Source organism: Centrocercus urophasianus, unplaced genomic scaffold, assembly GCF_019232065.1.
Source record: "Centrocercus urophasianus isolate 14NV4802_14NV808 unplaced genomic scaffold, USGS_Curo_1.0 seq_16, whole genome shotgun sequence".
In the NCBI taxonomy this organism is placed as follows: Eukaryota; Metazoa; Chordata; class Aves; order Galliformes; family Phasianidae; genus Centrocercus; species Centrocercus urophasianus.
In genome coordinates, this window is record NW_024884711.1 from 31,369,682 (window position 1) to 31,433,648 (window position 63,967).

Sequence of the window (63,967 nt, forward strand, 5' to 3'; positions counted from 1 at the left end):
TTTCCAAACAAGGGATGAAAATAATGGAAGGCTGTAACAGGAGTGGTAAGGAAATTGTTAGTAAAAGAATTGCTGCAAGCATTCAGAATTACTGATATAAAGAAGAATCTCTAGGGATGAAGTGTGAAGCTGTACAAATTCAAAGCTAAGAAAGTTGGTAAAAGGTAACTTTTACCAACACAAATAAAATATTTTGCTGTGTTCTACTTTCAGTTCCTGATTTGGATTGTATTACTCATCTAAACTTACACATTCTGATATGTAAGAAAAGGAGACTCAAAACGATTCCACTCGATCTTCTTGTTTCCCAGGTCATTTCATTTTTCCCCCTGTGTATCCACCACAGCCACAATCAGTTTATTTGCTTTGTCTTTGACTGTAAGATGGGAAATTCTCAGGCATCTCGTGGCAATGTAACAAGAGTTCAAAAACTAACTCCTTCTGCCAGCTGACAGAGAACATTCTGCGTGAAATCGCTCAGCCGAAAACAGCACAAAAAAAGACCCTGACCTGTTGTCCTCTTCTGCAAATTGTAGAAAACGGGAACAGTTCTAGAGATAACAGAAGTAGTTTTTATCACATCCTTAAACTTGCAGAAAGCGATACGCAAAATTTTAGTCACAAGAAATCCTCAAGATGTGACCCCATTTGGGTTCAGCTTTCTTCAGTTCTTCAGTCCAACAGTAAAGCACTGCAGCAGACTTCAGTTAGGAAATACAACTGTGTGCAAACGAAAAGAGAAACTGTGGACTAACCACTCCTAATTGGATAACCTGTAGGTTTACATAACAAAGGGTTTGAATAGTGTAAATGGACAAGAAGGTCATTTGTAGCTTCTCTGACTCCTCTCATCACCTTCATTGCTTTTCCAAGTTTCTACACAACTATATACAAGCTGTTCTGTTGTTGTAGTTATTTGTTGGTTTTTTTTCCCCAAAAAAGTTGGCGTAGATGGATTAGGGACTGTTTTCTTGGTCTGCTGTTCTTGAGAACTGGAAACTTGAATAATACATGGATAATAATATACTCCTGGGGCCAAATCCTACCTTCATTGACTGCACATGGATCTGGTCTGTCTTTCACGTGAACCATGACAGCAGACCTTTTCTAGCAAGCAGTTCTAGAGACGTTTGTAGGCTATGAGAGTTGCTGTTACTGCAAGGCTGTATTAAACTTTCACATTTTTAATTGCTTCAGTTGTGCCATCTAGGGGATCTCAGCCCAGCAGGGTGCATGGTAGAGGAAGTAGTGAGGAGTCAGTGCAACACAAAGGAGATTTTTGGCAGAAAACTCTTATGATGGACCCTCACAGGTCTGCACTATGGGGAGGACCTGGGTCCATGGGGGCATCGCTAGGAACACCAGCAACCTAAAGCTGTAGCACTCATATGGCACAAAAAAAATCAGTCACATCAGCATTTCAGCCTGACTGTGAGGAGGAGAACACAGCGCAGCTGTGGGGTTGGCAGCCTTCTGTGAACAGACCCTAAACAAGGCAGGATATTTGAATTCAGAATAAGAGAAACTGAGACCAAAACAGCCTTTCAAAACCACCTAGTTCATCCCTATCCAGTTCCATCTGGGTTGTTCCCAGCCCTGTTTTTCAGTGATTTATCTGGTCTATTTTTAAATGACTCAAGAGATGGAGTTTCTACCGCTTCCCATGGGAAATTGGTCCATGGTCTGATAGACACAGCCAGGATGTTTTCCTGATGTTCAGCCTTCAGTGGTTTTGCTTTGTTCGGTTTAATCTCATTACTCACAGTAATTCCCCATTGGTCGGTGCCGAACACTCAGCCCCTCTCCTTTGTGCTTACACCTTCACAGTTGGATACGGTTGTCTTTAGAAAAATCCAGTAGGCTTGATTCTATATTATTCACTTTTTCAAATGCAGAGACAAATAAAAAATGTGAGCAAAGGATAGGATAAATTACTCTTAGAGGTTGCTTTGAAGATTTAATCTACTTCTATTCAGAAAACTCGGCTGAGACCCGCTCAGGTCTTCTAAGGTACGATGACTGGTGACCCCACATCCCACCACCTCCTTCTTACCTGTGCCAGAAGTATGGGAACACATTACATGAGGTGGGAGTAACTGATGTGGAAAAGCAACACCAGTTATCTATAATAAGGGACAAAGACTTGCAGGAAAATGTGTTCAGTGGAGTGGTGTCAAGAAAAGATTACCAAAAATATCTCCATGTGGGTGCTGCTTTAACTCAGCTTAGGAAATACCAGACAGTAACACTGTAATTAATGCCAGAGAGACAAATCAAAATTTTAGCTCAAAAAGAATATGGCAAATCTGGAGTAGAAAGACTGGTGAATCATAAGCATGGGGAAAGCTGTTGAAATGCTATTTGTGGTGAGATTCTTCAGGGACCAAGTACAGAGAGGAAAGGTGACTGAAAACAGCTATTTCTTGAGTGTTCAGAAAATGCTGGAAAGAGAACAAAGATCCTGTAATACTTTGTAAGAAAGTTTAAAGGTGTAGAAGCTGAAATAGAACTGTGGAAGTGAAATGAAAGCACGAAGAGTAACCTGATCAAATCTCTTGGAAGTAGGAGACAGATCAGAGGAGGGAGCAGTAGTATGAGCTAGAAGGAAATCAATAGAGGCTTTTGTGAGGCCCTTAAGAGATAACTGGCTTCCGGAAGCTTGGGTTGCAGTGCAGCATCAATAGAACAGGCTGTTCCTTGTTAGCCTTACTCATAAGAAGGCTGCTGAGAGAGATGAGATGAACTATTCCTCTCCTTCTCTCACAAGCTCCTGTCTTTAAAATACCGGAGTTTTAGAAGTAACAGTTTAAAATTAAAATGAAAGATACATCTTACCTCCAGTTTTGAGTTTTGGGGGAGTCGTGAGCTAGGGATGCTGCAGCAGAAGGGACAAAAGCCAAATCAAGGAAGACAGAGGTCCGAAGTGAAGAAAGCACTGCAAACAATGATTGTAGATATGCTGCCCAAGGAGCAGATCACAGCAAGGAGAGAGCACCTGGGTGGGCAGCTGAGATCGGGGCAGGTAGGAGGGACTCAATTATCCTTGGGAAGCCTTGCTCCTTGCACCTGTAAACATGCATTTTTTTCTTTCACAGGGAATCCATCAAGGAGACAGCAACTGAACAATATATCATGGATAACAACTAATTTTGTAGTGCTGACTTTATCAAGAGCTGCTCAAACAGCATGTGCACAAGCTCCAGGTGCTTGCCACTTGAACACAACTGTAATGTAAAAACATTCAGATATTATGTGGGACAAAAACCAGTTGTTATGGGCTCAGGCATGTCTGTTCCCAGGAAACTGCATTGCATTCCCGCCCATCTGGACTGCAGTGAGGTGCAAAAGAAGATACTCTGGCATATCTTTGTGACCTAAGTGTAAAGTTATTGTTGTTATGTGACGTGCTAGTGGTAGAAATTGGATGAACTTGTCTGGAGACAGCAGAACCTTCTTTCCACTCACTCAATTCAGATAACACCAAAGAGATAGACCCTGGCCAGAGACATCCAAATCAAGAGATAAATTTTAAACCACACAAGATATTTAGATTTGATTTTTAGATGTTTAATTCAAATGTCCTCTCTTGCTATGGATGACCTTTTGCAATGATTGTTTAAAAATTAGTTTTCTATGATTTCTTGGCTTTTTTTCCCCCTCACTTTTTTTTTTTTATTGCAGTGTGATTTTTCAGTCTTTTCCTTCTTCTTGTCTTCCCCTATTTCTTATATCTCTTTTTCTTCTGTCAGTTTTTCCCTACTTATTTCTCTATTCTTTCATTAGTCTTTCCTTCCCACACCATCCATAGACAGGTGGCATTCCCCATAAGCTCATGTTCCATTCTTACTCATTTTCCAGATCTGCAGTTATTGCCCAGTCCTTTAGTTCCTAGAAGTGAAGTGCACAAAGAGAGGAATGCAGATGTGTGTTGGACCCAAGCTTATTTCTTAAATATTTCCAAGACAGATTCTGCCTTTCAGTGGGTCATTAAATGAATTTGGCCATGTTGTACACTCATACCTTGGCCGCTGTCTGAATAACCAAGTCAAGAAGATTCATAGTAACTGTGTACTCATTACTAACCTGCTGACAGCCACAGTAAAAACATGTCATATTATAACCAGCATGGCTTGTGACACTATGAACTGTGTGGACAGATCTTAAGGTTTTAATATGGTACCATTACACATTTTGACTTTCTACAACACAGGACAACATGAAGTGCCTGGTGGCCTGGTCTGGCTGGCCTCCGCTCAAGCTCTCAGGAATGAAAAAAGACTGGGCAATGGCAATTTAGAACTCTTTTGAACTTTTTGAAAAGATACAGAGTTCTGCTGAGGGGATTAGGAATTATCAGGGTACATAGTTTTTATGTTATCTGTAAAGCAACACTATGAAAATAAAAATATTGTGCAGGCCAAAATCTAGCGATCTGTGTTAATTCTGCATTTTGTACTGACTCCACCTAAGCCATTTGTCTAGATATTGTTGGCTAGGCAGTAGTGGTATGGTATGCAACTTCACTTAATTGTCCATTTTCAGGATCAGCCTTTGGCTCAACAAGGTAAGAGAAAAGTCAAAATGGAAAGCAAGAACCTGTGATTCACAAGATGTCACAATCTTTGGTTTCTTGACTGAAATTTCTGAAATGAGAACCACCTGCTCCTGGTAGTAAGGAAGCATCAATGACTGGAAAGTCCAATGCCAATTTCAGTAAAGTTCAAATAGAGAAGAGGGAAAAATAAAGCTACAATTACAAAATTCTGCCAGAAGCTTCAGCTGGGAGACTGGAAAGAAAGCACAGCAGATCCTTTAGAGTCCGACAGTCTTACAGAAGACAGCTAATTCCAGTGAAATAAAGGCAAAACAGAATCACAAATGCTACAAAAGGCAAAGCAGGACAATAAAAGAAATGCAGCAAGGTAGACAGGAGGTGGTATGACAAAGAGGCAGCAAGCAGAGTACGCTCCAGCTGCTGAGCAGGGAGGCAAGAAGGTGAACTCCAGGGCAACTGCACAGTCCTACAATGAGATCCTCACCTCAGAGTGCTGCCATTAAATAGGACTCTGCCATCTGCAGTGCCTCCACTGGGTTTGAAAAGCCATTGGCACCAGGCCCTACAGCAGCTTGCTTTCAACTGTTGCGCTTCTTTACTTAGTGTGAGGGTGAAGCTGACTCATATCTCTAACATCAGGGCTGTAACCTTTCAGTTTTTGAATCAAAAGGTGAGGCTGACTACATGCCCACATCATACATTTATGCCATGAGTGCCAGCTTAGAAATGTCTGCAAAGGGTCAGCTTGTAACACGCTTATCTGAAGTACTGCTGTACAATTAACAAATGTGCAGTCAGAAGAGTGACATGGTTAGGATGGTATTTTACAGGCTTATAGTTAGAAAGATCATTGTGATAGAAAGAGACAATGAAAAATGAAATTTCACTTGTGTCCTAGGCTCACAGTAGAAAACTCCAAAAGGAGGGATCTCCAGAAAGAAATCTTTCCTGAGTGGCAGTCAGCCCTTAAATGGGGGCTAGGAGAGGTGCAGCCAGGCTCTACCCCTTCTGGTCACGCAGCTGAATCACCTTCACCTGTGCTCCCATGGCTGACCCAGTGCTTGCCCCAGGTGATCAATCAGAGGTTCAGGCTGTGACTCAACAGTTCCCATACAAGTGCTTTACCCTTGGATGTCATCACGCTCAGCCATCCGTGCCGTTGGACGTACCTCCACTTTCTTCTCAAGAGCAACTTAAAAATATGAACAATGAAGGAAAGATGGTGTCCAGAAAGAACAAGAGGACAGCACATGACCCCAAGCAACACAGAATATCTGGGTGGGAGGTGCTGAACACACACAACTGCTACTTTCAACTGTAGTTGTAAAGGAACTGAAAGAAATCCGAATTAATGTCACGAGAGCTCAGAGCGAATGGCTTGGCACAAGCCCGGCCTGTGGTTAGTTTAATCATCTATCCGGCTCACCCCTGGTAAATCAGGGTCAGGAAACAATGAGAGGGCTGGGGACTGTTTGCGCTGTTGTTTGCTGACTGCCTGTTTAAAGGAATGTTGGAGGAATGTGCCAAGAATCTGGCCTGGTCAGGGAAAACGTTCTCGTTTTTGAAAGACTGACAGACCTTTACAAAAAAACAGGCAAGAGCCGACGTGTCAGTGAAGAGCGCCGAAGCCAGCTCAGCTTCTCGAAGTTTCTCCAGCTACTAGAAATATTGGAACCAGCAGGAGAAGCGGCTTCACAGAAGGCCAGGCTTGTGGCACTGGGCATGGCCCCTGTTGGTGCTGCGGCTCAGGGAGCTGCTGGCAGCAAACTTCATGCTGTGAGGCACCTGCACACTGAGCGGTGAGTGGCCTGTGCTGCATTGCTGCCTGCTTCCACGTCACCACCCTCACCTGGGCCAGAGTGGAGATGAGGCCCTGTGTCTGTTTATCGCTAAGGGCTCACAGAATGAGAGAAATTCTAGAGCTAGCTGTTCTTGCTTTAAGGCTGACTTACTGCACCCTAAAACGTCACTGGAGTGAGAAAGAATAACCTCCTGGTGGCTGAAATAACTCAGTGTTCTGATGGGAGCATCGCAGTGCACTGTCAGAGATGCACATGGAAAGAAAAAGTGAGTGAATGTGCTGTGGAAAGCATGAAGGAAGGCAAAAAGAAATTTGACTGGGGTTAGTAGTCCAGGTGCTGCCTTTCTAACGTACTGCTCTGTAATGCACTGAGCCTCTAAAAGGAGAAAGCCAAAGCAGTGGGTTCCCTTAGCCACTGTTTCCAGCATCAATAAAGCTGAGCTGAAGAGAGAGATGGGGCAGGGATCCTGTGAGTGACTGAAAAAAGCTGAATGCAGGAGAATCATAGAATCAGAAAATCGTAGAATGGCTTGAGTTGGAAGGGACCTCAAGGATCATCAAGATCCAATTAGCAGGGTTGCCAGTTGCTAAATCAAGTCCTAGACCAGGCTGCCCAGAGCCCAGTTCAACCTGGCCTTAAACGCTTCCAGGGACAGAGATCCACAGCCTCTCTGGGCAGCCTGTTCCAGCACCTCATCACTCTCTCAGGAGTTTTGGTAGAGTTCTGGAAAACAGTGAGAAAATGGGAAAGAGAAAAATACATTTTAGCTGAAACTTCATTAAAAACAGGAATAAAAATACTGGGTTTTGTTCTAGGCCATTTTTCTATGTCCATATTTCTATTAACAATTATACATAATTAAGAACATTTTGCCTTTCACAGAACAATTAACGCACAGGGAAACATGCCCAATTGTGTATTTTGAAGCTAACTCTTAAAGTGAGTTTATTGTGATTATTTTTATATAACTCGGAACAGTGAAGGAAAATTCACAGGACTTGATTTCAACTTAGATGAGCCTATAGACTGTAAGCATTTGCTTCCCTGCAGTGAGTCACTTGAAGACTTTTGAAAATATGATGGAGGGGCTTTTTGCAAAGCGTGTCAAGGCAGAGGAGAATTTCCCCCCTTCCCTCCCAAAGCCCCAAACTCTCCAACAATAATTTGTAAGTTTGGAGCTCCTTATCTGTTATTAGCTATGCTACAGATAAATACAGCGCCGGGACTACAGGACGCTGCATTTCCATATGCATCAACACATCTGAGGGAGTGAAAGCAGCAGCTCCTTTCACCAGCAGCGAGAGGACACTGGCCAGGCCCTGCTGCTCCTGTGCTTAAGTGCCTCAGTGCTGTAATTTTGGCAAAACCTAAACATGGAAATTACCTACATACCTGATTTTCAAAATCCTTCACACTCACCTAATTATCTACACTGAGCCATGGGCTGGCACAGGCTGTAGTCAGGAGTTTGGGGCCTGTAAAGCAGCACCCGGCCTCAGGAGGCAGATTAAGAGAAGAGGTTGGGGACACAAGCGGGAGCAGCCAAGGACGAGAAGAGCTGGTGCTGGCAAGAAGCTCAGAGGAGGCAGCACTGGCACTCGTGCAGCAGCTTCTCAGAGGAAGGGCAGGGATGCTTCAAGAAGTTAACTCAATGACTTTCTTTTAAATTTAGAGCATATTCTCAGTGAAAAGCTAACTCCTACGTCTTTACAGTTTTAAACTGTGATCCCATCTGTTCTAAAGTTGAGCGCTGAGCTGGGAAAATACCAGGAGACCTCAGCATGAGGCTGGGGATGAAGCTGGTGGTGGGGCTGCCATCTCCTCTCTGCCACCATGTCCTCCAGAGGTGATTCTGAGGAGTCCTGGCCAGTTGTGCATTTGATGAACTTTACTGAGAATCAAATAACTGCATTTCCATTCTATTTGGTAGTGTATGAAATTCAACTGAAAATTTAAATTCTTGGAGTTAGCAACAATACAGGCATTTCTACCTTTAGGCCGATGCCATTATTCTGGCATGCTGCAGGAATGACATTCACATGGAAAATTGCTATATTTTCATACTATTTTCATACGTACACCTGTACTACACTAACTAAAAACTAGTCTGATAACTTGCTGAGACTTCTAGGGGTGTAACCAGGGGATGTGAGCACTTGTATTCAGTCTGTATGTCTGTGGAGGAACTGGGCCATGTTATTATTTTGCTACCCAAATACACAGAACAGGTGTTCCTTGTTCTTGAGGAGCTTACACACAATTTTCACAACCTATTTTTACTTTATAAAACACTTTTGTTCTCCTGCATACAACAATTTAAATGTCTCATGCTGAGGCTTAGACAGCATAAACACAGTTTGAGGAATGGAAAATAACATCAGCAACGCTGCGCCCGTCCGAAGAATTCAGATCATCCTGAGGTAGTGCCATGATGTACCTTGACTTCCTTCTTCCCTTTTGCACAGGAAATGTGTTCTTGTAGTTGACTCTTTTTCTATAAATAAGTGGGACATAGTCAGGAAAACACTCACCAGCTTCAGACTCCACTTTGCGACTTATGTGGGGACAATATCAAAATATTTTGATGCGTATTTCGGCTAGGCTGCTGCAAGATATGGTGGAGGCTTGACAGAATCAACTGCATGCCAGACCTGACCTGGATAAACCCTCTTCTATTCTTGGATGATACTGGAGCCAGAAATACGACAGCGAAGCAGGATGTTGGTTGTGCAAATTTGCGTGGCCATGGGCAGATTCCTCCCCAGCTCACAGGCAGCTGCAGCCAGGATGCTACAGGGCCCTAGGAAAATACAGAAGGCCTTGGCAAAGCTGGTGACACATGGGACTCTCTCTGTGCTTTGCAAACCACTTAGCTTCTCTATTTTTATACTTTTGGACACAAATCAGAAGTCTTTCTCCCCCAAAACTATCTCCTTCTTTTCTTAAATATCTCTCATAGAAGATATCTGTAACTGCCTGCTGGTGGTATTTCAGCTGTTCTTGGGGTGTGTTTTCCCTAAGGATGACAAACTCATCCATATTTGTGGCACATTCCAATTCTGCATTCACCAGATCATCCTTCACTTTTACTCCCAGCACCTGCTGAGCTCATAAACTCAGAAAAAAATTTCTGCCCTATATAGACTAGGAGAAAATGGGAGAGATGGAAGTAAAAGATGTAGGGAATAGGGTAAAGCCTGAGATGGAAAGACTCTGAAGCCTTAGAAAGTAAGAGAGACTGTGAGCAACCACACTGGGATCTAGTCAGATGAACTAACATAGATGCATAATTTGTTTGATTAAAGGCAAAGAGAGATTCAGATTTACTTTACATAGCTGACTCTGTCTCATACATAGCTTAGGCAAAACAGTATTTGGAAGCTTAAATTGGCTGTTTGTAGTTAAATGCTTGAAAGCAGTTAATAGCATCCTGTTATTATGTACAATGCCTTCAGGAGGAAGAAAAGCAATTTTGGTTTATTACGGTTTTCTTTCCTATATGGCACAAATGGGCCCAGGATCAAACTGTCTCTCAGCAGAAACCTTCCTTGTCCACACTCATTCAGCAGGTCATATTTAACCATTTTCAGTATCCTTCCTGTATGCTCACTAGTGGACTCATTCCAATTAATGTTCTACAGTTAAAGCTTGCAAGGACACCTCATTTTTTAACCTCTCTTACTCTGCTGCTCTGCTACTGCTGAATACAACTCTGTCTCTGGCCTGCCTTTGGTGCCATGAAAGCTGTCTGCTTTTTGTCTCTGTCTGTGACTGTTTAGGCTGAGCTATGTCTTCCAAAATTCAAATTTTGAGCACTCTCACCTGATTCCAAATTTCCTAAGAAAAAGCAGAAACACTACTCCAGTAATCCTCATGAAAACCCAAACAAATAAATCAATTAAACACTTGTATGACTCAGAAAGACAAAGAGATATTGATTCCCAAATCAAAGAATGACACAATTGTACTTGCCTCTCCTTTTCATTCTGGTACCTCCCGTTTTCATCCCAGGTTGCGTGTTTTCTCATTCTATCCAGATTGGGAAACAAACATATTTTCAAAGGAACAAAACCTGAAGGATGTGGGTAGGCACCTAACCAAACAAGTGAAATCCCATAATTTCTTGGATACTTACGAACTTTCAAAAATCCAGCCCTGAACAACACAGAACCAGGGCTTATCTTTCCTGGAAACAAACAAACAAACAAACAACTGTCCGTGAGTGACATTAAAGTGACAAGGATTTGGTTACGATGCACCAGGATAAAGGAGAGAATACCATGTGACAAAAGATGTACCTAATGAAACTAGAGAAAAACAACCTGATGAAAAAAGGTAAATACTCGTAACAATTTAAGAAAATGAAATAGCTAAGAAAAAACATTTCAGGATATCACTGATTTCTTCCATTGCTCCCATAACATCTTTGATGTTTGTGGATGTTTTTCTACGCAATTTCAATAGCTGTAAATGTGTAGAACTGACCTTCCAGCAAGTGTTGTCCCTTGTCAAGCCTTATGACTTAACAGCTCTGGCAAATGCGGGGAGCTTTACTAATGGTAGGACCAGAGGGTTTTGCAACAAGTGATTTAATCTAATGAAACGCTGTGTCATGATTAGAAATGAAATTTTCTTGTCATTATCAGAGGTCCAATCATGCAGGTCTAAAAGAGTACTGGATCACAATAATAAAGTCACTTTTGTTTCTTTCTGCAGTGGAAAAAGAAGGGAAAACTGTCAGGACACTCCCGAAGCAAACTAAAGGTCAGTCTTTGAATGGTATCCAAACCTTTTTCTCCCTTAGTATTACAAATAAATTGCTGTACTGCAGGCTCCAGCTGTTTGCCAGTAGTTCACTCCTCTGTGCAGAAGCAGAAGGAACGAAGCATGACAGCAAAGTACTGCACTAATTGAGTCGAAGTTTTTGCCAATTTGGAATTTGTGTTGTGTTCCAAAAAAACCCGTGGTAACAGCGAAAAGTGCACGTGTGGATACGTGTGCTCATGTGAGAACACAAAGGAACCAACCAGTGGTTTCTGGGCAGAAAGAAGGATGGTGTCAGCTCATAATTCCTGGCAGAGGAATGTGCAAATTTCTCTCTCCAGTCTAAGGAGGAAAATAAATTAAAATACCCTTCATAGAATGCTTAGACATTGCATTCATCTCAGCTCCTATAGGTAGACAATCAGAATTTCTGGAAAACATTTGAAAAGGTAAAAGAAGGAAAGACATTCCTAAATCGATGGCTTCACAAAAGGGAAAGCAGGCTTCTATCGCTTGTTGTGATACTCTGTGCTTTTGAGATTCTCATCTAATTTTTAACTGAAACTGAAAATTAAAGTGTTCCAGGGAGCTAGAGTCAATCGCAGGCTTCTTGTCTATCAAGTCTGATTACAACAGAGGCTTTCAGTGCTCTTTTATCTGGATACAGTGGAAATGCAAACATATGGAGAGAAGCTGATTAGGTCTTTTTCAGTCTAAAGAAATACTAAAATTTTAAACTCCAGTATTTTTATTCCAATGAACGTTATTCTCACTACAGAGCAGTAGAGATGATTCCTGTCAGAAGTACATATCCAAGTTAAGCATTTTATTGCGCGCAAAGAGTGATGATTTGACTCCTTCCCAGGCCAGAAGCTGTTCTGAATACGGCATACACAATTTGTTTGTTTGTTTTAGCAAACACCTGAATGTCACATAGAAATGTAATTACAAAAACAAAAAGCTTCTAAGATTAACACAGTATGTTCAGGAAATGCATCACCAATAGTAAGCAATCAAAAAATCCCAGGCACATTTACTACTTTGTTCAACTACAAATACAAGCATGCAGCAGCATGCTTGGAAAAGAAATAATTACGTACATACCAGTCAGGTTATTTAAAATTCTTTTACTTTCAGATATTTTGGAACTGGACCAGATACAAGCATGACTGAATTGAATGAAATCTAAAACCTGAAGACTGCTAAACATTTACGGCAGCTTTAAACTAAATAACTGCCTCTGTTCATTTGTATTCAGTAGGTAGGGAAAGGATGCTGGTGTTAAGAGCGCATGAGAAGAAAAACTGAGACGAAAATGGATGCCTGCCAAATACATGAACACAATGTCCAGAAAAATAACTGATGGTAAAGAACATCCTCTCTTCTTCAGCAACAGATGTTACTGAACTGATTTAAAAAAAATACATTGCTTTGTGGGTCATCGAGTGCAACTGCAACTGAAAAAATGCTTAGTGGCCTTTCAGTTCAGGAGCACTGTGACACATGCAATCAACACTGTTATTAAGCCATGAAACAGACATGGGAAAAAGTAAGGGTTGTTTTTTGTTTGTTTGTTTGTTTTAAATTATCTGAACAGAATGGAAAAACTAAACTCAACATTATTGAGACATATTTGCATAATGACCCACTGCCTGGACGGGCTTTGTTCTGTAAGGGTACAAGATTCAAATATGATGTTAGAAGTATAAAACACCTCTTATTCACAGTATAATTGCACATGTAAATTCACTACTGAAATTCATATAGTGCTTTCTCACTGTGTTTAAAATACGATGGCAGGAGAAAATAAGTTTAACTTGAATAAACATTCCAATTTCTTCTTATATTTTCTATAATTAAGTTCTTTTTTGTTGGTTACATAGATTTTAACAACCTGAATCTTCCAAAGAAACAATTTTGACAAAGTCTGAATGAAGTGCATCTACATATTTTCACACTAATTTCATGCTAATTCACCTGTTACATTCTTTTGTTGTTGTTGCTGTTGGCTGATCATAGCCGCAAGGGGAATTGGGCTGCACTTTTTTGAGATGAGAAGATAAAAGGACAAAGTCTCAGGGATCTCCCACATTAGGCTTAAGCATGTCAGCCTGCACCACCTGTCAGTGCTACTGAATCCATGGAAAACAGAAACATCAAGTAAAACTTTCATACTCTCATAGAAGGAAAAAAGATGAAACTTCTTTCAACACCTTTCACCAGAGGTGTGGGCCTCTCTGAAGCAGAACGTTATTCTGTAAAGGAAAGCTTTTCAACATAAATCTTTAAAAATATAGGCTAAAAGAGTAAAGAAAAAAGGACTTCAACATTAATCTAGCAATTGCAGTAATTCTTTGATCTCACTTCATGTCATTAACATCATGGATTTTATCCAAATAGAAGTAGATTATGAGTGACAGGATACATTCATAAGGTACATTTAGATTAACAATTAAATGCATGTTTTGGAAGAGCTTTTTGGGATACGCAAAATATGCTAAAGCGGGAAAACAAACAACTGTGCATTGTAACAAGAGTTCTTACAGTATCTGTGTTAACTTAAAAGAAACCCACGCTGATAAGAATATACCTCTTGCAGTTCAGAGTAAAGCTGTTGGTACAGAGCTGCTTACATTTGCTTCCCTCAGGAAGTTATTGAGCACTGCTGTATACAGCACAGAACTAAATGTTTCAACTAAATACAGCATGTAAACTAACAGACTTCTTCCAACACAATGTACGAGGGAAAGAAGGAATCTCCAGAGTCTACAGCATTTACAGGTTAACTTATTGCCCCTGTTCTCCTGCACATTTTTTCCTTTCTGACACTAGCTTTCAGCACTGTCAGATCTGTATTCCTTAAAGAAGACATACAGTCACAGCAAGTCTCAACTCAGACATGCCATGACAATCAATTTGGCATTAAGTTATTGTTTAACATTAAACTTTTGTGCTTGATGAGGTTTAATTAAGAAAATACACACAGAACACTATGCTAATTTTTTCACTTGCTTGTGTACTACAGAAGTCGAAGGATACTATACAGAAATGGAAGCCTGCCTGGTGTTTTCTCTTGGTTAAAATTCAGCACATTTAACTGATAAGATCTATGCTACATCACCTACTAGAAGCAAGACAACTTACAAGCTCAGATCAACAGTGTCTTGCAAAGGTCCATTTTGTACCAGCACTCTAATTCAGTGCATTCTGAGAGTTACAATTTCCATTTGGAAGAGGCAGTGAGGACTATCTGAAGTCATACAGCATACAACTTCAGCTGAAACTTCTGAACCGTGGAACTAAATAAAAATAATGTTTTCAGTTTGGTAGCAGCATATCCAGCCAAAATCACACGGACGCTGAAGTTCCTAAAATTCTCTATAATAAACTTAATGCACATAATGACATTTCTGAACAATTTTTGCAACACATTATGAACACATAATGTGAAGTACATTAATTGTAATGGATGGAATGATGGACTGCACAAACAAGATGCATTCACAGTGAGCTGAGACAAATCATTAGTAAAAAGAAATTATACCATAATTTTAGTACTTAAAACATGTAGTAACTTTCAATGTCTACTTCAGATTTTAGATAGGAACACTCACTTCTGTATATATTCATCAGTACCTCAAGAGTAAATCCCTCATTACACTGAATTAATAGAAACAGAAGTCAGTTGAACTTCCTTGTGGGAGATGCTTGAAGGAGTGCAGTCAAATTTCTTCTTCTCTGAGCTTACAGATCTTCTGATGAGGGTGTAACTGCTTCAGACTCTGTATTTTGCTTTTCCACGGTCATTGATAACACATATGTGCTGAAAAAAAATTAAACACTGATTACAACAGCATAGTTAATTACATTATTAATCATTAATGCATTGTTCAGAAATAATTCTGTCTGGCCAACCCAGTAATCTTGCTATTATCCTTCCTCTCCAGAGACCTGAAATTGAATTCTGATTTCACTTTCTACTTACTGCAATTTCTGGCACTCACAATTGCCAGCATCCAGCTCCACCCCTGGAAGTAACATAGGAAGCAATGACAGGCTAGTGAAGTTTGCATCATTATCTAACTGAGAAAAGGAACATAACAGTAAAATGCCCAAGTTGTCTAAAGTCGCTGTATTTCAGTTGTTACTGCTGTCACTGCATTTACTGGGAGTGAAGGAACTGTGAAGTTCTAGGTGCACAGAAGATAGAAGCATGGCAGAAGTGAAAACTTCTGCTCTTAGTGGCTAAGAGGCGGGAAGGAACCATCCACAGTGCTGAGCAGCGACTCCTCTGGATTATCTGAGCTTTTGCAAGGAGTTCTACACTCACTGGGAGGATCCAGCCATGGCTTTAGACCCCAGGAATAAGGTAAATTACAGTCTCTAAAACTCCGTAAAACAGTGTTTTCTTTTTAAAAAAAAGAAACTTACGTTCAGATCTCTGAAGTACTCGTTGTAGTCTAAGGCATAACCTACCACAAATAAATCTGGAATTTCAAATCCATAATCTGTATTGAGATAAATAACAAACAGCATCAGTACTAGATAGGTGGCTTCTATATAGCCCTTAAATACATCTGTTGGTTTCCTGACCAGAAAGCTACGGATAGGCAAAGTCAGTTCAGGTTATGTTACTTTTGACTAAGACACCAAGGTCAACAAGCAGCCCATCATGCTCACAGACTGTTTGTGACGGGCTTGTGAACAGTCAGTGGAGACCAGGAGAGCTGTTTACAATTACCAGTGGTACAACAGACACATTGTTTAAGGAAACCAAAATCAGAGCCAAAAAATTCTGCTCTCCAGAAGGGGCAGCTCCATTGGTATATGCATGCGATGACAACTGTCCAGAAGCACATAAATGACAAAAAAAGAGTATAACTTTAATTCAAAAGTTGCTCACAGAACTACTCAGAGAGTTGTGTATTTTCTTCTGAGGGTAGGCAAAACTATTATGCATATCATCCTACCAAAACGTGTCACATGCTTCTTAAAGCCCAATCTTACAAAGACTCATGCCCATGCCTAACCAAGTAACTGCATGCAGTGCGGATGAATCATACAACTCACACACTTCAAACCAATCTTAGACATGCACCTGTATGAGTGTGAAGTTCTGTGCAGTATCAGCACTATAGAAAATGAGTTAGACTCTCTCTGAGTTGCCTGCTATGTAACCAGAGAACAGAACCTTATGAAGACACCTTGGAATCACAGATCCAATATGTGAGGAAATGACATAGCACTGTTAGTGATTTAAAGGGTGACCTGATGCTTTATAAAATTCATCACAGTAAAAGTAAACAAGAAAATGGAAAAAACCTGTTGTAGCCACATACCTGATACTACATCATTTTTTCTATGAAATCTAAAATGACAGTAGCTTGGTACAGCTTCATTTAGGGCTCTGATTAAGCATAGTACAGGTACCAAAATTGGAGAGAAAAGTGGTGCTGCTATGAGAAAGCTTAAAAAGCCCATTTTATCTTTTTCTTTTTTTTTTGGGGGGGGGGGGGAAGGGTGAATATTATGTTACTGTATCAGTGTTTACCCTTTAAACAATAATACTTCTCAAAAATATATTTTTAAATGTTACTGTGCTATAACTACACACAACTTACAAGTAATGAGGTCACTAAGAAAAAGCTTTTGTGTTCCAGTGAATTCCAGCAGCTCCTCTAAAGAAAAGTTAATAAAGAAGGAAAAGGAAGAAATGGACTTTCTCTTCCACATAGCTTGTCAGGGACAGGAGAGAAAGCAATCACCTTTCATGGGTAACACTTAACCCCTTCATAACTTCCTTATGAAATCTGTACTCTGCAGAAAACATCAAATAAGGCTGGGATTAAACCATAGTTACACAGATCTTTCAGTTGCATCCCATACTCCCCCTGCCAACTGATATCTTACAACACTTCTAGCAGTCCACCTAATGACAGAATAACAGTAACTTCTTGAACTGGGATATAAAGAAGTTCACAACAACACTTACAGTCTGGTCTGTACCTATCAGGCCAAGATGTTCTTTTCACCAACAAACTGTAAAAAACAAAAAAGTCTAGATATTCACCAGAATAAAAAAACTGTTTTCTCTGTCAAAAAATAAATAAATAAATGAATGAATAAATAAAAATCAACCCACAGCTTCTGAGCCACATGAATCACTGTTTGTTACCTTTCTGCTACTTCTTTGACAATAATCTAATGATAGGGAAGAGATGGGTGTGTTTCCCTTCAAAGTCTATCAATGCCAGTCTTGAAATGGCTGGAGAGGAACGAATGGGGCTGAATGTCACTGCAGAACAATATAATGGCATTTCCTCTCCTGTCCTCCACCCTCCCCTTGGTGACTCAGGCAGCTTCTCTGCAGAGCTCCCCATGTGATAAGGCAGCACAGCTTTAAAGCAGGATCTTGGAACAGGAATCCCACTGAGAAATATGTTGGGCTGGACTAATTAATTAATAAGTTTTGTGATCATTTTACTCACCTTGCCACTTTAATCATTTTTGGATTATATTTTTCTATATGATTAAGCAGAACCTTCATAGTCCTTCCAGTCCCAACAATATCCTTGTAAAACATGAAAAATACAAGAAGTTAAAACAAAGGAAAGCTGAAAAGAGGAAATCTGGACAATGACTGAGCAGTTCCACATTCTTATTTTGTAGAAATTATACTATTATACACTCTAGAAGCAATCACTTTCTACTCACAAAATAAAGAATGAAAGGTCTCCCCATTTCCTTCTAGTACTTGGGATCTTAAAAGGGACTAGGGATGACTTTACTGGGCAGTGCAAGTATACAGGGATCAGAACTTTCAAATTATGATCAAGAATAGCAAATGTCAATACCTCTCCATCTCAGGGCTAGATCTGCTCTATTTGTTTTTTTCTTAGCCCAGTACAAATGAGTATTTTCCAGATCTGCTGTGCTCAACCTAATCTGAAGGAGATCAGTACATACCTGGCTACACAACTGAACACACATGGGGAGCAGCTGTTGATGCTGAACTCATTGAGTGTGTATTTTTCATTAGCAAAACCTTATATTTGCTCCCCAACTATCTACAAACATAAATAGAATTTGCTGCAGACATTTTTCAAGTTTAAAGCAGTTAGCACTGACAAGGAGGGGGCTTGTAGCAGTTACTCAGGTAACCATCCATCTCTGTGGCTCATGACTTTTTCCCTTTGCTATGGAAAGACATTCCAGCATCTATTTGTTTTCTTCGTTACACCATCCAGCCTACTTCTCACACAAACAGACTGGGCCTGAAATGTCAGTCAGATCTTGGATGCTCTTGAAGCATCCCAGTCAATTTTCTGACATTTTAACACAGAATCACCTACATTATTAATTAAGAAAGATTTTGCAGCACCACTGAAGTGACACGTTTTCTTCCTCTAGAACTGAATGCTGTTGATCTACATCAGCAACATATCTATGATGGATCTTCCCAGGGAACACTCCAGGTTGCAGTGCTAATGAACAGGAGCCATGGAGACTTGAGAGAATGACTGACATTCCCATGCAGCGTGTGAACAACCCTGAAGTTGTAAAGCATATGTAGGGCTGTGTTGCCATTTCAAAGTCATGCAACAGGGAAATTCAGTGCACAATTGCAATTGATTCGTAGTCTTCCAAGGTACAGAACAACCTGCAGAACAGGAGATTATGAAGCTCTGAAAACAACAAATCAAGTGACATAGAAACACAAACTCCTGGCTATCACAAAGCAGAGTCCAAATTAGAGTGGTGGCAATGTAGTTTGATCTCTTTGCAGTTGCAAAAAGACTGAGAGGTTATTAAGTAAAGCAACTCCCTCTTCACCAGTTCCCAGTCAAACATTCTTAATACAGCCACGTTTTAGAGGTTAAGTGCACAACAAAGACTTCACTAGGTGACTTTCTCCAAGTACAGTATGACAGAAATACAGCCAACTTACCTCAACAATTAAAACATTCTGGAAAAAAGAAAAGAAAAAAAAGTTACACAGTATTCACAAACCAAGTGAAAGAAATGTTTGAAAAAGTGATAGGCCCATGTGCACATGTACAGCTGGGTAGGACACCGCTTCCTGTTTCATTTCTGGTCATAGCCAGGGACTATGAGTTTATTCAGCTTTGTCTGGATTATCCCCCTTGTATGAGAATGGATGTAGCTCTGGAGAACACCAGAAGTGGAAGAAATACAAATGGGATGAACTCCACTTCCTTGCAGTGTGTCCAGCAGTGTACTACAGTGTAACCAATAGTTTACTAAAATGTACCTAATGTTAATACTAGGCTGCAGCAACTATATTCTTACTCTAAAATTCTTCTCTCCCCACACCTCCAGAAATCTCAAAGTGAAGGATTACAAGGCGAGTTCTATGTCTCACTCTCAGGCTGCAAAGTACCATCTCCAACTACTGCTGCCCAAATCAGTAGCGTTATTTGAAGAGAAATGGTCCAAGACATGTCAAGCCTTATCACAGTGTGATCACAAAGGCTCAGCTTTTTGCTGACATGGCTCATAACTGTCCCAGGAATCACAGTATTTAAGGCTACTTCTGTTCTCCTATTAAAAGTAATAATAATAAGAAATAAGAACCTACTTACTGGAGGACGTTATTGTATACATGTTGAAAGGGATAGTGTACTCTCTTAAAGTTTTGCATAAGATCAGCTTTCTGAGATGGAACTTAGAGTAACAGAAGCCAAGTTTTTGTGCAATATCTATCTACCCATGTATTCATCTTGCATGTATATGATCACTGCACATCCTGCAAAACCTTGAGACAAATAGTTTCATATCCATGCAGTTGTTCACCAGACAAGCATACATTCCCTCTCTTGCAAGTTTGTTGGTTTTGCTACATAGGTAGTATGGAGACTGTCTAACTTTCCTTTCAATCACACAGTCCCAAATCTGAGAGCTCTGAGAAAGACTCAAACACCATGGAGATGAAGCTTTTGCAAGGTCTGTATTTATAAACAGAGTGGCTTTGACATCTCATTAATAGGTATATATATATATTTTTAATCTGCATAATAGAACTGATCAATATAGATCACACACACATACACACACACACATATATGTCCAGGTTGCAGTCCCTCCTAATAATTACAGTGCTTGGCAGGGAACTGTGGCATGCTTCATGCACACAACCACTGCAGAAATGTGTTTCCACACACTGTATAATCCCTAGATGCTTCTGAAATGGCAAAACATTTGGTAAAGGTGTGGAGGGAACTCCCAGCAGTAGTTGAGTCAGTGTCAGCGATGGAGGTATCACTCAAGAAAGCCACTAATTTAGACTGAGCTCTGATGGAATGCATGTTAATCTCAGAGAGTGGCTCCTTTTTGGTGTTTCCAAAACAGGTTTCACTGGTCGTTATCCTGCTTGGCACTCCTGACTTTCAACCTCCCAGCTGCTGACAAAAACAGCTCTGGGTCTGAAAGACCTAAACCTGTGGAGGTAAGAATTCAAAGGCCTCTCAATTAACAGAAGACTAAAGATGTCGTACCTCTAAAAACTTTTGCCATCCATCTGGTCCAAATCCCCTGCAACAGGGACACTTACACTCGATCAGGTGCTCAGAGCCCCATCCAGCCTGACCTTGTGTGTTTCCAGGAACAGGGCATCCACCACCTCTCTGGGCAACCTGTGCCAGTTTTCACTACCGTTACTGTAAAAAACATTTTTCTTATATCTTGTAAAGAGGCTCACCTGTTAATGTCAGTCTGACACTCTGAATTACTCTGCCAGTTTACTATGTTTCTTGGTCTATTGACAAGAACTTTACACCCAAAGGAAAAGCAGAGATCTTCTAGTGACAAGACCTATCCAGCAGGTACGGCAAGAGATGTGAAACACCAAATCTAGCATGGCAGAGACTGCATTAGTGGTCTGTCCAGGGTTCTGTAGAGGCTGATTCCTCTCCAGTTGAAGAGTAGGGCAGGGTAGGGGCTTCGTCAATCAAGGCCCAACCCTACAGTTTCCCAGCAAGATAAACAGGACAGCCCTGAGGCAGACTTAACAAACAGTCTAGGTTATCAGGTCAGTTCATGGTAAGGAGGCAGGTCTGAGGCTAAGCTCAGATGTTAGTCCACAAATCGGGATCAAATCCAGTGAGAGTAACCAGGGCTGAACACAACCTGCTGATTGCCAGAGCATTCACAGTGACGAGACAGATCCAAGGTTAATCTGGGAAGTCAGTCTGTGAGTCAGGGTCCCGAGTGACAGAGTTTGTTGGTAAGGCACAGGAATGGCTGGAGCTGAATATCCGTACTCACACAGAACAGATTGGTCATGGATTGAAAACGCAGGGTTGAGCATAACTGGGATCACCATGTTCACAGGTGTGGATAGTGGCCCTGGTTGAGACTGTTCAGGATCACTAAGGTCTAATAAGAACACTCGGGACTAAAAGATTGAGAGAAAATCATAGTCCTGGGATGTTTCATCTATAGACAAAGATGTGTTTCTTTTTTTCCTACAGTAGCTAGCTTCAGTTATCCTATCATGAACAGCAACATAGATACTCTTGCTTACTTGCAAGCAGAAATCATAAATGAAGGGAAAGCAGCCTCTCTGACCACGGAACTGAGATTAAACCAATAGGGAGGAACTAACCTTGCTAGTTAACTAATGAGAAGAAATAATCATAGGTATTAATAGAAAGCAGGGCTGAGGAGATCTTGAAAAATCATTTAGATATCTTTTGGTCCAGAGAATCAACTTAAGCTATTCCTCACAGATAATCCAATTTTCCTCTTCTTCAACATGATGATTTCAGATTTGGGATAACCAGGTAATATGTCTCAGTGCCTCAATTTCTAAGAGAAAAAATACGGTAGAAAACTTCTGTTGCTATTTGGCTTGAACTTGTTTTGCTGTGGACACAGAAAAAAAAATAAATTTCTTTCCTCCACATTTGAAGTAGATAAATTTCCTGTTTCCTCTTCTTCAGATTAAACAGTTCCTATTTATTTGTTTTCTCACAAGTTGCATTTCCTATATTCCTGAACATTCTTTTGTTCTCCTCTGGAACCCATTCAGCTGGTCAGAATTCTTCTCCAGCTGTGGTGCCCCAAGCCAGAGAGAAGCCTTTCCCAGTCTCAAGAAGAATAAAAGAGCCACTCTCCATATCTTTTAAATTATCCTACCTTCTATAAATTCCATACAGTGGTTACCACTTCTGTAAAGTTATGCTGCTGTCTCATGTTCCACTTGTGATCCACCTATTGTCTCCAGCACAGAACTGTTGCTTAGTCAGTCCTTGCCCACATGCAGTTATGCAAAAGATTCTGTATAAACATGGAAGTTAGTATTCATCTTGTCTGTTGTTGCACGTCATTCTTTGTGTCAAATTCTTAAAATAATTTCTTAAACTCATAATCCTATATTATAGTATTTTTCCAGGTAGTATCATTAGCATTAAATGCTAATTTCATCTTTAAGTAATGAATTAAATATTGTGGTTATTGAAGAACATGTTTTAATGCACCCAGTCTGTCAGTGAAGTACAATGGGTTCTTGAGAACATCTTTCCAACCAGTTATACATCCACCTAATAGAAATTTAATTTAGTCCACATTTTGCTATCACAGATGACTCATGAGAAGGAAGGAAAATGAATGCGGAATCAGACATGCCTGAAAGGTTTGTCTGGCCACTACACTAATAGCCACCTGCACAAGACTTCAACAGAGGGGTAAGATCTCGTATTGATTAATTACCTTGAGAAGCAATGATACTGGTGGACTCTCAATTTCTCCAACCAGTGTTCTGTTATTCCTACCACTTCCTCTTCAGATTCAGTGAGCCCAAGAGTTGTACATTACATACACTGAGAGATTTGTTTCTTTGAAAGTCCCTTTAATCAGGCAGCTGTCTAGCTAAGGAAACACAGATATTCTGGTTTGTATTGTATATACTCTCATTATTGCCAAAACATGATTGAGTATTTTCTATGCTTTGGAGACACCCTTTACGTAAGAACTTTGTAGTGGATAAGCCACTATAAAATATTTAGATATGAAAACACGTATTAGTAAGCAGGCATCCTGATAGTCAAGAATGATAACACTAATCCCTGTTTTGATTAGTCAGGCTTACTGTGACTAAAGTCATCATATTTAACTTTTGCTTGTGAATGAGAGCATTCAAAGTAGTTTGCCATCCTCCAGCACCAGAAATCATCTCCATGAAAATAACATGATGTGCTGGGACACAGACTGTATTGCTACCTATCCTCTACCTTTCTACCACTGAAGTGGGCAACTGCTTGGAGGGCTCCAGGAAAGGGATGTCACTGCAAAGTAGCAAAGAAACAAACTTCCAAGGAGTGTTTTGACACACAGTATCTGAAAGCAGGTAGTGGTGATATACAACTACAGTTGGTTGAAACGGATTTGCTTTTTTCTTGAGCAGATGGATGGGAGAAGATAAAAGAAGAATGAAGTGGATAGAACACATTAGTACACTAACAGTAATGTCATCAGCATCCTAAATGGAAAACTGGCTGCATCCAGCATCCCTTGGGAAAGGTAACAGATATGAGCAAGTCTTTATTCAGCTTCACCATGAAATCCACCCACAAGCTGGGGAGTAAGAGACTGGTAGAATTCATCAGCTTGTGATGTTACTGCAGCAACTGACAGCTGGACACATGATGTGACAATACAGGATGCCAAAGAAAAGGTCTTTATCCAAGCATATGTAAATGTTTGAGGCTCCTATACCACAGAGATCAAGACTGTTTTGTCCCTTCAGATACAGCTGTGGTGGCTGCAGAGGAGAAAACCACATGAAAAGTAATCTGGCCTTCTGGCATGCATTTGATATTTTTTATCTATTTTTGGAGCTTGAAGAACAGGAAATAGGAATATTTACTGACACAGTGACTAGATTGAAAATGGCTGAATTTCTGAGCCATTCTCACCAATCCAAGCTGTGGAAGTATGTCCATAAATCTAATAGTGATTCCAACATATCTTATAGTGAGACAAAGAGAGAACATTCAATTTCTAAAATATATCCTGGAAATACTTCTCATAGTCCAAATAAAGAAGGGGCAGTGGCTCAACTCTAAGAGACCGAAACACCTTTCCACTGACTCCTTACAAAAGTTCCAGTAGCTTTCATTGCTCATGGATCAGAGGAATGGTTGGGAGCTGACAGGTAGGGGTGACTGTGATTTGTCCTGTGATCACAGCTTTCTCTACCAGGTAGTAGGCTGGTGCAATACGTGTCCTAACTGTGTTTTATAAATGCAAGAGAAAGTTTCTGCAAAGCTTAAAATTCTCCATTTTTGAGTGTCCAGGATGCACACAATTTCAGACTCTGCACATAGATATTTGCATTGAGCAGAAACAATATTCACAACATGAACCGTTTTGAACTGAATTCACACGAAGATAAAAATTTGCTCTTGTATCCTTCTTTACATGGTAATAAACATTGGTTGTCACAAAAAAAAAAAGAAGTTTTTGATGGTATTACTGTTATATATAATGAAGAAGCAATCATTTCTGTATTTCGTATTTATCTTATACGTAGTTCCTGTATTCAATAGGAATTTCTTGTCTCAAAAAGACATAATTTCACTTCTATTATAAAATGCCATGCATTTGTGCATTTAAAAATTAAAATGGAAATCTGCAAAAACTGAGAAACAGTCTTCTGTAATCTACTGCCTTTCAGTGCCACATGAGCTACTACACAGCTTGAAAGTAGGCTGGTATTGTAAGACACGTAAGGAAAATCCTGACTTGTGATAAGCTGAAAAACACTCCAGCCCTGAGTCAATACATTTCTATTGTTTACCTTCCCACAGGTCAATAACAAATGGAACAATGTCAGCTAACAAGACTAAGCAGAGTAATGAGATCATGTATAAATCCTGCCTGATAGTAATAAGTTCAATGGAAATTACTTTTTTTCTTCCTGGAAAATAATGACATTTTTTCCCCTAGATTTTGACTTTACATTCCACTTATAAGCTTTATTTTCAAGGAAAAAAAAAAATAAAAAAATCCTATGCTTTGAAATAATTACTTAATAAGTGTTTGAGGGAAAACTTGTCTTTGTACTCATATCAAATGTAATATTTTGTAAGTGAAAACACAGTTATAAATTTAGAAAGAGAGAGCATTTCCTGAAAAGCAGAAACTCTACTGAAATAATCAAATAAACAACAATACTTAAAGCAATAGTACAGCTAACAGGACAAACACAGTCCTTGCAAGTATAGCAAGGAAATCAGGTAGGTATTCTCCTTAAATGTCTCAGTGTAAAATCAATAGAATACCACGTATATACATTTTAAAAAATAAAAGCTGTTAAAAAACAAAAAGAACTGAAAAATGAGAAAAGTAAAATTACTTCAAACCTGGAAAAAACCACCTTACAGTGAAGCAGGGTTTGTAGCAGGAAGTAATAGCTTTTATTTAATTAACAGCCCAGTTCCCAGCAGGAGAACATTTTTCACAAAGGAACTTTGACCTCTCAGCCCACAACCTCAAAGAGACCACAAAATACCTTCAACAGCTGAGCCTGGGAACAAAAATTCACAACTGCTGTATGCAGTAGAAATCACGGACTCGATGAAATATGGAGTTTATGGCACATTATAATCTTCCATCGCAGCTGACCTCCAACTCATTTATCAATGTTCCACAGCTGATAACTTGCTCTTATTTTAGCTCAGAGGAATTCTTAACATTTTTATCTGCCTCTTTGGTCGTAGGGCAGGTGATTGTGTAGGGCAATTACCCTTTTCTCCCAAACTGTCTAACTTATTGCATGTTAGGTTAAAATTCATAATTATTGCTAATCTGTACTTAGCTTGAAGTTTGCTGATTCTATTCAGACTAACAGAAGGATCTGCGTACTTGAAATGTTTTTTCTTCCAACTATAACCACTGGTCTAATATGAATTTCCAGTTGTTAATTCTACCTTAAATCCTTGCCACTACTTCACAACAGGCTCCCAATGGATTACTTTATCTAAAAGAAGCTTAAGTAATGACTGGACGATGGGTAAACATGCAACACGTAGCAATATAAATTTGATAACGTTAGGCAGCTCAATTTAGTAAGCAAAAGGATAAAAAAGGCAACAGTCAACAAAAATGTGGTCAGCAAAAAAGCTGACCAAATTCAAATGGGAAAATTAGGTTCGCATTTCAGCAGTGATGACAGTTAACTGTTAGTAAAATACTCGTGAAGTTTGGGGGCTTCTCCATCAAGGTGTTAAAGCTGGACTTCAAAATAGATGGTAGCTTCAAAGAGAAACTGTAGCTACATTGAAGAAATTGGTGGGTGGGACCCTTCAATCTAAATTATCCAGTGGCTCAAACAAGAACATAACAGTACTTTTGGATCTTTAAAAGAAAACAAAAATAAATAAAGAAAAAAAAAAAAAAAGAAAAATGGACAATAATGTAGCCAGATTTGTGGAATTTTAAGGCAGTAATTCAAAAGAGCTGCTGTAGGTTTTGTAAAGCCCATAGAAGGTAACCAGACAGCAAGCTCAAAAGAAGGAACAACAACTTTTCCTACACATCTTATATGTGAAACTCTTTGCTGCAGGGTCCTGTAGGACTGTTAGAGGCATACCTGGAATTACTAGAAGACTAGACAGATGGAATAGCAATTCTAGCACTGGATCTACTCAGAATGATAGCCTGGATGTAACTTTGATTTAGAAAGTCTATGTACCAGCTGTGTTTCACATATCCTTTCCTAGGAAGATTCCAGTTAAGTGCTGCTGAAGATATAAAACGAGCCCAAACAGACCTTTCATCTTATATACTATGGCAGTAATGGTCTTATGTGTGTTACAATCTATGACGAACAGAGCAAGTTCTGTGTAAAGTAAGAGAAGAAATAAGAGACATGAGTCATAAGAGAGAAATTGCATTATGCTCCAGTAGCGTATTCCCATATGACAAGTGGGGCAGGAAAATGGTGGACAGTGGGTATATTTATTTAGGTGAGGTGTATTAGAGATTTGCTATGACATATCTTGCTAAAAAGAAGTGCAGACTACTGAATGGTGGACACCTTCCTCTGAGTGAAACCTTGTCTTAATATGAGCTGATCAGTTCTTCCAGGAGAGCATTACAATAGTGATGAAATGCTTAAACTAATGCAATGAAGCACATAGAGAATAAAAGATATTGGCCTTCATTATTTCTCTTGATCTTATCTTCTGATCTTCTCCAAAAATGCCAAAACCACTGGCTGTCAAAATGATATGTTTAGCATGACTAAGGGAAACAGTCTTCCAAAAATAACATAAAGATTGATCCATGTTACAGACAGCTGGAACATTCATGGACTCCATAATTATATCATACTAACTAGGTTGCTAGGTTTTTTTTAATTAGAAGTTCTTGGTAACTTAACAAATAAGAAAAATTAGTTTTGTTCATGCTCTCTGTTAAATACAAATAGTGATAATTACATAATTATATTGGTGTAATTTTGAAAATAAATTTATTATCCCAACTAAATGAATACGTGCTTCTAAAATTGTAAGTTTGTGATTTTGTCTAACGTGCCTCATTTGCATGGATTCAAGTTGACATGGTGTAGGAACTTTTTTGACGGTTAAAGGACGGATTACATTTGGAATGAAATGCAGAATAACCTCTGCCAGTGGAGGCTTTGGACTCTGTACCCAGCTCCAAAACTCTTGGATTAATTCTCTCTGATCTCCGTAATTCCCAAAGTTTTGGATATCAGATTAAAATTATAATTCCATTTCTCTCCAACAAAGACACAAACCTGAAGTAACGTACAGTATACTAAGAAAAAAAAACCCCACAATTACAAATAAAGGATGACAATGATAATTCACAACACTGGTCCAGCTGGATCTACTAAAATTTCTATGTTTCAAAATTTATTTTCTATAAATTCCACAACACTTCTAGTGTGAAGAATCATTAGTATATTATAAAGTATGATTACAGTATTAATACTAAACAGCATTATATTATTAGTGTTTTTACCCAATCTATATAAACTTTCATTGCCACCTCACTTTGAAACAGCACCTCTAGTTTTCTGTGCAGTAATTACCTCCTGTTTTCAAAATGTATCCATCTTTACAAATACTCATGATAATTTTTACCCACATGAACATTTTAACTATAGAGCAATTGAAAGCTAAGCATTTGCCTAACTATGAAATTAACTACTGAGAAATTTTACGTTCATCACTTTCAACATTAAAGGAGATGTAGTGAAATTACATTTTATCTGCATAGAAATGAACAGTTACAAAGCATTAGAGTCTTAAGTATCAGGACTCATTTTCCAAGTACCTTCACTGATAGTTCTTATCACTGAAATCTTAATTTTTGCTTCTGTGACCTTCTTCACATAAGAATGTCAAATTGTGGATTACTTCTTTTAGTAGTTTGGGTCTCTGTGTTAACTCTCCTTCTCTGTCTGAATACCTCTCTTTTTCATTATTTGGATCATTATACATTTTTTTTCTGGTCTTTTAATATTTTCAAAACAAGAGCATATTCTATAGAGATACAGAGGAGAAATTCTTCCTTCCAAAGAGCTTTTACCCTTAACTGCTATTTTTTTAAATTTTCTTTTTAAAAAAAAGTTTAACTGTCTTTAAGCTTTCTAAGAAAAAAAGCATTGTTACAGCATAGCATGTTCATAATTATACTCGATTTTTAACTTTTTTTTCCACACAAAGAAATGATTCAGCTTTTCACTAAGATTTTTGGGTAGTCATAGTTCAAGGTATTATTACTTAATGAAGAACAATTTAAGATCTGAATCTCAGAATCTTTTCTGTATTTTTCTGCTAGAAGTTATTTATGGCCTCTAGTCTTACAAAAAGTTAATGGAACTTACAGGCACTCTCAGAAACACTTTCCATGATTATTAAGTGAATATGATTTAACCTGCCATATTAATTTTTCAATATAATTACAATTTTCTATAATAAGTATTCCAAGAAGTCAGAAGCATTTAGCTGACTTAGAAGCAGGAAAGTTGAATTCCACCCATAAGCCTTCCACTAATTCATCCAGTGTCTTTAAAGCCAGCAGTTTTAAAAGCCAGAAGCTAAACTAAGGTACTAAAACACACTTCAGGAAAAGATTTACACTGACTGTAGGAGGCTCTGAATCAGTCCACAAATGATTGATTAGCAAAACATGCTAAATACTTCCACTAATTGCTTAAGTCAACAACAGATGGAAGAATTGGCATCAGTGGACATAAGGCTACTCCTTCGTATATCCAACGTTAGACGCACAAGTCCAAGCATTTGAGCTCAAGCCTTGTTCAAATCTGCAATCAGAAAAACAGGTCTTAAGGAAACCCCATCTTCATGTCTTATAGTGACAGTGCAATTCAGTTGTTCACTCATCAGCAGAGACAACCACACATACAACCTCTGTACATGCCCTTTCAGCAAGTCAGACCATGTTCTGTTTCATCCCATCCCATTCTCCTTTCCAGCCTCTCTGCACCCAGCTTCTAACAAAGGGCTTCATCCCTAATCGGTAACCACTGTGGTTCCCAAATCAGCGCATCCACACTTATCCAGGATCCTGTCTCTTTTCCCAACACAATCCCAAACATTACTGCTTTTTGGCCTTCTCCTTCTAGCTTCTCAATAGCCACATCTTTTGTCCCTGCTCCAAACCTGGGAGCAGGGGGTAGTGCCAATAAGAAAAGGTCACCAGGATTTTCAATATGAGGAAACACTGTACTTCATTTTTGGCAGGAGCAGAACTACTTGGGCTACATTTTTCCTTCTCACTCACACATATATGTACACAAAAGATCCAATACAAAAAGTAATATTTTGCCCCAGAGAATTCAAATTATGCTAGACTGTGTCTGGAAAAGATATAAACAGCTGAAACTAGGGTTTGTCTCACCAGGGTCTCATCAAGAAAAATTGGCATTTGAAGATGAGAAAGGGGCTGGCCAAGAAGATAAGAAAGGGCTTGGACTACCTGGGAAGGAGAAATTATAGGTGCACTGACAGTTCTCCTGTGAAGTAGAGAAACATATGTAAAACCATTGTAGAAGAACAGGTTACTCCAGCAACTGGATATTAGAGAGCAGCAAATGAATTACTATTTCACAAGAACATGATGAACGCTTTCAGGATAATTTGCAAAAAACACCCACCCATCAGAATTTAGAAGTGTAAACTGAGGACATGCGTATCACTGAGATATTTGGAGAATACTAGCATTTTTTAATGAAGTTCTAGCTGCATCCAGATCTATTTAATACTAAAGAAATATTCAACATTTACTTTTTCTATTCTTTTTCGTGTGCGACAGTACAACAAAGCATATGAGATAGCTAGTGCTAGCTACATTTGACTGCTTTGAAGAAGATATTTAGTGCCAACTAATACAAAAGTAACTGCATGTACAGTACGAATAACAAAACTTGTATTATGTTGCCTTAATGCATAAGTAAAGAATCCATTTCTGACCATTTTCCACACAGACCATTTGCCTAATGAAATCAGCCTTCCTTCCTCTTCAAAGCACTGCTTTGTATCATCATGGTTGGATGAAAATAGCCTTTTCACTGGCTCAAACCACTCCATTTCATTACCACAGTGTACAATCATAGTGCAAAGCAAATTCAGTCATACAGACCACCTGATGTTGAAATAAAAAAATCCCATTTGATTAGCTGAGTGAAAGGTACTACTGCTGCACTTTGTACAGCAGGCAAAATTATCTTAAACCCCTCATATGCTGAAATTGACAGGGATACTCAAACTGCACTTTGCTTGCATGCACCCACCAAGAGTAGAAAATACAAGGCTCAGAACACAAATAAGCCCTGGGGAGGCATTCCAGCACAGATTTTGCCCGCAGTATCAGTGACGGTATACATGGAACTATTTGGCAAATCCCTACACTATTGGGATGAAGGGGCCATTTCTGACCTTTGGAGGCATCTGCAATCTGAATGCAATGGCATTACAGTAATTCAGTGGAGATGAATATATTTCTTTGATTGCAGTATTAGTATCTGTCTTGAAAATGACAGTTCATGTGCAAAATTACACAGCTTTTCTCAACCACTTGTAGTGGATGGATTTACTTTCTGAATTTTAAAATTAACAAACCTTTCCAGTCAGCTTTGAAAGATCATCTCCTCCCATTATCTGCATATCTTGCATAGACTGATCATTCTGAAAGAAAAAAGACAAAACTTTGAAACTGGATGTAGCAGTATAAAATAGAAGTATAAAAATATTAACAGTATTTTTATCTTTCACAGTCTTGGATACTGGATATTTGGATACTCAAATAATTATTAGCACTGATTTATGACAGAAAGACATTAATTCCTGTGGCTTCTACTATCTCCTGATTGTATTAACACTAAGATCAAGCTTCAGGATTCACTCAACTAGATAATATTGTTTTTTTGTTTTTTTTAATAAGTGATGTTCCCTTGGTTGCTCTTCCTTAGCATGAAAAGTGTAACGTATTTGTCCCTTCCAAAACATGAGAACAGGCACAACTCAGCATCTGACAAAACACTTGTAAGTACATTCTTTTTGCAGAAGAGTTTTTATAAACACAGACAAAATGTACCTTTGTCTGTCACTCACACTCAGCTATGAAAGAAGAAATTCATTCACGCTTTTTCCTGGAAAATGTTTTGTAATTATCATTTTCTATGCAGAAAAGTTACAGCATAGATGTGTATGGCCATACAGTTTCAAGAGTTTATTTCTTCTTTTTCCACTAACATGAACATAAAATCCATGAGATCAATTCAGTAAACCAAAATACTGTCAATCACTCAGAATGACCTTATTCCAGCAGAATAGCATGCTTCGATTTTCCTGCTAGGAAAGGCATCTACAATAAATAAATAAATAAATAAATAAAAATTTAAAAAAAAAACAACAACCTTCAGTAAAACTACTTCTTTAGATATATTTGCTTTACAGACATTTGCAACTGATGTTAGTTCTGGTGGAAAATTCTCAGACAAGCTCTAGTTTAAACTGACTAACAGCAGCACACAATGTAAATGAGGGAGGAAATTAAAAAATACGTAGACACAGCAAGTCTGTATGACTTCCCTAAAGAAAGCAACAGCAAAATTAAGTATAATTAATATGGTTTTTTTTGAGAAATTGGTGCATGTGCTACTCTAATCTCCCTACTCACAAGAGATAGGGCTGGTCCACCTTTATTAGTAGCTGCAGTGCTACATGACCCTGCAGTTCACTAATAACCAATAAGCTTTGCCATTACGAACAACTGCTGAAAATGTAACTTGAGAATACATTTGCTTTTTTTTTTTTTTTCATAAATAAACCCAATGCTCTGAAGTCAAACTTTTCAAAAATAACCAGTGAGACAGCAGCAGGAGCTCTGAGGTAGGTGAGGATTTCCTGGTGGACTGCAGGGTTAGCAGCAGGGTGGCATGGTTCCAGCCACATGCCTCTGCACTTCTCCTGTGCAGATGGGAGCTGCACCTGCTGGTGCTCCCAGCCCAGGCAGAGCCCCAGGGCTTTTAAAAGTGCCACAGCAGCCACTTGGTCACCAGTAATGCTACAACCCCAGCAGCCATGCATGGTCTCAGCAGCCTTCCTACGTAACTGTAAGCAATGCTTGCAGCATGGCCCAGAGGAGAATTTGTCCAGGTTTGCGTACTGGAGACCCACCAGAAGAATTCACTTTTGCTCCAATTCCACTCCCTTAAAAAAATCCCGTAGCACAGCTTTGCACATCCATAGCAGTCATTGCCTTAAGAAGACAGAATGTAGCCCTGTCTTCACTTTTTCTGCAGCAGATATAGGAGCTCTAGATGTTTTCCATGCTGCTCTGATTCATTTCCTGGGAAACAGAGCTAGAGCTGGAATGAGAGTTACATCCATATGTCTTCTAATATAAATTCCAACATTTCTCTTATTTTTGCAAGAGTAACAGAAAAAATAACAAAGCAACTGATTCCTCATAAGATTATTTTAAAACTAAGTAATAAGTAGAGGCAGGGAACATTTAAGCCTTAAATGCATAGGCCTTTTGTTGTAGAGCAGGCCAGGTCATTCTTCAAAAGTCAGGAACATATTCAGGTCAAAAGTAGTATTGGACTATAAGAAGAGGATTCTAATATCTATCACGGAGTGTGTAACCAAGGCAGTGACAAAACAGTTTTTCATTTCCAAATGAGAAAGGCTAGAATTTCAGTAACAACCAACACACAGCAGTTGAAAGGGGCAGTTGGCTCTTGGTTGCTAGCTGAAAAAGAAAGAAGAAAAAAGAAAAAAAAAGAAAAAAGAAAAAAAGGAAAAAGAAAAAAAAAGAACAGTGAGGTATAGCAATTAATGAATTTGTTTATTTTTAATTTAAAAAAAAAAAAATCTCTTTCAGCAGTCTTCACAGCAACACTGTTTCCTCTGCATTTGGTATTTCTGGCTTCAGCTGAAAGGGAGATGCTTAAATAGCAACTTTATTACTGGTGAGCTGTTAAGCAAACACAAAAGCCATTGAGAGCCAGGGGATCAGAGCATCCCCTAGGCTGGGTATTTACACACTGGTGGCTGTAGCATAACCGCACACCATTGGAAAAATCCTTGTGTTCTGACTGGAGAATGATTGCTGTCAGAGGACAGGGCAGAGTGTTACTGTGTCTAAACACCGTAAGAAATGCATCTCGGAATGCTCCCTACAAGGTGCTTTCAAGAAATATGGAATAATGTCTAGCATCACAGGGTAGTTATTCTATTAGGAAAAAAAAAAAAAGTTTCATTGACTTCCATGCCATTTAGAACCATCTCTAAATTTATCAATTAATTCACAAAGTGAAATACATACCTGCCAAATAGCAGGTCTCAGTAACACAATGTCACATTAGAGTAATTGCAACATTCATACAGAGAATGTGCACACTACGGTTGCCATAGGAACCTCACAGTGCTTTTTCCTGAGTTCTCAGTTTATAATCTCAAAATAACACTGTACTAAATGTTAAGTATAAAGCACAATAAATGTCAGGGGAAAAAAAAAAAAAGGAGATCTGATTCATTCGGTACCTCTTGTAGCCCAATTCAGAACAGTTTGTTTAATTTTCACACTCTCAAGTCATTCAGTGCTCCTCTTTCCCTTTGGGAGACATTCCATATTTTCACACAACTGATACAATTGAGTCTACAGGGCTTCTAATAAATGCAAAGACATGAATTAAAGTTTACTTTCAGTATCCCAAAGTTCCTTTCTAACATATTTAACTGCTATCAACAACATTTTTGCTGTTAAATGCCTGAGACTAAATATAACATTCCAGATAGACATCTGAAAACCACACTGTGGTTTTGTTTGTGCAGCAAACAGTGCGTTGCCCTTGTTCCCAACAAATCACAGTGCATTTTGTGCTATCCCTACATCTCCTTGCATGCTTTATTTCTCTTTATTCCGTATTTAATAAATTTGCATTTTTTCTGGAAAAACTTCAATGGAGTTGTTCTACTTGCTGTGTTATGTTTTCTCACCTGTTCACATCTTTGTTTTCTGATTTTATTTCCTGCACATCTTGTCATTATGTATCCTCACACCCTGTGAATACTTAATGAGTGAAAGCTAGAATGCTGCAATTTCCACCACCATTTTTTGCAGCAAGCAAGATAAAACTTTGACTTTCTATGTTGATTGAAGGTATAGATATTTAAATTCCATCTATACTAAGTCATGTCTTTTGAACTGGGCGAGGCACAGAATTATTACATCTCACTTACATCTCCTGAGATCAGCAGTTGGATACAGTTCAAGTTACAAGTGAAATGAGTTGGGTGGTCTCAGGAAAATTTATTATAAACAACATTGCTCATCTGAAAATTGCACCAAACTGTGAACATCTGTTACTCTGCAAAAGAAACAGAATCTGGAGTACATTAATATTGGGCTCAGTGAAACAAAGACTTTTTAACAAAAAAAAAAAAAAAGAAAAAAAAAGTAGTTCTAACAGTTTACAGTTTAAATGCATAATCAAATTACAAAATGACACCAAGGCATTATCACACAGAACACATACAGTCACTATAGTTTGCACAGCTCATATGCAGCTTCTTGGGAAGAAATGTGATTACTTTTTTCCATCTAAAATTCATTGGAGAAACAAAGGAACGTGACAATCAGAGCAGCTCACCAATGGGCTTGTCCTACACATCCCCTAAGCAGAGCAGAGTTCAGTCCATACATTCACATAGGCCTCCCCACTAAGCTTGTCATTAACAGCACATGATGCACGCTACTGCTAAGCTCACAGGGTCATCCATCACCTTCAGTAAAGATAGAATTACCCTGTCCCTAATTTAGGCATCTGAAAGTCAAAATCTATGAAACTCATCTTGGGCTCCCATCGTAATTACTGGAGGAAGCCAGATAGATCAAGGAAACCCTCTATTTCACCTCATGGGCAATCTACAGCAAATAATTCACACCTTGATGTCTAATTGTCAGACATCTGAAGTTAGGTGAAATTAATCCCAGCTCAGTAAACTGAGATCAATATTTTCATCCCATAAACCTCACTGAGCATTCAGAAAAAAATTATTTTCAATCACATTTACTGCAGGCATATAAGAAGCAATGATCTTGACTACTTTCCACTACTAACATTCTGAACTCTCCACTTTGGATCTCTCACACAAACAATTAATGCAATTCCCTTGGTACTAACAGGATAATTTGCTCGTGTGTTTATTCAAAAGTTTCATTTTAACCACAGCAAAGTATATTTGAGGAGAGATATTAAAAGGTACAACCAGTCTAGGACTTCTCTTTGCATGTAAAAAAAAAAATTAGCAACCAAACTAGTCTTTGCAATTTTTTTTTTTCAAAAATATTATCTAGGATGATTAATAGGACTCTACAATCTAGATTTCCAAGATTATAAATATAAATTTACCCATAGTGTTTACCCACTGAATATCAAAAACAGTTGGATTTCATTTGTGTGGGGTTCATTATCTGGAATAACAGAGTCTTAAAATGTCTCAATACAACAATAACTTGTGTTTGATACCAGAGAAAGGATAGCAGCTGGGCTGGATGTGTAGTAGTTCCTCTAAAGGCAATTGGAATAGCTACATTTTGATTGGCACTGAGGGAACAAGGTAGATGGCACTGAAGTCAAAGGGGAGATGACATTTGCCAGGGTAATGAATGATGATTATATGAACAAAATTCTTGGTACAAAAACTGATATTTTGAAACCTCACACGGACACAACTGACTTATGAAATAGAATTTCAGAGGCATGGCTGCGTGGAAGGCAACTGCTTAAACAGACCGCTGAAACTGAAATGGAAAATGACAGAAAACCCAAGCAGAACTATATATTTTGGCATAAAATTAACATATATTACAGATACGTTTTACAGTTAAGAAAAAAAATAGCACTCAGATGAGAACAGAAGCAAATATGACAAGAGTTTACTTCCTAGTTCACATCCATCAAAACTGAAGCCACAGAAGCAATGCCTCTCACATAACTTTAAATAGAAAATTATTACTTCTATGTGACTGAACTGAAGCTAACTGATTCATAAGAGAGCCAGACTTTCTCCATTCAGCAAATAGCAAGGTAGAAACTAATTGTAGGTATTCACAGAATGTAGCTTGATATATCTGCAATTATGAATATTTCTGCTTTGGAATTATGTACTGTTCAATAATTATATCATCTTTTGCTACATGACCATGCTGTATCATTTCTGTCACAAACATAATAATTAACATGAATTTTTTGATGTTCCAGTTCGGATGCAGACATCCTAGCATAGAACTTGCTTGCTTTGCAGGCTGCCTCTGAGAAGTGTACAACGTGTTGGTCTGAGAAGTGTCAGTATGATATCCACATCATCTATCAACATATTTTGACTACTGAGTAAAGTCAAGCATTTAAACATATTAAGTACAAGCTATTAAATTATCTTCAATATATCATCACAAATAAGAAGATCAGTGGAGTCATTATACACAAAGTACCATACTTAAAAGCAACATACACTTGAAATGATACTATTTTGGGTTTCTTTCTCTGAAGAATAACAGCTATGAACAAAGGACCTCAAGTGCGTAGGTCAAAACATGAACTGTTTTCATGGTAGGAAACTAGGAGGACCATCTAATTAGCAACATTCAGAGAACAGCTAGTAAGTCCTGCTAAGCAGAAGGTTGTGCAAATGAATGGGAGTGATATGGATCATTCCTGGTAAAGACTGGAAAGCATGCCTTCCCTTACCAAGAATCAAACGTGCACTGAAAGGTAGACTGCAACCTCCGGGGCACACCCGTATTCAAAACAATCCAGTGCCAAGTCACTGATAGATTTGTAGGAGCTGCCTTAAGTACCTTATAAACATAAAAAGGATGATGAACCAACTAGAATTACAGTAAACTGGCATACAATCACTGCTAGGCACCATTTGTTACACAGGAACAGTAAAGGTACATTTATATTTGAAGCACTGACAGCTTTGTACATCTCCATAAGCCTTGAAGTTGAGGCCACAAAGCCTTCCTGACCTGCTTGTTAACTATACCACTAACAGTGCTGCACTGTCTCCTGTCTTACTGCCAGCATAACCTGAGATAGATAAACCCATACAAGTACAGATTTATAACCCGAGCTTCTGTTACTACAGCGTAAGACATACCTTTACATCTCTATGCTCCCATCTACAGTATGACTAATTTCACTTATTTCTCATTCTTTTTCCTCCGTGTTTTTATTCCTAAACAAAAAGCTCTATCACACAGATTTGGAAAAGCTTCAAATTTAGGCCTGTCTATCCAGTTCCAGGGAAGTCCAGAGCTCTGCAGTGAGAAAATAGGCTGTGGACAGAGAAACATAAACAATGAACTTGCTTGCAGCAAGGAACTGCTCCTCACTAGCTGATGCAGTAGCACATGCATAAGATTCTTCCTTTCTATAAAAGCAAGGTAGATCCTTCAGCTTAACTTTCAGGATAACAGTAACTTATTAAACTTAAGAAATTGGACTGTTTATAATCATTTGCTCACACATTCAGTAATTTCTTATATACCAGGACTCCTATAGGTATTTTATGTTTTTAATCCAAAGAAGTAAGGTATCTTGAAACAAGCATGATTTAGTACGTACTAAAAATTAATCTCTCATAGGAAAGGCTTCCATGGAGATCCTCTGATATCTACTAAAGCACAAACTGCCACTGGAGCTTTTCACCTCCTGGTCAAGGCATTTGGAATTGATCCTTCTTGTGTGTACTCTCAGACATTAGCAGAGATGGAACTGACATACTAAGTAAATACAGATTACACCTGTAAATAAGAACATATTTGCTGGAGACAAATACTAAAAGTTGTAAATTCTTTACAGTATGGTTTTGTGGGTGGGTTTTTATTTATACATATATAGATTTTTTATGCTGGATGCATGTGTTCAATGCCATATTTCCATATATTACTAAGTTCTGTAGATGTACAAAATTAAAAATATTCAAGTATTTTCAAATAAAAAAAACAGTTCTAAACATCAAATCTAAAACTTACAGGAAAAAGAAGAATTCAGGAACCATGCTTGCCAGAACTGCCTTAATCCTTCTCAGGCACTCATTTAGGTCTGCCAAGTGGTATTACAGCCCACATGCAAGCCGACAGTCACAGCATGGCCGACTGGGGCTTCTTTTCTTCCTCAGTTCTCAGTAGACTGCCAGGAGCTAAAGACTGCAGGGAGACCTCTTGTTGCTGTGCCAAGGCAATGCAGACATAGAGGATATCAAGCAGGTTGTGGTCCACTATATTATCGTCAGCAAAAAGAAGATCACTGTTGGTTTAAGTCTATACTAAGTTGAGTATCTATCTTATACCTAATTACTGTTTATCATTACATACACGAGCATCACAGCAGCAGGACTAGGAGTCACATTTCCTAGTATTAGTATGCCAGCTGGGACAGTACCAGATCCACAGGTACTGTCTTACCCTGTGTTTCTAATTCTACTGAAAAGTAGCACAGAAAAGTAAACTAACAGCGAAAAAAAGTACAGCAAGTTTGTAGTTCTGTACTAAAAACATTGAGAGCTTCTGATAGGACGGGAGAAAACAGGTTTATCTAGACTATGCACGAAGTACCAACCTCCTGACCCTGACCGTCAGCAGCTTCTAGGATTTGATGACAAAAGGAAGCTAGGAGAAAAACCTTCAAACCTGTCACATTGCAATGGGCTGAAACAACAGACAGACTAGTTTAAGCAAATTCTCAAGAAATAAAAAAATCAAATGTTTCATCCCTCCTAGCAATCTGAAGCCTAGTGTACAACTGACTATCACAATTACTACAGCTCTGTAGTGCACTCTTTCATACCACTGCATTTAGTCCCTTAGCTAGTGACAACTTGGAAACTTCAGACAATACAAAACCTTTGTCAGTTTTCTTGAAAAGTTATTTTCTAGTATTTCTTCTCCATTTAAATATTCAAACTTATGTTTATCAAAGGAAGAGGGAAACCAATTTTGTATTTGTCACACTACTAAGCATTGAAGTAACACAGCACTTTTTGTTATCATTATATTCCTTCACAGTAACCCTTTTGTTTTATGCCTTACAGCATCCCTGAGGTGTGGCACATCACACATGCTATGATCTGTTTTAAGAAACAGCATTTAAGAGATGCCAGTAGAACAGAGTCATAGAATTCCTTGAGAAAATTAGAACCCTCAGGCATCTTTTAATTAATTTTGCCCCATTTCAGATCTTAAAAAAAACCACACACTAAATAGTATTATTAGCATCCAAATAAATGAATCAAGGTGGTACTTTGCCAATGCATAAACATGGCAAGGTACTTTCAATCTTGCCAGATCTCATTTGTACAGCAGGATTAGCGACCATTGTGTTCTGGACCTTTCATATAGGGAAAAGTCTATCTCCCTGATACTGCAAAGCAGCCTGAAAATATGGTCTCTCCTACTGATGATAGACAGTATTGCTGCAGATGTCATTTAGCAGTACCTTGCTACATTTTTGGCAGAATACAGAACAAAATATTTTACTAAGACTTAATTTCAATTTTTTTAGGCTTTGTAGCAAACCACTGCTTTACAACAAATACTGCATCCAGGGGAACTTCAGAATCTAATTCTTCAAAAAGACAACCTCTTGAATGATCTTAAATGATACCCCTTGGTGCTTTGGATCTGTTCTCAAATCGAACAGTTTAAAAAACATTCACAGTCTCAAATGTCAAGATGTTCCAGAAGGCTGGATTGCTGAAATATACCAAAGATTCAGGCTCATGAAGAAAATATATTAAAAAAGTTAAGAAAAATGAACTTCAGATTTAAAACTTCATTTTTTCACAGTAGCTGTACCCTCTGTGACATGGTGTAATCTAAAACTTTTTTTTTTTTTTTTTTTTTCCAATTTGGGAAACATTTTTCAAAAGAAAAACATGACAGCTTATTAGAAAAACACTGCCCTTGAGGGAGACAAATTCCTCCAGAAAGATTAGAGAAAATCTCTCAAGGAGTTTGCATTACATCTGAAGTCCAGCAGAACAGAGTATCGATCCCATATTATCTGAAAAGTATGTGCGTATATGTATTTTTTCAGTTAGAATTCCACAGCTAAAAAACACAAAGCAATACAAATGAAGGCAACAGCTAAGCAGGGAACAATGACTAAAAATGAAGTTTCTTGAGAAGGAAGGCAGCTGCTAGCGTTAATGTGTCTCAAAAATTCCTTAAAATAGTATTTTGATAGTGCTGGAGAGCTCAGCACAACCTTGCCTTCACAGCCACATCTGTTCCCATTCTGTCCCCATGGCAATCAGGCTGCTTCCTACTCAGCTCTCCCCCGGCTGATCTGTTTGGTTTGCCCAAATCTTTTATATGTGAATCACTCAAACACTTACTCATACTTTAAAAAAAATCCCTAAGAATTCAGATGGTGTTAACATATTTAAGTGGTGTGTAGGTGTATTATCTGATGCAAAAAGTTACAGAGATCACCTTTCTATGAGCAAGTTTTACATTATAGATGAACTTGATAAATTGCCTTTATGATAGGTTTATAATGATCTTTGTTGAACTACGCCACAAATCAGTGCCTTAGATTATTACTAACACTTTGACCTGTAAGCAGCATCCAACAGGAAATGCTGTATGTTTTAATTAAAATCACTCAGAAACATTTTATTGCTTCTTACATTCAAGACAGCCTTGAGCAAGTGATGACTTTAAGCCCTCATATCTCAAAGCTCTGCAATCAGATTGAATGGAGCTGTGGATGCCTAGGAGAGCATCCACCTCCAGATCATGACACTGAGTCTTCGGATCACATTTTATTACGAATAGTAGGGCTTTTTCCATCTGGCCTTGGAGCACCAGGAAATGTAGGCTGGCTCTCTAAAAGCGATTAAGGTTGATTCTTGATAAAGGAGAGGTGGGGTCTGAGGCTCCATCTCCAGTATGGAGGATTCACAGGCTATGGACAGACCCATGCCTCCAGCTGGAGCGGTGCTGGCTATGCAACTTACTGCTCACCAGCTGTCCCAGCTGCTTGTAACTCCCTCTGGCAGGGGCTGCTGGGAGGCTGAGATGCTTGTGTGCAGCTGGTTCATTAGAAATGGACCTAGCTGGCTGGAGCAGTTTGGATGGGAAGCCCCTGGAAACCACTCTCACATGGGCTGAACTGTGCTCAGAACAAACCGAGCTGGCAAATGTGACTGGCACGAGGACACCACACCCAATGAAGAATAACAGGAGGCTGTCACTGCTCAAGTCAGTGCAGATGCAGTCAGGAAAAAAAAGGCCCATTTCCAGAGTCTTAGCTTATACAACAAACTAAGAACTATCCATACCTGGTGTGACACAGATGCATCTGGCATGAGCTTTTCTCAAAGTTGTCATCCTGTCACACTGCTAACACCAGTCACATTTTAACCAACTGGGCTGACATTCCTCGCATGATTTTTTTGTAATTATTCAGCCAGTTGCAAGAATGAGCTTTTGGAACAATTTCCACTACTAACACTTGTTCAGTTATTTCTCTGAAAAGACTGAGTGTCTCTGAGGCTGACACTTTGCAGTAAGACACTACTGCAACTCAAAGCAGTTTTTGTTTCCCTCAGGAAAATCTTTCTGTTTTTAAACAAATCTTAACACTGGGAAAATGAACATTTGGACACAGATTGGAGGAGTTTCGAGGGCTGTGAATTCTAGCACTTTAAACATTCTCTCTGCACAAAATACGATCTGTTTCCACTGTTCCTCATCTTATTAACAACTTCAGGTCTCATCGAGTTTCAGAAAATGATGAAATCCACCAGAAATCCCGAGACAGGTTTAGTGCCCGCTTAAGACTTGGTAGTATCTTCAGCTTGGATCTCTACAGGGCCTTTTACTCATTAGTTTTCACAAATCTGAACATTTCACAGAGCTTTTAGTCAAAAAGATTCTACTACTTGAGGATCCGAATATAATTTTATCTGTGGAAAAGTACATCAAGACAAGATCCCTCTGCTAATGCTTGCAATAGAATTCTAGTCCCAAGAATCCCATGTTTTGCTCGCCCATATGGCAGACATCTATTTGGCAGCACTGTCTATCCTCACTAGAACACATTTCCCAGCACAACTACAACTTAAGGTCCATATCAGGAACACTGGTAGCTTCTGTGGACTAAAGACTTTTGTTGCCAGTTATCTTTTCAAAGATATAATGTTGCAAATTTTTAATCTCTGTACAGGTGTTCAGTTTCAACAGGGCTGATCACCAGCTGCTCTCCTGAAAAAGGTTTAGAAAATTAATATTTTTTTAAGTGTTGTACACGTACAACCGTTTACCCATCGAGTTGATCTGCTGCAGATAATATGGAGTTCAATCCTCTGGAAGTATTGCAAGATTTGGCCTTAAAGTTCAAAGGAATTCATTCTATCAGGTAGGTTCTAATTTCTAATTCTTCCGTGGCTACTTAACATCAAGGAAGATGAAATGATCATCAGCCAAATTGTGCTAATGAAGCAAAATCAAGGGAATTCAGAACTTACCCAAGAGAAAGCCTGTAACTAACTGCAAGAGCCGATGTGGGTTCCCTTTCATCTCAGAACACACGTTTTTCTCAGGAGATCATAAGCTGTGTTATGACAGCAGGTAGGTATGGAGATAAACAGTCATCATAACACTGCTGAGGAGTTTGGGGATTGGTTGCAAATCATTAAATCCAAACAATGCACTTAGTTGTTTCTTTTCTGTTGCTGCAGTAGTAAAATCACTAAGAAGTTACTTGCTTGTAAGTTGATCACAACATTTTAAGATCTAAATGTAAAGTTCACACTTAAAAAATAAGTTCTGTACAATAAAATTATCTTGAATAGGAATAGGTGATCATGCAAAGAACGGATGTACAGTGCACACAGAGGTTACAGTCTGATGTCTCACGCTGCTGTGTTTTTCAAAATCTAAGTATTTAATAATGGCATATGAAAAGTAAAGCTGTGTGGCAGAAAAATAAACTATTTTACTACATTTACTAACTAGCTTTCAGCTTACTCATTAAAAAATCCCAGTCTCCTTACTCCTACAGTAGAGCGGTTTAGCAAAACTATTTACTGAAATGGCCTCATATGGACAAAAACATTCAGATTTCTACTAAACAATGATTATTTTGTTGCTTGTTTTCAGAATTTTGCAGCAGGAATGGGCCCGTTTATGCCAAGATTAATAACCAACAGTTGTAAATATATTTCAAACAACTGGAGGCTGAAGAGGAAACAGATCATATCAATGGATTTGTTTGTGAACCGGCTTGAATGCAACCATTGTTCATGGATTACAATTCAAGGCCATTTTTCTCTATTAGTTATGTTCTGGAAACTATAAATAATGTACTAATTTTAAAGGACTGCATGAATTGGCTCAGTCCACAGAATCTTCTACAAGTTCCCTCCAAACTAGCAAACAACGATCCTTTGAAGTTCATTCATATTTTTTCAGGATGATTTTCAACAAAATCTTCCTGCTACTAGAAGATGGAAAATGCACTTCTAGAATCCACAGGCACTGCATAGAAAACAGATCAATATTCTGCAATAATCTCTGCTTGACATGGAATCTGTAACTATGATATATCATCTGACTGTCACAATACATCTACTATCCTCTTTCAGAAGTGCACTATGCACGTTCAAGGTAACAGAGATGATTGGTCTGCTGTCATGTTAGACCACACGGGTTTACCCCAAGAAATCACAGAAGTCTATAAGAAAATGATCAATCTCACTCCTAGTTTAGCTCAATATCCTTTTCATGGGAAAAGCTATGCCATCGAGATTCACTCATCCTGCTCCAGAACATGAAGTTTACTATCATACTAATTTAGTATCACATAATAATTCTAAGAATGAAATAGACAGCTAGGGAAAACAATATGGGAGAAAAAAAATTCAGAAGAACAAGTGCACATAAAGGGCACACTGGTCTGCCTTGGATGATATTTGCAAGCCCATCTTCCTTCTCTACTGCTTTTTATTCTTGACTTCAACTTTTCATGTATCTGAACACTTTTTAAAATTTTCGTATGAAATGCAGAGCTCTGACTCCCTGTGCAGGAGTGATTACTTGGGAAGAAAATTCAGTACAGTGAAACTGAATCACAGAATCAGAGAATGGCCTGGGTTGGAAGGGCTCCAAGGCTCATCAAGTTCCAACCACCCTGTCACAGGCTGGGCCACCAACCTCCAGATCTGGCACTAGAGCAGGTTGCTCAGGGCCCCATCCAACCTGGATGTTCCAGGAGCATCGACAACTTCTCACGGCAGCCTGTACCAGCACCTCACCACTCTCTCTGTAAAGAACTTCTCCTTGATATGCAGCCTAAATCTTCCCTCCCTCAACTTAAAACCATTTCCTGTGTCCTATCGCTGTCTACCCTTGCAGAAGGTTGATTCCCCTTCTTTTTATAATCCCCTTCTAAATACTGGAAGGCTGCAATCTGGTCTCCTCACAGGCTTCTTTTCTCCAGGCTGAACAAACCCATCTCCCTCAGCCTGTACTCATAGGGGAGGTGCTCCAACCAGATCATGGCTCTCCTCTGGACCCTCTCCAACAGCTCTGCATTATTCTTGTACTGGGGGCTCCAGACCTGAACACCCTTCTTCTGATGGAGCCCAGGATACCATTGGCCTTCTGAGCTGCAAGAGCACACTGCTGGCTCATGTTAAGTTTTTCATCCACCAGGACCCCCAGGTCCTTCTCCACAAAGCTACTCTCAAGGAGTTCTTCTGTACATGTATCTGGGATTACTCCCACCCAAGAGCAAAACCTTGCATTTTGCTTTGTTGAACCTCATTAGAATCACACAGGTCTACCTCTCAAGTTTGTCCAGGTCCCTCTGGATAGCATCCTTTCTTTCTAACGTGTCAATGGCACCACTCAGATTAGATTGTAGTCTCCCACTCTAAAGTCTCTATTCATAACTTATGCTATATTCAAATCCAGTCTCTTTGAATTTGATATCTAAGATGTTCCCAGATTCTATCAGTATTTCCATTGTTTTCCCTTAAAACTTTGCATGCAGCTTATCCATACCTGCATCATATTTCAGGAGAGGACTACTTTAGTATTTCTTTGTCTACCCACTGGACATATTGGTTCTCAAACCTTCAATTCCTGTAACTGAATGCACAGGTTGCAGCCTTGTCTGAAAGCATATTTTTACTTCCTATAGAAACTGAACTGTATTTTTCCATTTCCTTAGCTCACCGGAATGCTAAAATGATGCAGTATGGATAGCTAGGAAGTTTATATATGTGCACAGAAACTTAAAAGCCCAGATGTAGGTCAATAAAGAAAAAAATAGGTGTATTTTGTATCTGTAGGTGCAGAAATATACCACTTACAAAGAAATAATTACATCAGTCTACCTCAGATCTTAAGAACATAAACAGTATTTTTAAATACAGTTTCTTATGTTGGACTTCCGAAAATAACTATAAAATAATGAATTAACAGTGTTTTCCCATATTACTTTTATATAAACAAAAGTCAGTAAACTGACATGCCAATGAGATCCTGAAACAAGGCAATACTTGCATAACATGGGAATTTTTCTCATAAAAATAATCAGTCTTATGTACATATTTCAATACCTCCCAAATCAAATAAAACCATTCTGATTCTATAAGTACAAGCAGCCACTCATATTGCCAATACCCAGAGAACTTAAATGTAATGTTTTTTAAAAAATCAATTCATTTGCATGAAGAAGTTTAATGATATTGTCACTGATGCCAACATCTGATTTTTGGTCACAATTGCAGCCCATTTGCACTACACAGTTAAATCAGGAACTCCCCAGTTTAAAGTATGACCTCTAAAAGTTGACTAACCTTTCAGTATTGAAGCTGGAATGAGACAATTCAAAAATCCCATGAATTTGAGCTGAAGTTAGTTGTTGGTTTTAAACAGCTGGAGGGGAGGGAAAGGATACATATCTGAAAGAAGTACATTGAGAGCAGCAGGATTCCCTTTTGAGAGAAATAGAGAGCAGTTAGTAAAAGGAAGCAGAATAAATCGTATGAAAAGAACTATGTTTGTAAAATGAAAGAGGAATGAAAACAGAAAAAAATGAGTCAATATAATAAGTCTTTATAGAGAGCAGAACAGAAAAGGCAAAAGGAAGGAAATTAGCAGAACTGGTAGTGCTTCAAAACTTCACATAGTCTTACTCATAAAACTGTAATTATTAGAATCATGTTGAAGTGTAAATCATTGTGGGTATGCTGTTACAGAATAAACTGACATGAAGGCTTTGGTAGTCTCATATAAAGCTGGGAGGCAGAGTCATTCAAACTCATAACAGCTCCAATGTTCTGACCAGAGCTGTGTTGCACAGGGCTATGATCTGAAATTTCAGAGAAACTCCCCTTACCTGTAACTGAACTGGACACAGCTGTAGTTCAAAACGCAAAGGACAGCAGGCAGTGGTACTTTTGTCAGCATTACAACTACAGATCGCTCACTGAATGAACCCACAAACATTAACGTCATTTTGAATTTACACCCCAGTATTGCTCAGCTTCTCAAGACAAGGCAGACATCAAGCACTGCTCCAAGGACAGTTCTGTTCCAATCAAGAATAGTTTCAGTCTGACATCTGATGGGAAGCTTTTATGATAAATATTTATTTTCTAGAAATTAGATGCAATCAGTAGTTCTGGTGAAGGAGTTAACTTCCTGCTGAAGCACCCAAAATATCCAGCCATCAAATGCTAAGATAATCCAGAACTTAGCCTTGATGATTGCATCCTGTATGCCCAAATTTGTATTGCAGTTTCAGCTTTATATAGCATGCTGTTACTTTATTTCTTAAGTAATTATGTGAAGATTTCCAAACTTTTGTGGTATATGTCTCATGTCACCTAAGGATTATGGGTTAGCATTGCTAATAAGAGTTGACTTGTCACCCAGAAGAGATATATTAAAACTGTGGTATCTTCACACTGGATAAGAGAAAACTCAGTAGGAAAGCCATTGGCATTACCTATAATGTTAAAAAAAACCCACAAAACAGTTTGAATAATTGCATTATTCTCTAAGCAGTACTACTGAATTGCTGTCATTGCCATGCTGAAGAAAAATCTTTAATTTCTACATACCTTTGTATGAGACTAATCTAGTATTCTGATTTATTAATTAGCTCTATAATACTGGTAAATAACTGGAAACTGTATTGTACAGTCTTTGAATTGCACATGTCCTTCACACACCTTACTAGTTCTTGAAACAGAAGCCCTAGGACCAAGCTCTAACCAAATGGAGACAAAAGGCACTCATAATCTTCTCTCCTATGATGGAAAAAAAAGGTTGTATTTGCAAAAATTAGGAAAAGCATATGGTTGTTGAGAGCAGAGCAAAATGCTCACCAATCAGCCTGTCTGTGGAAAGGACACACAGATACTGTGGAAGCTCCTGAACTCAGCAAGTTCCATTTCAAAGAGAAATCATCCCATGCATTCGGTGTACTTCCTCAGACATTTCTAGGACAACTTCTAGAAATGCTCCCTCACTATGGGTGTGAACAAGAAGTACGATGTGGAATATAAATATGTACAGCTTATGCAAACAGAAATTGTAATCACACACTCCAAAAAGATGCAGGCCATCTCATTATCATTGCCCCATAGAAACAAATGAATCATTACTGCAGAACTTCTTCAGAAGATAACAGGAGGACTTTGAGCCTGCCTCAGCACTGCATTTGGTTCAACATCTTATTTAATTTTCTTATAAAGCACTATCATCATCTAGTGGTATATTTTGCTTCCATGTAACCTGCATGTTTTCAGGAACAAAGCACTTCATTTACTTAGCACTGAATATGGCAGAGATTTATTTCCTTGAAGTTGTGCCAAACTGTGGAGGGATACAAGGAATGTAAAGAGAAATAACAACAAAACTGTTGAGGATTTCAAGAACAAACAACATGTAGACATTCCACAAGATGAGAACTTCAATAATTTTATGTCCAAAAGTGATGACAGGCTAAATAAAAAATACAGCTTGAGGATGCTTCATACTATCACTCACACTATTCAGAAAGTGTACAAGGTTGTGAACAAATATTTTGGGGAAAAAAAAAATCACAGAAAAATATTTTGAAACAAAAAGATTTTTCAAAGCTTTTTTCTTATAATTAAAAAAGTACCACAATTGTGAGAGTCCACTATTTATTATGAACACACAACTGGATGTTCACTTACGTGGTAACTTTTCAGTCTAACAAAATCGACTTTCATGGAGATGAATCTTTCTGAATTTCTGCTGAGATTTTTGATGTGCTCCACAAGGTCAGCACAGAACTTGTAACCACCTTTGAGAACACAGAGAACCACAATATCATTGTCTCCAATGTCTTGCATAATATCCTTAGCCAGTCGTTCTGTCCTGGGGCAAAAAAAAAAAAAAGAAAAAAAGATGAAATAATGTTAGGTGTGCGTTCCCTAAGTTTTATGGTATGCTTTCTTATGGTTACAAGGAAATAGAATCATAAAAATATTGCATGGCCCACAGTCTGCTTCAGCACCTCGACTTGGTTTGAGTGGGATTGAACAACAGGCAGATATGCAGGCTGGATGCAAGACGCAAAGCACGTGAATCAAGCTGGATATGTTTAAATTTATTAATCTCCTAATTATATAAAACGAGTAGCACATCTCACTGTGTGAGATGAGTGCTTGTGCTTTCACAAGCACTTCAGAGACTTCAGAGTAATAGGTGAAACACTGCATTCCGTTTCGTTGTGGAGGAAACTTCAATATAAATTATTTCTGTGAAACGACATACCTGATTATTTTATTTGCTACCTGAGAACACTAAATCAAATGAAAGAGAGGGAGGAGAATTATTAAAAAATATTTCAAACTGACAGGCTTTGGAGAATGCTACAGTTTTAGTACAGTTTTAATAAGAATATAAGCAAGTACTATAAAGACATATCTCATCAATAAAAATTTTATGTAGAGTGCAATGTAAGTGCCTTGTTCTCGGTCACACACATGAGAATAATCAAGGTTATGTCCTGATTAACCTGCAGTTGCAGGCAGGGTCTTCTCTTCAGTTATTCTGCATTGCAAACACAATGTGGCAGATTGAAACCAAAAGACACATTTCTGCCACTAGTACAGAACAGAACTAGTACAGAATTTTTCAAGATGAAAACAATAAACTTGAATGTTCATCTCAAATAGTTTTCATTTCTAAAGAACAAGGTAGAGAGTATTTTAGATCTAAAACAAATACCTGGTCACTGCTAGAGGTAAAACTCAGATCAACAGAAAACTGAAAATGCCATTTAATGTTCTGAGCAAGAACAACTCAGTGCATTTTTTTCTGTAGAAGCTTTTTTTCTGGAAAGTTTTTTGATAAGTCTCTGGATTAGATTAGTAGATTCAATAAGAATACATTTCTTGGCAATACGTAATTTATCAATAGATAAATCCCATAATTTATCCTGCATCTTTCATGATCATATTTTTTTCTCTACCTGCAATAGAAATGTGTTTGCCCCTATATGTATATATACATTGAACCTGAGTGAAATCTACACACATGCATGTACCAGCGAAGAACAGACACTAAACTGAAGCTAACAGACTAGTTATGAGCCAACATGACATGTTTTCACATCTTTGTAATGCTCAAGAAAATTCTGTAAAGCAATTATTCATATTTTTAGATTCAGAAAACAGACGTATTGTGAGATTATCTTGTTAGATCTTAAACATGTAATTCTTTTTATTGAAGTACAGACCAAGATTAGTAAAAGTTTTTCACTTATTTTTTCATTAAAAAAGTCTTTTGTCATCTCTTATCAAGTCCGAGAGTTATGGGGAAAACCTTTTATTCAGAAGAACCATTTTTCTGATGATATTTATTTATATTATTTCTTAGATTGTCTTAGGAAATGAAATTTACAAAAATTCCAAAGACCTGTTAGTATTTTAAATGAGTATGAACTCCAGAGCAGACAAAAATGTACTCAGTAAAAAGATGCCAGTTTTTAAACCTACATACAGAGAAACAAGAAAATTTTCTCAAGTGCTGAGCCTTCTTCCTACAAGAAAATTTTGCATGGTCACAATATATTCAATTCTGTTTCCTTGTCCATCAGAACAGAATGAGCCTTTTCTGGAAGAGTACAAAAATACAGTGGAATTCATTTTGCTGGAGTACAAAAACACCAAACACCACTGTTACTTCAGACAAATTTATAGTGAATCCCATGAGAAATAAAGGAGTAACATATTTATTTAAAAAGATGAATCAAGAGTCAGTTGGCCTTACACAAAAAAAGACAAAGAAGTCAACACAATGGTAGCTGAAAAGGTGATGAAAGAAAGCTTGTGTTTGAAACAAATATAGGAGTTATTACTCTTCCTTAAGATGAATGTTTACAACCTTCTTTCAAGGAGTTCCAACAATTTTAATACTTGCAACTGGCTGTTTAAATGCGGAAGGTAGAAAGCTGCAGATTAAAAATATCCCATGAAATCCATTCAGACCTGGTTGGACTAGATGATCTTATCAGTCTTTTCCAATCCAAATGATTCCATGATTCTATGCTCCCAGTACTTTCTTAAAAATTATCATTTTTCATTTTGTAATTTTTGAAAAGATTTTTAACAGCATATCAAATTAACAACTGAGTATCAACACTGAGTTGGACTACCACAAATATCAAAGCAACTTAGCTGCATGCACTGAGAGCATACAGGAACTATTACTAGGAGGTATGATGGTTGATGAAGCCTAGGCAGGCTGGCTCTCTACACAGCTTAAATGACAGAAGTCAATGGTGCAGTCTGGAACAATCGGGTTAGTCTACATTAATGATTTCTATCAGGGAATTCTCAAAGTTGTACTCAATTAAAGATTTTTTTCTCTCTTTTTATGTAAAAAACATACTACAGGGTGCAAGAGAAACATTCAAGTATTACTATGTGCAGAACTTTGTATTTGTCCTTCCTGTGTCGGTTCATCCCTCCTGTACACTGGCACTTCAGCACCAGTGTCTCTATACGATCACATTCTCTTTTTTGTGGGAATCCTGTACCATTCAGTGTCCAAAGCAGAAGCTAGGTGAAACAAATTACACAATGAGTTGCAAGAGACAGCAAGTCTATCATTTCTTAACTGTCAAGCAGTATTTTTACATCCCAAATTAAACAAATAAATGTATAATACAACATATTAGGACAAATGTTATATATACACTGCCTGCAGATAACACGGATAACAAAAAAGAATTCTAATACTGACCAAAGTATTTATTTAATAACAAAAAAAGCCACACATACCTGTCAACAATAATGCCATGCGGAATAAGCACGTATTCCAAATCTCCATAGTAGTGCTGTGGATAAGTGAACAAATCCAGACTGTATCCAGGCCAATCATCTGAAATCTGAGTATTAAATAATACTGTTAGGAATACCCAATGGTGTTTGACAGTACATAACTGATTTAAACTCATTCGTTTAATACACTGGACTGAAATAACAGAATGACACACACTCTTCCATATATGCTGACACATAAAAAATAAGCTTCAAAATTATGTAATCAGAAATTATTATTTCATTTTTTCTACTCATTACTTTGCTTTTGTGTACCTCAGAAATTAAGTGTTAGTGTGGTTTTTGTTTTGTTTTGTTTTTCCAAAGAACATGGGAAAATTCACTTGAGTTACAGTTAGATATAGAGGGGAAATAATACTGAACTAGAGCAAGTCTAAGTTTCTTACTACTTGCGAACCGGAAATACAAATGTAAGATTTCCAGAAAGAAAGGACTCTGCAAAGGCAGATTCAGACAGTGGGCTTGGAAGGTATAAAATCATAAATTAAAAGCATGAATTCTGCTTTAGAGGTAGTGTAAAGCCACATATTCTATAGACAGAGCAGTACATATAGTAAATTATGTGCTTCATGGACTGTATTCATAAAAATCAGTGAAAGACTGTCTTGCCAAAAGCAAGGTTCCTAATTCAAGTAAGTCATCAAAGATAAACTTTTACCAAGAGTTCATGTGTCACCTCAATATCAGCTAGTCTGTAAACTCACACATTTACAGCAAAAAGTATTTTAAGATTTAATACACATTAGCTTCATAACTGTCAGAGTACAACAACTATGAGAATACAATGGTAGTAGAGATTATATAAGGCAAAAATCAGCCAGGCAAAGTTATCAGTAGATTCCTAAGAGAAACAAGATGCTACAACTCCTCGCCAACAATTTTCACAATACAATTCTGCATGAAAAACAAGACCTGCAAGTTAAAAGTCTTTCTTGGAATCATAATTAAATTTTGCTTCAGTATTGGTACATAGATTCCAGTCTGTACAGATACGTGTAGAGACTGGGAGAAGAACCCATAGAGAGCAGCTCAGAGGAGAAGGACTTGGGGATTCTGGTGGATGGGATGAAAAGCCAGATATGAGCCAGCAGTGTGGAAGGCCAACAGTATCCTGGACGACATCAAAAGAGGGGTGGCCATTAGGGTGAGGGAAGTGACTGTCCCCCTCTACTCTGCTCTTCTGAGGCCCCATCAGTAGTACAGCAACCAGGTCAGGGACTCCAAGCACAAGAAAGATCTGAAACTGTTAGAGAGGTCCAGAGGAGGGCCATGAAGATGATCAGAGTGCTGAAGCGCCTCTCCTATGAAGAAAGACTGAGGGAGTTAGGCTTGTTCAACTCGAAGAAGAGAAGGCTCAGGGAAACTGTACAGTGGCCATCCAGTACATAAAGGGAGCTTATAAGAAGGATGGAAACTGAAAATTTACATGGACAGGTAGTGATAGGACAAGGGGGATTGGTTTTAAACAAAAAGAGGGGGGATTTAGATTAGATATTAGGAAGATATTCTTCACTCAGAGGGCAGTGAGGCACTGGAACGCCCAGAATGCCCAGAGGAGCTGCGGATGCCCCATCCCTGAGGTGCTCAAGGCTGAGTTGGATGGAGCCCTGGACAGTAGGATCTGGTGGATGTCAATCTTGCCCACGGCAGGGAGTTGGAAGTAGAAGGGGTTCAAGGTCCCTTCCAACCCAAGCCATTCTATGATTCAGAATAAAGTGATACCTAACAGATTTTCTTCACAGTCACATTCCTCGAGTAACTTATTGTCTTTCTCCTTGATCATGTGAACATTAGTCAGCAGGAAAAATGCTGAGAGACTTGCCTTTGAGAAATGCACCTCTGCATGGCATTTCAACTAAACATGACTTCTAAATGCCAGTCTCTGAAACTAACCTCTACTTACAATTTCATCCAGTAGAGCAACAAACCATGACACTAAGATACCTAGGCTAACATGGCATACTTGTTTCTGAGCTGTTCCTCCACATCTGTAATCTTGTTGAAGTTACCTGCAGTGCTGTGTAGTGCTGCATGGTAACAGTGCTACATCTCACAGATTTTTGGTTGGTTGGGTTCTATTCCACATCCGTGGACAACTACAGACACCCATACCATCAGGTGTTCTTAGCTCTGCACAATAGTTTCTGTATTAAAAAATAATAATAATAATAATAATAAAACAACAAACCAAACCAAACCAAAAAGCTTTGTTGGCAACTAGTATGCATGCGCATAAAGAGCATGACTCAGAGATCACTGGAATCAATGAAAGCTTTTCCTGACTTACACATGCCTTGAGACTACACATAGGAAAAAAGTTATTTAGTTATGTTCCTCGTTTCCACAGAAACAGCAGAGTATAAATATACTCCTCAGCAAGAATTTTAATGAGGCAAATCTTGCTTCACAAACATTGCCGCTGAAGGCCTGGGAAGCCTATTTTCCTGTCTTCCTTCTCAGGGCATAGAGGTGGCTGACACTTATTTAAATATTTTGTAGCAATGAACTGTCTGACACAGTCCTGCGCAGAAGCACGTTAACATGAAAGGAAACAATTTCATGTAGTGATTTGAATTACGTAAGAGCTATAAGCTCTCACAAAAAAATTCCAATACGAATTCTTTAAGTCAGTATCACTTCTTTACACATCTTTCTCATCAAATTATATGTTTCTAAACATGGTGCACATCACACGAAACGAATTGAAACTGCTTTAGAATTCATACAAATAGACATCTCTTACTCAAGTTAGAAACTATCCTTTCTGAAACAGCATCAGTATGAGACCTTTATGCTTTTATCTATCCTTCCAGTTCTCAGGAATAAAAAACTAGAATAAAGAAGTTCTTATTTACAAGTGTCCACTGGCTTTTGGCAAATAAAATTAAATTCATAGGTACTTTCTAATTAATTGCTTTGTAATATAAGTCCATTCCATAGTCTACTTTCTTTTAGACTGACATTTCCCAACAATATGCCTTAGAAAATCTGATTTATCCCAAAGCTAATCAGAGTGTTATGCTGTAGGACAATTTTCAGGTAGCTGCCAATTTTGATGAGCATTTTGCTTGTGAACTGTGTGATTACTCTCAGTAGCAAAAAAAAAAAAAAAAAAAGTAAATCTCAAATTAAATTCAACTTCCATTCCATAGAATCTCAGCCTCATTAAGGTTGGAAAAGACCACTGAGATTATCTAGTCTAACCATCAAACCATCTCCACCATGCACACTGAGCCACGTCCCTCAGTGCCACATCTACACAGTTCTTGAACACCACCAGGGACAGTGACTCCACCACCTTCCTGGGCAGCCTGTGCCAATGCACTATCACTGTTTCTGAGAATAAATTTTTCCTAACATCCAACCTGAACCTCCCCTGGCACAGCTTGAGGCTATTCCCTCTCATCTTATCTCTGTTACTTGGGAGAAGAGGCCAACCCCCACCTCAGCACAGCCTCCTTTCAGGCAGTTGTAGAGAGCTACAAGGTCTCCCCTGAGCCTCTCCAGATCAAACAACCCATATCCCTCAGCCACTCCCCATAAGGCTTGTGCCCCAGATCCCTCACTAGCTGTGTTGCCCTTCTCTGGACACATTGGGGACTTAATATCTTTCCTATGGTAAGAAGCCCAAAACCAAATACAGTGCTCAAAGTGCAACGAGTATTTCTGGCTTTAATCCTTGAAAAACCTAAGGAAAATTTTTGATTGTTTTGACCAGATAAATAAACATAGATACTAATTATATTGGTACACAAATGTGTTTAAAAAAACCCACAGTGAAAGAAGCAGCTATTTCTTAAGTTCATGTTCAGCATGTTCAAGCAGCGCAGGAGAAATTTCTTGGTGAGTCTTCACAAAGCTGATCGAATGTACACAAATAAGAATACAAAAACACATGGCAAGATCTGAAAGACTTCCTTTGAGACAGAAAAGAGAAAACGGAGAAATCCTACTGAACTACCTTCGGAGGAACACTGCTGGCTTTGTTGTCCAACCAAGTGGGCACACAAGGGGCTTAGCACAGCTCTTCCCTTAAAGTAACAAAAGCCTGGGTTCCGCTTTGGTACGAAATGAGACAGCTGAGCACCAAGCAAAATCCGTGTTTTGTAAATGCAAATCCTTCTCCCGGTAGTTTTTGGAAGGGTACCAAGCAAAAGACACAAAGTCAGTGCAGCGAGGAACATACATCTCTGCCGTAGCACTCTCTCGCACATTACGACAGGCACTGACCATGGCAGAGACTACCGGGAGAAGGCAGCGGCCGCAGCTCAGCCCAGGCGCAGCGGCGGTCAGGGCGTGAGCGCCGAGCCGCCGCTGCGGGAACATGAGAGCGTTCCAAGTGGGGTGCCAGCGATACCGCGCAACTCGGTGTCTGTTTTATAGGATAAATTCACTTGCGCCATGGAACAACGAGCACATTCCTTCACTTCTGCGTCATTCATTCATTCCCACAGCGCTTAAGCGCCTTTCTGAGGTGCTCGCTTCCTCCCGCCACACAAGGGCGCGGAGCAACGTGACGGTGCTTCCCCACGGGCCCGCACCGCGCCAAGGCAGCCCGGCATCGCGGCGGGGGCCGGAGCGGCTCTATGGACACCTCGAGCTCCATTAATCAATACGTTCTGTCAAAGCCACGGCACGGAGCGGGTCTCGGAGCCGGGGCAGGGCCGGGAGCAAAGCAGGGGACCGGCCGAGCCGAGCGCAGAGCGGGCGGGAAGGAAGGAAGGGGCGGCGGGGAAGCGGGAGGGGTCCCGAGCGGCCGGGCCGGGCCGGGCACCGCTTGCATTTACCACAACGCCGCGGCCTCTGCCTCCCCGCGCCGCCGCGCCGCTCCCGCCGTGCCCGGCCATCTTCCTCCGAGCCCGCCCGAGGGGCTGCGGCGGGGCGGAGTCGAGCAGGGCCGGGCCGTCCGGTGCCCCCGGCCTCCGGCGGGAGGTGGGCGGCAGAGGGAACGGCTGGGAGCCAGGCTGAGGGGCGAGCCCCGGTGTAGGCCGCGGAACTGGGGGTGTGCGTCCCGATCAGCGGCTTTCGGAGAGGAAGTACCGTGATGCACGCGTTAAAATGTGTGCCGTTCCGAGAGAGGAAACGGCGGCGCGTGCAGAGCTTTGTCTATAAAAGGCGGTTGGATATGGAAGGCGCCTGGAACTGTCTGAAGCTTGAGAAGGGCAGCGCTGCCGGCAGGCTGGGCAGGAGCGAGGCACCGTGCTGGAGATGTGAGTGCAGCCCCATAAGGGGCCCGGGCCGAAGGAGCGAGGTGGATAAGATTAAAGCGGTGTGGCTTAAACGGACGGTTTAACAGGTTTGCACTTACACTCTAGAGAAGGAGAAAAACGAACAACCAAAAAAAAACCCTGTCAGGGATTTTACTTTCCATTTTTGCTGACTTCTGAGCTGATGCTCTCCCCCAGCACCGCAATGGTGTTGGAGTAAGCAGCATCTTCAGGAGCTGGACTCGATGATCATTACAGGCCCATTCCTATTCAGGATATTCCATGATTCTCACTGCCTTCAGCCCACTGCAGCCTTTTCCATGCTGTGTGTTTTCATTAGACGGGAAGCAGAACAGGAGCCACCCTCCTGCCTTCCCTCCTCTGCTTCTCTAAAATTGTATAATGCTGTCCTTTCACAATCTTAGAGATGAGAAACATCTTGCATCCTTGAGGTTGCTCTGAGCACTGCACACCTTTAAGTTTCTTTTTGCATCCCATCATGTGGGGAAAATCCTAACAGTCCCTTCACCCATTGCAGGTAGATACAGGGGTTTTTTTGTTTGTTTGGTTGGTTTGGGTTTTTTTGAAAGTATTTTATATTCCTAAAAGTGAGATTTGGTTATATTTTTACAGAATTTATCTGTTAAATATAGAGCCCATAGAATTCTGCCACTCCTACACTAGAAACTATTAAAGGAAGAAAAAGTTGGTTTTAGGGACCTGGGCATAATGAAATATGTTTACTTTTACCTGAGCAGCTATTACCGACCAAGCAGGAAGACATTTTAGTTTGCACACTGCTTTCTGTAATACAGTCCAAAAGATTCAGAGGCCCCAAGTCATAACATATGGACCCTGACAACTGGATGCATCAGGCAAACCAGGAGCCTGGTATCCAACATGGGTTGCTTTTTAGGTGCATATTACTTCACTCCCACTTGCATTAGAAGTGATAGGACAAGTAATAGTTTAGGAATCTGGTGTTAAGAATATTTTAATGAATTAATCTACAATTACAGTCTGGATAAGTACTACAATAAAAGACCTTATTATAGATGCTTCGGTTCTTACTTGAAGTCAAACCTGTGTGTTTCTTAGTGGGTTAAGAATCTACTCTTAACTATTGCTACAACTGACAACATGTGTCCAAGAACAGAGGTTCGTGTTTACAAAGTGACACAGGCCAACTCCAGAATGTGTCCATCTTGGAAGTGATCCCTACACACCAACACTGAATCATCCTGCAAAAAGGTGGTCCACAGTGCATTAAAATAAATTTCAAAAAAGTTAGTGAATTTGATAAAGAGCATATAAAGATGTGCACAAGCCCACATACATAGATTAAATAAAGTTATTTTCATAAAATATATAGGAGATCTTCATAATGGGCAAAATCCCTAAATACTTCTGTATTTTGATTGCATATCAACATTTCATAGATCTATTCAGAAATAAAGTCTAATTTTTCATCTAAACTCTGTGCCCACAAGCACTTTTCAAGACCTGAAGATTCTTCTCGCTTGGAGGTGGGCAAGAATCCCTTTGCCATCAAGCAAATGCAATCTGATTTAGTTCATATCACATTACAGACAAAGCTGCTGTCGAACAAAGATCACAGTCCTAGGATGTATCATTTTGAAGCTAGTTAGATTGCACTTGGGATTACAAATTATTTTTGCCATTGCTGAATTCCTACTGGTTACTTCTACCACTTGGACTAGTTGGGCTACTATGGCAGAGTTTTCTGTCTTTTATTAAACCATGTTCTCAACCTGTCCACAGGAATACAAAAGATTGTTCTGACTGTATTACAGACAGAACCCCACAGACAGAAGTTGAAAAATTTGGAAAAGATTATGAACAAGATACCAAAAAATGAATTCCTCTGGCATTGTGTAGAAAAACATAAGCAGGAAACATTTGTTCTTCCCGTCAAGGTTGGATGACTGCATTTTGTCAAGTCTTCTGGTACACTTCTCTTCGAAGAGTTTTACTCTTGGGATCACTTCAGAAGTGTAATGAAGTGTCACGTCTTGCTAATAACAATAAATAAGAATACGGAAATGAAAAACTAGACAAAATTAGCTGGGTCATAGTTGGGAAGGGTAGTGCTGCTATCAACAACTGCCAATACAATCCACCACGCTGCTCTTTCAGCATGTATCTTGATCTGTTAGCAAGAAATGTAATACAGGTTTTTTTTAGTCTTGTTGCAAATGTGACAAATTCATGGTTCTGTAAACCCATAGAATTAATAGTAGAATTAATAAGGTTCTTTGTGCATGACAGCAATTAATCTGCTAAGAATGCTGCTATTGAGGTATATATACTTATTGTTTATATTGTTTTTCTACAGAATTAACTGATGTAGAATGAATTAATTTACAGTAGATTTTCAAATTAGTGCCAAAATACAACACTTTAAAGCATGGTATTAGGGTCTTAACTGCTGAAGAACTTTCCTACTATGTTTTTTCAGCTTGTTTGTTTATAAACTAAAAATAGGAGGAAAAGAGTAAACACTTTAAGACATACAACCATGGGAAATGATCAAAGGGGAAAAGAACAAAGAAAATAGGTTAGAACAGTGAACTCATACTAACAAGTAGGTCTGGACACATAGCCAAAAATCATAAAGCAGCAGACGGAAAAAGTGACACCCAAAGAAACAAAACAGAGTTTGGAACATATATACAAATCCCTTGTGAACAGTATTTATATCTTGAGCCTTCACAGAACTAACTTTATAATTTCAGTTACACATCCTTTCCTCTCTTATTCTGTTACTGATGAAGGCAGCACAAGTATCCACCCTTCCACAACTATAACATAAAGAAATACTGAAAATAGGAGGCTGGCAAAAACAAGAAAACAGTCTAAGACAAACATTATCATAGGGTTATCTGTTAGCCTTAGAAGCTCCATTATGTATTCCCCTCCCAAGAAGCCATAATAAACATTTGACAACACAATTTAATATGTAAACACCAAAAATAAACAAGAAAAGCATGAAAATCCAGAATATTTCAAGAGTTATAGGTTACCTAGGTAGAAGCTTGCCAATTAGAGGATGAAGATGTCTTATTTCTGGTTCTGCCTGTTGCTGCAGTTGTTATGGGAATAGCAGTACTGTAAACAATCTTATGAAGCATAAACTGGCATTTGCTATTTGTTGTTATAAGTGATCACCACCACCACTGCCACCCCAATTATTTACCTTTTAGGTAAAATGCTCACTGAAGACAACATTAAGTTTAGCAGACACATTGCTTCAGGGTATGCTGAAAACAATTCAGAACTGCTTTCATATCCAGCTTTAATGTATTCCAGAATTCCGAGTTCTTCTGCATTACCTGAGGCAGTTATGAGTCCACAGGGGGACTGCTGAAGACCTGGAGGGCAGCAAAAACTATTTGCCAGATTGTTAGTAATGTCTGTGAGAATGTGAAGCGGCATTTCAAACTACCCCCTGCATCCAAGTGCCTAGCAAATCACAGCAGCCTACAGCAGCATGGATGCTATACTTCCCTTTATGACTACTGTGCTATAGCAGCTAATGGAGTGGTGCTACAAATTTCTGTGTTCGAATTCAGTAGAATTAACATCTTTGGTAACTGGAAAATTCACCTCTATAGCAGCATCTAAGATCCACAAATGGAACTCAGAGCACTTAGCCAGTACTGAGTCTACAAGACTGATGTTGCCTCTGAATAATTTGAATAATTTTTATACCATTAAAATGCTTAAAAGCTGACAGTCAGATGTTAGTCTGTTTTTTAATGACCTTTAAATCTGCATTAGGTACAGCATGACAGAATTTGCGACTGACTTTGATTTGGTCCGTGATAAACATCTTTAATACAAAACTACATTTTTGTTTGTTATTAATCTCACTGTGCCAGACTAGAGCAACTAGATCTTCACTCTGTAATTTCCTGGCTCCTGAAGATACTCATCCTGCTCTTCAGGTTCATGTTATTTATACAGAGTTCTTTATAGCTGGAATAAACGCAAACAAAAATTTCCTTTTGTCATTTAATACTAGAATAAACTTTATTTCCTTCATAATATTATGCAAATATTTCCCCTAACCAGCTATTGAGAAGTATTGACGTTTGCATGATAAAAGGTTATTTTCAAGAAAAGCTGTTCACATCATATCCTGTGACAAATTCATCGTGCACAGCTATGAGAACTAGTCAGTTGTAAATACATAGTGGGTCACACCCAACGTATTGAATTTAACTGTTAGAGTTTGTTCTCCTTTTAAAAGAGGATACTCACATGGCTTTCTCTTTACCATCCGCCCCTCCTGCCCCCCCCCCAAGAAACTACAGCAAATTTGAGAAAAATCTGCAAAACAGATTTTATAGTGTATTAAACAAGTAAACAAATAACAGTGTAAAGATTTTTTTTTTCCAAAATAGCTCAGTCTTCTTTGATGTAATTTTGTAGACTTCACAGCTTGCTTAGAATAAACAGTGCAGTAACAGTAATAAAAGTATACTGAAAAAAAGAATCTGGACCAGCACCTCTCCTGTAGCACAGGCATGCTAAATGTGCATGGCCAGCCAACCACCACTCTTCAGCTGCTCCGAATGACCCACACCCTAAGAGCACTGGAATGCTGCACTGGACCATTTGCTCATTTTATGGTCTGTGTACAAGACAGACCAAAGAGCAAAGTGATTGCTTCTTTACTCTGCAGTACCTACAGCCACATGTTGAACACGACTTATTTTTTCCTCTGAAGAGAAAATTATTGTATTTCTTCCTGAGCTTTAGTATGGCTCTCAAAGCAATATTCAGAACAGTTCTAGAGGTACTTATTCATCCTTACATCCTTACAGCTCTGTGAATTAAAGGGTTGAGTCACCAGAATTTTCCATATGGGGACTCACACTTTGCGTATGGGCTCAAATTGCAAAATGAGAAATGCTACATTAAGGGCTACCAGTGAAAAAGCCAGGTATAAGACATTTACCATTGCATTTCAAAGACAGCTTATGACAAATATATGACTAAATCATATTGCATCAGGGAATAAGTTAAGTGACTTAATTTTCTCTTCCTACAAGTGTTATTTTCCAATTGCTGAAACAAACGAGATGAGTGTTCAGAGAGAACAGATTCTTTCGGTAAACAATTTGAATCTGTTCCCTCAATTGCCTGGTCTTGATTCACCCCCAGATGATCATATTTATTTTTTGTACAAGCACCAAGGAACTCTGTTTACGGATGAAAGTTCTACTGTGCCAGACACCATGCAAAGAGAGAAAAAGGTGATCCAAACCACAAGTAATTTACAATCTAAGCAAAATAGAAGAACAAATAATTACAGAGTGCTGGGGTGTTCAAGGAAACTGCACAGGTCAGCACAATAAATTCTAATCTCAAATTTACAAGCAGCCCAGCTGTTAAATTCTTAGTAGGCATCCCTGGAAAGGAACCTTTAAGAAAGGATTTGAAGACAAAGGTACTCCAGCATTTGTGCAAATTTCTCTGTGCTGTGGAGTCATTGTGGAGGAAGGCATGAGATAAGAATTAACAACACAGGTTAGTACTGTGATCAAACAGAAGTGCATTCCCTTAGCAGCATCAAAGATAGCCAAAATGAATGCAATCTACCATTTGGCTATGTTCACTCACATACAAACAGGTGTTAGAGATACAGTCTAGAAAAAAAATATATTAGGTGCGTTTTTTATAACTTGGTGAAAAAGCAGTCGTATTTACCTCAGCACCATTTGAACAGCAAAGAAAAGATAACACAAACAAGAAACTCAACTCACCATGTGTTCATACCATAATGCCAGTGCTTAGCCTGGAGGATGAAAACTTTGAATTTACTCACAGTGTTTACATAACATTATGAAACAAAAAGGAGCTGGAGCAAGATCAAGGCAGAATGAAATAAAAATACAACCTGGGAATTCAGCAGCTGAGCATAAATGACTACCTCTGGTATCCACTCACAGGGAGCAATGGCCACTCTTACTGAGTTTGGTCAGGCTTAACACCCCTCTAGTTATCAGACTCCAGACTCAGCAGCTGGCTTCCCTGACTATGGGAAATGTCAGGGAACCTTAATAGTAGGTTTTCCCATCAGTCCCTCCTATAATTATATTCTTAATACTATAAGCATCATAAAACTGAGGATGAAAGCACAGCCAAGGAACAGCATTTATCTAGGCCTCCATTAACCTGCATATAGGTGAAGTCTTTTTTCTGAATGATGACTTCATTAGTGCTGTTGGTGTTTACTCTGAAACATATGCCAGTGAAAGGACTACATTTTAGCTGTGTGGCAGAACAATTACAACTGTTTGTGATGCCAATTTTTTACAAAAAAAATACACAGAAGGCCAGCATGTGCCTTCCTAATAAAACACAACCAAAAACCACAAACCAAACCCCAAAATTAAGCAAGACACATACAGAGACTTAGGAAAATGAAATTATTGAGGAATTTCACCCTCACTATTTAATGAGAGGAATACAGTTACTCTTCTGCAAGGAAGGTTTTGATGAGCTACCTTCAGACTTAGTGTCCGAGCACGCATACAGATCCTGAGAAGACGCTTTCAGCCACATGGAGCCCATATGCTTTCACCAGTTCTGTCACTTGCTCGAGGCAGCTCTATCAGAGCCTTGCAATCAGGAACTCCCTGTGTTTGTGATGATGCCATATCTGATTCCTTA

General features: G+C 38.9%; 1 protein-coding gene across 1 annotated transcript; it reads right to left on the reverse strand.

The window, feature by feature from the left end:
* Nucleotides 1-11,864: 11,864 nt before the first annotated feature.
* Nucleotides 11,865-52,230, reverse strand: PRTFDC1 (phosphoribosyl transferase domain containing 1). Its single transcript, XM_042816487.1, has 8 exons — nucleotides 51,999-52,230; nucleotides 48,903-49,086; nucleotides 31,260-31,325; nucleotides 19,070-19,087; nucleotides 17,610-17,692; nucleotides 17,114-17,160; nucleotides 15,553-15,629; nucleotides 11,865-14,944 (listed from the first exon to the last, which is right to left on the reverse strand). Exons 1-8 carry the CDS (start codon nucleotides 52,172-52,174, stop codon nucleotides 14,897-14,899), a joined length of 699 nt encoding a protein of 232 aa, XP_042672421.1. The 5' UTR covers nucleotides 52,175-52,230; the 3' UTR covers nucleotides 11,865-14,896.
* Between the last annotated feature and the right edge of the window lie 11,737 nt (nucleotides 52,231-63,967).

What these genes read in the sequence shown, in the direction of transcription:
- PRTFDC1 (XM_042816487.1), bottom strand. Translation starts at nt 52,174, where the DNA reads ATGAGTTTAAATCAGTTATGTACTGTCAAACACCATTGGGTATTCCTA. An exon ending in CATGGCATTATTGTTGACAG is followed by an intron (nt 49,087 to 51,998) that starts GTATGTGTGGCT and finishes TTTTTGCCCCAG; the next exon opens with GACAGAACGACTGGCTAAGG. An exon ending in TTAGACTGAAAAGTTACCAC is followed by an intron (nt 31,326 to 48,902) that starts GTAAGTGAACAT and finishes TTTTTCTTTCAG; the next exon opens with AATGATCAGTCTATGCAAGA.